Source organism: Pollachius pollachius (assembly GCF_949987615.1).
Source record: "Pollachius pollachius genome assembly, chromosome: 7".
Taxonomy (NCBI): Eukaryota; Metazoa; Chordata; class Actinopteri; order Gadiformes; family Gadidae; genus Pollachius; species Pollachius pollachius.
In genome coordinates this window covers 1406091-1477729 of record NC_136940.1, presented here as the reverse complement: position 1 = coordinate 1477729, position 71639 = coordinate 1406091, and the positions used below count along the sequence as shown (strand labels likewise).

General features: G+C 49.4%; 3 protein-coding genes across 5 annotated transcripts; 2 read left to right on the top strand and 1 right to left on the bottom strand.

Moving 5' to 3' along the window:
- Positions 1–35585: 35585 nt before the first annotated feature.
- Positions 35586–43137, bottom strand: LOC307078268 (kynurenine--oxoglutarate transaminase 3-like). 2 transcript variants are annotated; one of them, XM_079740002.1, is made up of 15 exons: positions 43043–43137; positions 42750–42869; positions 42290–42348; positions 41687–41831; positions 40902–41051; positions 40548–40634; positions 39573–39698; positions 39261–39381; positions 38723–38799; positions 38191–38280; positions 37019–37205; positions 36506–36576; positions 36276–36362; positions 36121–36177; positions 35586–35782 (listed from the first exon to the last, which is right to left on the bottom strand). In XM_079740002.1, exons 2-14 carry the CDS (start codon positions 42840–42842, stop codon positions 36124–36126), a joined length of 1347 nt encoding a protein of 448 aa, XP_079596128.1. In that variant the 5' UTR covers positions 42843–42869; positions 43043–43137; the 3' UTR covers positions 35586–35782; positions 36121–36123. The 2 variants fall into 2 exon arrangements, with proteins under 2 accessions (XP_079596128.1, XP_079596129.1); XM_079740003.1 differs by having other exon boundaries at positions 42750–42843; positions 43043–43108.
- Positions 43138–44857: 1720 nt separating this feature from the next.
- Positions 44858–53074, top strand: lrrc8c (leucine rich repeat containing 8 VRAC subunit C). Of its 2 annotated transcripts, none has more exons than XM_079739848.1 (4): positions 44858–44977; positions 46582–46724; positions 49016–49342; positions 49757–53074. In XM_079739848.1, exons 2-4 carry the CDS (start codon positions 46587–46589, stop codon positions 51677–51679), a joined length of 2388 nt encoding a protein of 795 aa, XP_079595974.1. In that variant the 5' UTR covers positions 44858–44977; positions 46582–46586; the 3' UTR covers positions 51680–53074. The 2 variants fall into 2 exon arrangements, with proteins under 2 accessions (XP_079595974.1, XP_079595975.1); XM_079739849.1 differs by lacking the exon at positions 44858–44977 and adding an exon at positions 45635–45674.
- Positions 53075–55364: 2290 nt separating this feature from the next.
- lrrc8db (leucine rich repeat containing 8 VRAC subunit Db) lies at positions 55365–57881 on the top strand (the record flags this gene model as incomplete). The annotated part of the gene is made up of 1 exon (XM_079739847.1): positions 55365–57881. The coding sequence occupies one exon, from the start codon at positions 55365–55367 to the stop codon at positions 57870–57872; it is 2508 nt and encodes an 835-aa protein (XP_079595973.1). The 3' UTR covers positions 57873–57881.
- Between the last annotated feature and the right edge of the window lie 13758 nt (positions 57882–71639).

Genomic DNA, 71639 nt, shown 5'->3' with positions numbered 1-71639 from the left:
CGACAGACCCAAGGAGGTGTCACACGCCCCCCCCCAGCCCCCTGAGGACCGGAGACAGTGCGCCTTCCAAAATACCGCTAACACATTCATATGCATGCACGCTCTTCTTCTGTGGTTATCCTGCGACCATGTATGTTTTAATGTCGCGGGATGGAATGCACAGGCTGGAAAACAATATCGCGCTGCTGTGAGGTAATTAGCGTCCCCAGCTTGACAAATGGGCCGATACCTATGTGCACGCATGCTTTAGCACGACGCATATGGCGCCTTCATTAGCCCGTGCCGCGGCACATCCTTAGCCGCGCTACATATTTATGGCTGTAATCTCAAATGTGTGAACAATAGTCACGTGGAATCATAAATCTCGCTGCGTCGCACCACGAGGAAGGAAATAAGTAAAGCGGAGATGCAGATAAGATGAGGAGGAACTTTAAGGACAGTTCCGGCCCGGGTAATGGAATATTTTTCATTCAGCGAACGTATAAATATATACACCGACCTGTTGTTTCCCATCCCACGCTGAAAACAGTTGTTGTTCTCCCCCTGTAAAGATCTAGGAGCAGGAGACACTTTTAAATGTATTGCTTTGCCCTTTAAACCGAGAGAAGGAATGTTTTCCTTTAAATGTCTATTTTCCTCATGCATGGATGAGGGGATGGGGTGAACAACAAGGTGCTAAGAGGCACCGGTGTAGTCTGGTTTACTGAGTTTACTGCGCGTAAAGCCAGGGATGCGATATTTGCGGTGACTGGCTATCAGAAATGGCATCGGAGGTAAGTGATTCTATTTAGATAGATAATAAATATGCGGTCATGGGGAACCTTATCCCAAACCGACATAATGACTTTCCGGCGTGCTGGAGAAGGTTACAGATCATTCTAACTCTCTGTATTTTACGGTATTTCACCACTTTCCCGCTCGCATCTACGCTCTAATCACATTTCCTCCTCATTACCAGCGCCGTATTATTTTATGAGAGGGGCCATTCCCTAAGTGTAAATGTCCCTCTTAATTTCTGTAAATTACCAACGGTTCACACACACACACACACACACACACACACACACACACACACACACACACACACACACACACACACACGACTCTCCCCCACTGATTACAGAGATCGGAGCGTTCTTCAAGATCCTGTTTTTGAGTGATGATCATTTAACAATTCCATGGCAACTCGCATGGCGGGTAATCGTACTGGGCAATCAACGCGGTGATTGGTATATGATTGTTTTTTTATGCGGAGGAATTGAGAAAATTGATCTCTTTTGACAGGGCCGCCGTAACCGCAGGCAACCACAGACTCTTGGCATCGTTCACCCAAACTATGTCCCTCTGAGAGAGAGAGAGAGAGAGAGAGTGCCAGTGCGTGTGTGTGCATGCGTGTGTGTGACTCAGAGCCTCTATTTATTTTCTCGTTCCCTACGTGTGAACAAACCAGATAGAAATATTTAGCTCAGCCTTCAGGCCGTGAGCCGTCCTCCGCTCCCTGAGAGGCAAACCGCCTCCTGACTCACTTCCTGCCAATAGAGAAGTGCAGGAAGTGTGTTTCCAAATCCCACCGAGTCCCGTTGTTGCTCCGTCAGATCGTCTTGGAGCTCTCCATTAACAAACCATCCTGTGAGAAAACCAGAGACACCGGAGAGAAAGCAAACTAAACGAGTTTCGTAACCGGGAGCGACGTTAACGGATCACCCGCTCATCCCCGCCAGGTGACCGGTCGCCGTTCGTCGTCGCTCCAACACCGGGGGGCTAACGAGTGTCAGCGCCAAGCGCTCCGCGACTCCAGAACCCCCCCCTCAGAGGGAGAACCGGGATCTCAGCGACGGCCCGGACACTCGATGCACCGATCCGGAAACACCTGGCAGCCGGCGGTCCGGTCTTCCATCTTCCTGGAAGCGGGACAGTAGTCCGGCCTCTCCGGGCCGTCTCTGGAAGGTCATGCCGCCCGGCAGCCTGCCCTCTCCTCCTGCCTGAGGCGTGGCCAGCGCTGATGATGAATAGGTAGTCAGGCCGGTCCTGGCAGGCAGAGCTCCGGAAGAGGACTGGCCCTTCGGAGGGCAGGGGTGTGAGTCAGGCCTCCTCGCCCCCACTCCCCCCTGGTTCCCAACGTCGGCCCTTGCCGCCGCCACACTGCACATCAACACTTAATGTGTGGGCGGCATGTGGCTCAGGAGGCAGAGCGGGTTGGCTGGTAACCTGAAGGTTGCTGGTTCGATCCCCGGCTCCTCCTAGCTGAGTGTCGAGGTGTCCCTGAGCGAGACGCCTCACCCTGACTGCTCCTGACCAGCTGGCTGTCGCCCTGCGTGGTTGACACCGCCGCCGGCTTATGAAAGGTATAAATGCAGTCCGTTTATCTCCCCCCACCTATGGTTCTACTGCTCACCACCATGCATCCTGGCGGGACCGCAGGTTTGATTCCGACCTTCATTCCCTCTCCCCTCTCCCGTCCATAGAGGCAGGAGGCCCATACCAACAAACGTCTCCTCACCTTCACCTCCCGACCACAATCTCCTCGGGGGGGGGGGGGGCAGAGGGCCAGGTGACACCTCAGGAGGGGCGGGTCACCGGACTAATCTAGGACGCCATCCATTCACCGATTCAGGGGGATTAGAAGTGGTTGTACGATGGTTAAGAGATGGAGTTATTTTGACTGATGAGGGGAGGTGGTGTTTGAGAGAGGTGTGTGTGTGTGTGGGGGGGGTGGGGGGGAACATTTCAGGAAGCCGGTGAGCGGGGCCGGACAGAAAGTGGAAGTATAACCACCTCCAGGACAGAACCTACCAGGATCCTGGGAGGTAAATACGGACACAGACTAATGTTGCCCAAAGCTGTGATTGTCCAAAACAAGAGGGAAGAACTCTCTCTCCCTCCCTCTTATATTCTAACACTTTGGAAGCTGTAGTTTCCGTTTTCTCCAGCATTAACGTCTGACTCCTTTGAAAATAAAAACAGACTTCCTCCCTGATAACGTCAAACTGAACGACGCTGTAATAAACATAAACCTCTTTCTATTAATCCCCAACATACTACCAGAGAGAGAGAGAGAGAGACGGAGAGAGAGACAGAGACGGAGAGAGAGAGAGACGGAGAGAGACAGAGAGAGAGACACAGAGAGAGACAGAGACGGAGAGAGAGAGAGACAGAGAGAGACAGAGAGAGAGACACAGAGAGCGACAGAGACGGAGAGAGAGAGAGACGGAGAGAGAGACAGAGAGAGAGAGAGACACAGAGAGAGAGACACAGAGAGAGACAGAGACGGAGAGAGAGAGAGAGAGAGAGGGAGTCAGAACAAGAGCCAGAGCGGGGGATAAAGAGCAGGAACACGAGGCGGAGACGGAGATAAGGTCAATTAGGGCTAGCACTGATGCGCAGTAAAGGTCAAACAGGCCTCCTCTTCCTCCTCCTCCTCCTGGCTCTGAGAGCAGCTGGGGCCCATCGGGCGGAAGGCCCTTAACGACCTGTCCTCTCCTTGGGTGGAGGAGGGCCCCTCTCCACTTGTTTAGGGGGGCTGCTCCACGCGCCGGGGTCCGTCTCGGGACACTAATGGGGGGGGAGAGACCCTGATGGGGCGGTATGGCGTTGTGCTCGCGGTGGAGAGACACAACATACAGTCAGAGGAGAGACCAGGAAACCAGGGTCACTGGGGGGGGCGGTGTTTGCGTGTGTGTGGGCAAGCCGGCCTGGCGCGCGCACACACACACACGCACACGCACACACACACACACACACACACACGGAGAGCGACGGTGACGGAGAGAAGCAGTGGGAGGATGAGAGAGCGGGGTCCGGACCGGTCCGAAGACAGTGGGGCCCGGACCAGGCCCTTGGGGGGGGATGGAGTGAGGGCTGAGTGGAGAACACACCGGAACACTTCCGTCCGTCTGATCCGACGGGATCACGTCGTGAAGCAGAGCCGCGTCTCCGGGAAAGAAATGACCCAACGTGAAGCGGAGAAGGTATGAAATAGTACTCCTTGAGCGGGTTCCCCCTGAAGTTAACTTTGCCCATAGCTCCACCTGCTTGTGGCTCACGCTCACTGACACGGGCTCCGGATGACAGCTCGGAAACCCCTCGGTGCGTGCGTCGCATGTTCGGCTGGCATGAACACACGTCGAGGAACACATTAAACACAGAGGATCATGTCGAGCTGGAGAGGTTCAACATCACCACGAGAGCAGTGAGAAAAACATTGAAACTAGGACAGAGTCGGGGGGAATGAGATGTCATTAAAACATGAAACACCGTAGTGAAGTAAATAATAAAACTGACATGTACAGCTCGTGTTGGGATATTGGGCTAACATTTATTAACGTTTTCCGCGAGACAGCTGTAATTTTATATTGGATTATTAGTTGAAATACCGGTTATGTGAAAACATGAGTGTCCATTCTAAATGCATTAAATCATCAAATATTACGTCTCACTGGTTCGGCATATGCTAATAAAACATAGATCATTAAAGCTCGGTGCTTGACAATATAATTTGAATATCCCCTCATTAAGAAATGGAGATTTAGAATATAAAATACATAATGTGAACGTTTAGGCTAAATGCTATTTTGGCACAGAACCGAAAAGTTACCACATAAAAATCATAGTTGGACAAAACAGATTGACGATCGTATAATTTATATATTTTCATGTTTCTATAAATATGTATAGATGTTATACTTGATGGATGAGGGCAATTAGCTAAATGTGTTCACCATAAGTTTGAAGAATAGTTCAACTTCACACAAATAAAAACCCAAAGTAAACAAGCGTGATATTTTCTGCGTGACGTTGAGTTTTGGAACAACTCGACTCGGCCATAAAACGTAAAGTCTAGCGAAGTCGACCTGTAAAGAGAAGATTGCTTCCTCCTGAACTGGAGCTAAACTCTGAAGTCTGTTCATTAACTAAAGGTTGCTCCGACCCAGAGTGGCAATCATCAGCAGTTAACGACGCATCCACACATGAGCCACACATTCTCCGTGCTGCTTCCATTAACGCAGCCTTCCTAACATCATTCACCTTCCCTCTTCTCAACACTCTGTCTCCTCTTTCTGTTCTGCAGAGGAGAGTTGGCCAAAGTCTCATCCTCCAGATGGAGTATGTCTGCTCCAGCCAATAGTGATATCACAATGTCTTTTCCTTTTATGGGATAAGATCGCAAAACATCCAGTTTCTTCGTTAAAAATGAGCCGCTCCATGCTAAATCTATTTTTAAACGCTCATCAACACTTTTATAATCTCTTTTTATGTCAAATGTCAAATAAAAGAAAACCCCACCATTGTGATCTATTAAATGAACCGTCATGAAATTGTCGAACAAATTCATGTTTTAAAAGTATTCATGGTGAATAAATCTGGCCTACATAACACACACACGCACACGCACACACACAAAACGTAGGGCAATTACACCAAAGCCAGTGTAGCATACAGAATTAGTGTTTTAATTTGAGTCACTGAAACAGAATATGTTAAATTCTAATTTGCTCAAATGGGAGGACTAGGCAGCAATCAGCAGAGGTGAATTTAAACTTGTTCTCTCGATGTGAATTTAAATTAATAACCCATAAAATTAATTACAATCCTCATTACTCTACTCCCCATTCTAGCGCTAACGGGGCTAGCTAGCATTGCTCTCCAAGCCCCCGTTATATCCTCTGTAGCGGCTCAGCTACTGATGACTATAGATGGAGCATAGCAGCATGGTAGCGCTCTTCGTGCTACTATCTACTGTACTTCACTAAATCAATTCAAAATGCTCCTAAAACTTGAATAGATGTTAAAACTTAATGTAATGTTGTACATATCTTCCAGCTGACTACGTTTGAAAAGTGTTCAATTCAGGTGTTTTAGTTTTAGTCCGAGGTTCTGGTCTATCAAATCAGTTCGATGTCATTTCCTACTTCTGCCTATTTGGACATTTCTACCACGATCTGAATTCTGCATTGTAAAACAATAACTGTAGGAACAAAAGCCCACGTGAACAAATCCCTCCGTCCATCCTCCGACATATTCTTAGTGCTCACCTGAGTCGTCCAGATCCTACGCAGAGAGCTTGATTTATTTATCGGTGTATTTAGGGGAAGTGTTTGGTGTTCTCGCTGCCTTCCTACGGGAGGAAGAGCGGTGAAATGGACCTGAACCGCAGGTCTTTGAGTAATGAGCTGAAGCCGTTAAGTGATGAGCCCGGCCGGTGGACACCTGACCTTCACCTGGGCAGTGGTGCCGGACTCCAGGTCACCACGTTGACCTCTGAACCTGAACCTCTCTCTCTCTGACCCCTCCCAACCCCGAACGCAGTTGAGTTCTGCTCTTCAGTGTCGCGAGTTGGAAACCATAGACTCAGTTCCTATTGAGATCTGTTTTTTGTTGAGACAGACTGAAGACTTGATTTTAGGTTTTGGGATTTTAAACATCAGCCAGTTAGCTAACAGAGAGCTGCTTAAAGCATGCGAGGCGGAGACCGAGTGAACCCTCGACCTCCCTGCTTCAGTCAGGAGGAGCCGGGAACTGAACCAACCCTGAACCAACCCAACCCTTCCTCGGCCAGGAGCCTGCTGCCTCAACTTGATAGCCCCTGGCTGCCTTACGTTGGGTTTGCTGATACTGGAGCTGTGATCCAAGCCCAGGTCACATCCTCTCTGTTCCTCCCCAGCCAAGGCAAGCCTTCCCACACAAGGGAGGAGGGAGATACTAGAACTGTAGTTCAGAAACACCTTGAGCACAACAATCAACCCCGATGTAACATAACATAACAGTGGCAAACAAACAGTACACTAAATACATTCATCACGGCTAACAGCGTGACTATTTGCTCTCAGGACTGAATTAAACTGATTAGAAGCTCGTTGCACAACAAAAGCTTGTACTCCTTGCATAAAAGTGTGTAACCAGACCCCCCCTAATGTTGCCGTAGTGATGGCTCGAGTCCCCCCCACCCCCCTCCCACAGGCCCCCATAATGTGGCCTAGTGATGTCTAGAGTACCCTGGCCCCATAATGTTGCCGTAGTGATACCCCTCCCCCCGCCTCCCTCAGACTCCCTGACTCCCAGTTCCCCATAATGTTGCCGTAGTGATCGCTCCAGTCCACCCCCCCCCCCCCCCCCCAGACTCCCCGATCTCGATAGCTTCGCCGTAGTGATGGCTCCAGCTCCCCGCTCAGACTCCCTGACTCCACCTGTCTCCACGTCTGGAACCCGACCCCAAGGTCAGGGACGGGAGCGGCCCCCGGGAACACCTGGGCTCTGGGGTCGCGGAATCCCCCCCCCCCCAGACCAAGAGGCTCCCCTCCTCCAGTCTGAACAAGCTAAATAATAAACTCAGGATGATCAGTTATACTTAATAATAGGGTTATCGTGATCTGTCACTTATTTACATTTGACATTCTGCTTTGTGTCGTTTCATTTCTACCACTCGACCACATCGTGATAATCATGTTCATTTGTTATTGTGCATATCATTTTGTAGTTCTTAGATTATATTTTATTCTTTGATCTCTTTATCAGTATTTTAATTTCCTTGAATTCTGCTATTTATTTCCCATCTGGGATGACCTTATCTTAAGGTATCCTACCTTGTCTTAAGGTATCTTAATATGTTGTAGGATGTTCAGTATGCAGCCCACCGTTCCTCGTCTAAACGCGCCTCTCCCCCAGAAGACGAATCGTCACTCTGGAGAACGCCTCGGCTCAGCGTCAACAGGAACTCGAGTGACGAACGTCTCTGCATTTTATTGGCTGTTTTTCAGCCTGATTCTTAAAACACAAAGAGACAGGGTTACCGAGACGACAGAGGGGCATCCATCTCCACACCATTGTTCTCTGGGATGCGGTTCATTAGATAAAGAGTTCTGCGCAGTTGTAAAGCCATATTTATTACAACCCAAAGGCAGAACCACAACACCATGATTCAGTTCCCCGCGGTCTCTGTCTGACGAGCGCAGGTGTGTCACTCACCTCCTGTCCCGCCCATCACCTGATCATGACTTTAGTTGGTTCAATCGCACGAGGAGGAAACGAGGTTCTTCTGCTCTTATCTGGTCGGTGCTACACCCATCAGATAAGAGGACCTGCAGATCCTACAGATGTATTCCCGTCCCGCGTTGGAGCTGCCGGCGTAGAGATACTGCTGCTCCCAGAGTATGCAAATCAGCCGCCGGAGGGACATAGCGTACGGAGGATTAGGCAGTTCATTAAAAACAATACGATTAACATACCGCATCAAAGCAGAGTCAGGTACGAGGATCAAAGCACAGGGAGATAAACTCCCTGCTCCTCGTTCATACGATGGCACGGAGATACAGCCACACTACATATGTTGTGGTGAAGTACAGGTTAACAGCATAGCTTAGTCTAGCGGTATTTAATATGTGATAAGACATGTTGTATACATTTTGGACATGGTGGTGCAGTACAGGTTAGCCTTTATGGGTTATGTATGATACATAAGGCATGTTATACATATGATTTACATGGTATATATATAGTACAGTATAGGTTAGCCTATATGTATTTAATATGATCTAGTCATGTTATATCTAAGGGTCGTACATTTAATGCATTATTAAGTCATGTAAAGCTAGGGTTTAATAAAGTTAAGGTTATATAAAGTTAAGGGTTGTATGAAGTGAATGTTACATAAAGGCCTGCTTGTATTAAGTCCAGGTTATGTCAAGCTAAGGGTTGTATGAAGTCAAAATTAAGGGTTGTATAAGTGTAGACCTGCTCTGAGGTAAACCAGTACCTCGGGCTCAGTATCGAGGAGGTTGGGTTACACGCAGGACTAGACATTTAACACGCTGCTTACATGAAGACTCCCCCCACACACAGCTCCGCGGCCACAGCCCTCTACAGCACTCGATTTATGTTAACAAACCCATTTAAGTCAAGGATCAAATGGAAACAAATACCTTGACAGTACATTTAGGTCAATTCAGATTTAGTAGTTAAGAAGAACACGTATTTGAAAGGATTTAATACTTTACCTATTCTATATCAATTTAAAATGGAAGGGTTCGAACCTTGACAAGCAGAGGTGTAGAATGAAGAGAGAGGAGAATGAAGGGAGGAGAGAGATAGGAGAGAGGCGAGAGAGAGGAGAATGAAAAGAGGGGAGAGGAGAGGAGGAGATAGGAAGGAGGATAGGAGAGAGGAGAACGCAGAGAGGAGGGAGGAGAAGGAAGGAAGGAGAGGAGAGAGGAGAATGAAGGAAGGAGAGAGGAGGGAGTAGAGACGGGAGAGGAGAATGAAGAGAGGAGAAAGAAGAGAGGAGGGAGGAGAAAGGAGAGAGGAGAGGAGGAAATAGGAGAGGAGGAGAGAATGGAGAGAGGAGGGAGGAGGGTAAGACTAATTCTACCGTAGAGGACCGTCATCTGAGAGGGAGGTGGAAGGAAAACACGGAGCTGCAATCTCCCCGAGCTGCAAACTCTCGCGCCTTGAGCGCGAAAGTAGCGCAAATGACCCACTTCGCGCTCGCACGCGACACCTCCTATCTCCCAACCGTCACACGACGCGGTGTTGGGCCTCAAACTTACCTCCTGCTTTGACAACACTTTGGACCGACTCCTCTGGTGGAGGGATCCGATCAAAACACAGCTGACAGGCTGTGAGTGTTAGCATGCTAATGCTGTTACCACTGCTGCTACAGTACATGTTTATCGATGTAGTTTAGAGCAGCTAACGCTAGGTTACCTGCCTGAATCGCTATGAAGAGGAGCTAACGTTAGCTACTACAGTACATGTTTATCGATGTAGTTTAGAGCAGCTAACGCTAGGTTACCTGCCTGAATCGCTATGAAGAGGAGCTAACGTTAGCTACTACAGTACATGTTTATCGACGTAGTTTAGAGCAGCTAATGCTAGGTTACCTGTCTCACTCGCTGATGTAAGAGTACCTCGCTGATGCATGCAGCGGCTGTCCGTTGATAGAAAGCTTTGCTCCACGAGGTGGCCTCGCGTTACCTCTAGGAAACAGTAGACTGAACAGTTGTCCTGCTAGTTCTAGCTAGTAGTAGCTAGTGTCCTGCTAATAGTATGCAACTATTTGGTCTACTGTTGGCTACATGAAACTATGGTTGACTCACTCACTGACTCACTGATTCCATCCTGTCCACATTGTTGAAAATAATGAGGTTGCGGTCTTTGGCCACTTGGTCAATGATCAATGTTCAAACAAACACTAATGTTTAATCTTCTGGGTAAGGATTAGAAGTTATGTAACCAGAGCAATGGCTGTAAATACTCTTGTTTCTTTACTTTAAGTCCTGGATTGAATAAATAAATGTCTTCAGTGTGCGGGAGCCACACTGACCAGGCCCAAAATAAATGTGTCCAACTCCCCTCAAACCTCACGCCAAGGTTCTCTGAAACGTTGAGAGCGAACCTCACTTGCAAAACGTCCCATTTACAATCAGTTACTCATATTATACAACTCTGTGAAATGGTGAACTTCGATCCACTTTAGTGAGCTGCTAACCTGAGTTTTAGATCACAACTCCTTCTCTGTATGGTCGGCCGCTTCTAAGAGAAAAACACACACCGCCTCTCAGGGGTGAAGCCATCGAACAACACCACCGTCGCCTACTGCCTCCATCAGCAAATAAACAACAACAAACAATGAATACGCCTGTCGATGATGGAACGAAGAGGCCACTTCATGCTCGCTAGCATCTATGGACACGTCTACCTGTCAATATGCTAACATGCCGCTAACCCGATGCTAAAGTTAGCGGAGGCTATCCCCCGAGCTTCGCTCGTTATGCAGAATTGTTGGAGTCGTTATGAGCTTGCACTTAGGAAATGAGGCTAATAGGAAAGACAGGAGACGGCCAATCAATAGCTCTCTCCATCCCGCCTTAATGGACTTTAAGAAACGCAGCAGAAGACCTCAGAAGGGGATGGTGTTACAGTATAAAACCTCATTTCTCTGGCCAAAGACAAAAAAAGACTTTAATGATAATATAATAATGCCTCCTACTGGCATTCTGCATATTCTAGTGGCATTCTGAAGATTGAGTATGGATTTAACATCAGAAGGTTTCACGGTATCCCCAGATGAGATCCTGGAGCCGATACGGGGACAAAAGGAGGGTTTGAGCGCGCTGGGGTTTGAGCGAGCTGGGCGAGACTCAGGAGGAGCTCACAGAGAGGACAACTACTGATGGTGGACGGTGATGGACCCGGAGCAGGTAACCAGGAACCACTATCTCTCTCTCTCTCTCTCAAAAACGGAAAATGGCTAACAGCACACTGTCAGGAGCCATCAACACGCTAATCCAGTTAGCCGCCAATGCAGGGGAAAGCCTTACTTAAAACATTGATACGCTACTTCGTAAATCTCTCTCTCTCTCTCTCTCTCTCTCTCTCTCTCTCTCTCTCTCTCTCTCGCTCTCTCATTTAAAGAACTATAAATCAATGAAGCATATTTACCATCCAGGCTAAATGCTCCCTCACACAGAGCTGAACGTCAAGTCTTAGACCCCACGTTAATGCCTCACCTTCAACACAGAGCACACAGTGGAACACCTGGGTCACGTGACCCTGTCCCACCTGTCCTGCTCCTTATTTGCTCGTGCTTCCTGTACATCGGGACATACCCCACCGTCAGACCTCCTCAAACAGAAGCCCTTTCCACCGGCCCACCAAACGGGAGCACAATGTGTGTGATCGGTTTCAAACACCAACACCTTGCAGACGTTAAATTCGTCAGACGCTGCAGAATCACCGAGGCCTGGTTCCAGACCAAGCGAGCAGCGGTAAGATGGATGATTCGTCTCGCAGCGCTCAGCGTCCGCCACGCTAACATCTGCCGCTCCAGTATGGCTGCGGCGGGCTCATTAGCCAATAGGAGCTGAGAGCAGCAAGAAGTGATCAGAAGGGAAACTTTCCTACCTCCTGTGGATCGGCGTCGGTGGGGGGGGGGGGGGAGGTGGTCTTCAGGGAGAGAGTAGTGCGGTGCCCCTCTACCCAGAATCCTCCACGCCTCATCCCTCATCCCCGGCCTCTCGTCATGTCCCGTCAGCGATGGAGTTACACCTGAGCGGTCGGCTGGCATGGACACCTGGCATCCCCCCCGTACCCCCCTCCCCCCTCCCCCTTCTGTCCAAGTGAAGGTTCCTCCAAGCTTCCTGCAGATGAGGGGTTTCATGACAGATCGGCCCGAGGTTTTCGTTATGCAGAGAGGGACAAAGTGAGTGTGGAGCGCTCAGAGTGGAGCGGTGAGGAGCTGGCGCAGAGCCGCTCGACAGAGAGCCGCTAAACTGAGCCAACGAGTCGGAGCGTGGTCGCGGCCCGCTCGGCGGTTTAACCACCGCCAGGCGCCCTATCAACGAGAGACAAAAGGAGGTTCGCTTCTGGGTCGTTCTTCGGTTTTATTCGACTGAGGAACATGGTTTGCTCTGGGTTTTTTCTTAACATGAGACAAAACATTTGCACATGCACGCAAATGCATTCCTATTAAGTCAATTTCCATTTCATAAATGTATATTTTGGGTATGTAAATGGAGTTCTGAGTGCGCCGGGGAGACATGCATCATTTGAGCAGGGGAGGCTGATGTGGAAAGCAGGAGTGAATTAGTTGCTCCAGTAGCTTGATAGATGCGTTCCCCCCCAAACGCAATTAGTGTGAAGTTCACTCCAGATAAGTGGGCCTTCAATAAACAGCCGACAGTCCCGTGCATGTAGTATTCAAGATCATTTTAAAACGCTTTAAATCATTCTGAACAGCGTAAAAAGATGCTAAGTGATGGGCGGGCCGGATGAAGGTACCGTCGGAGTCGCCAGTGGAACCCGGCGCCGAGGAGAAGGTCGGAGAACCGTTGGAAACACAAAACGTCGGAGTGTACGATCGGCTTAGCGAAGCCCTAACTCATAATCAGAGAGGCAAAACATGTTGTGTGTTTGTGCGTCTGGGAGAACGCACGGCGTGCTTTGATGTGTCAGGGCTGATGTTAAGCCACCTCTAATCAATTTACACAAAGCGCCGGAACCCGACGGAAACCACGACGCGGCCGCCGATCTGACGAGAGTCAACACCGAATTACGGGAGAAGATAAAAAACAAGCGAGAGAAAAGCGGGCTTCCAATGTCTGAAACGGGACGTTTAAAAAGTGCTGACAACCGAAGGCGGGGGGGGGGGGGGGGATTTGCATACCGCAAACTTCCATCTGGGGCCGGGGGGGGAAGGCACCTCAACCGCCGCAAGAATCGCTTCATATTTAATAAATTAGAAAACTGCAGCTATCGCTAATTAGAATTTGCGCATTTACAAATCAGCCCTGATAGCAAAACAAATTATGAAATATAACGGTGCTCCGCGGCGCACCCAGGGACCGCTGGATGACAGGCAAAATGGAGGATGGCTAACAGCACACTGTCAGGAACCATCAACACGCTAATCCAGTTAGCCGCCAATGCAGGGGAAAGCCTTACTTAAAACATTGATACGCTACTTCGTAAAGCTCTCTCTCTCTCTCTCTCTCTCTCTCTCTCTCTCTCTCTCTCTCTCTCTCTCTCTCTCTCTCTCTCTCTCTCTCTCTCTCTCTCTCTCTCTCTCTCTCTCTCTCTCTCTCTCTCTCTCTCTCTCTCTCTCTCTCTCTCTCTCTCACCAAGAGTACATTTACTCAAACACTTGCGTATTGCTCATGGGTCATTAGACTCTCATTCCGGGGCCTAGCTCGGGCGCTTTTACTTTGAAGGGGGAGGGATTGTGATTAAATGAATGTGTTTGCTACGGTGGCGTTCCATTAGAGGAGGAGAGGGGGAGCTGGCCGGAGCGGGGCCTTGTATTGTTTCTATTAGCGGCGGGCGCAGCAGACGGCGTGTAAAGTGCTGTTGTGTTTGTGATTACATTAGCTCGCGGCGCAATGGCTTTGGTCATAATCTGGGGCCTCTTGTAAGGGGAGCAGACAGGCTCTCACAGGGAAAGCATTTATCAAATTAGGACAACAGGGCGCACTCAGGAGCGGTGACGTAGCGCACGCCACGCTACGTTAGCCTCAACCGACGCCGCCGCCGCGCTGACGAACGGACAGGTCGGCGCGGGCATCGAACCCGCGACGTCCCGACAGCAAATTCATCATCATAAGGTAGCGAACACATCCAGGTTGGTTCAGAGGGGTTTCACTGTTCTCAGGCGGGCCGGGCAGAGAGGGCACAGAGTAAGGAGCGCTCTGGAGGTTATTAGGGTGTTTTATGGTTCTATGATGTCACACCCTCCCGGTTGCTAGGGTACCTAATTTTGGTGTTCGTCTCTGAATTTGTTCTAAAAAGCTGAACAAATTAAAAAAATAATAATAAATTCTAATGTTGTACACTTTTATTGTGGAGGACCACTCTTTACTTTGTTTTAGCTGTTTATGGACAATTTACTCAACAATATGTATATTCATTATATCACATCTATGCAAATCAAATCATAAACTTAATGATTGGTATAATGAACGAGTCTTTTTATTATATTATATTACTTATTGCAAATATTTATATTATATCAAATAACGCTTTCATTTGACTTTTTTCTGTAAACGACTTTTGTTTTCTGTTAATGACCGTCCCTTCCTAACTTCCTCAGTGTGGTGCTGACCTTGGGAAGCTCTGGTCCGTAGCCCAGATGAGCTCACCTCCATGACCTCTGGCCAGCCGACAGGGCGCCATGTTGTCAGCTCACTTCCTCAGATAAGGGATTCCTCCGGGTCATGTGACGGCGCGTCCTTCCCCGGGAGATAAACCTGTCGCAGTGGAGACGAAGGGAGACGTTGAGAGGAACAGTATCGCCTGCATGAGCACAGCCATCAACACCACCACCACCACCACCACCATCATCATCATCATCATCAGCTCGGACTCAGCAGGAAGCCTCTCTCTAGGCGCCCAATCATATTACAGTAATACAAGTTTAGAACCCTAGTTTAGAACCCTAATGTCCTACCTCTGGAGTTTAGAACACACTAAACTCCAGAGGTATTAGAACACACTAAACTCCGGTTTTCTCTTGGAGAAACGTGACTGAGGTCCACCTCCCTTAATTTATCCAAATATAGAAATATACAGAAATAAATCCCCTAATAATTCCTTGATTTGGATTCCTACAGCTACTCTACTCTCCCCCAGTACTTTTATTAAACTTGGTCGTTCAGGACTTGGAATGTTTTTGCAGTTATTGATTGTAAGGAAAGTGATTATCTGCTTGCATTGTTTCCAGCCTCGCTTGGAAGTGACTTTGGATAAAGCGTCTGTTGAACGAAGGAACGCAAACCCCCAGTGAGAGCCTCAAGGTTTGAGTTCCAAGGACTTACTGTAATGAAAGAACTGGTTTCATTAATAGAAAGACAGTTTTGTTAACAGGTTCTATTGTGCAGTTTGTGATTGAGTCGTACTTCAACAGATTCAGGGAATAATTATCGTTCTGTAAAGTAGGTGCAAAAAATCTGTTCTGTTTCTCTCAGTGTGACAGCAAAGGGGGAATTTGTTGTCTGCTGGGTTTTGAATTGAAAGCACATGGATAAAGAATGATTTGTCCAAATTTAACTTAGAAGCAAAAAACTATAGAAGAAAGTAAACATTTGTAAAAAAAAAAAAAACCAAGCACAGCTGCAAAAAACAACTAAAACAATGCTGCCAAAAGGTTCTCGGTTTGATCCCCAATGACCTCAATTTACCTTAAGGGATCCTTGAGCAAGTTACCTTAACGTAATACTACTACATCTCTGTGCAACAGGTGTGCCTCCTCACCGGAGCCTCCCCCAGCCCCTGAGTCCAGTCAGTCTGACCCAGGCCAGGTGAGTCTGCTTCAACCAGCCACCATCCACACACACACTCCCCAATGGATACAAGCGTCTGTGAAATGACTAAACGATAGAACATCCCTCTGTCATATCACCGTATATCGGATCCAAGCGTCTGTGAAACGGATAAACGATGTCTAGAACATACAGTACATAATGAGCTGTCAAAGTGTTGCTCTTCAGCTGTGACTGGCTGTGCGTACGGTTTTGGTAAATAGATATGAAAAGTGTTAATTAGAAACAGAAATATTAGCAGTGCTCACACCTAGTTCATGTTTTTCTTGGCTGTTTATATCTCAAACACCTTTGTGATGAAGCACAAGCCTCCGTTGAACACACGGTCTCGGAGTCAGGACGGGGGGCTAACGAAGGGGTACACACCCCGACACAACAGAAGAACTCACAAAACCAAGACTTCCTCCATTGGTTATGGCCCTGGCAGTATTATGGGATGCCGAGTTTACTTTCAAGCTAAGCTGCACCTTTTTTCACATTTATAGTATTTTCAAGACATTTTGCTAAATTCACAATACTGTCCGGTACTTTTCGCAGTGACACAGAAATTCATCATCAGAGTGTATCTTATATTGTGCGTGCGCGCGCACACACACACACACACACACACACACACACACACACACACACACACACACACACACACACACACACACACACACACACACACACACACACACACACACACACACACACACACTCTGCTTTATGGATCTTGATCGATATCAGCACATACAGTTATCTAAATATATTCAGTGTCTCGGTGTGTCTCAGAGTAAACAGAACGTCATCCTGAGGTGATTAAGCCCGGTTTCAAAGTGAGTTCCCTTCCAGAAGGTTCCTCTTTCAAGAGATGTCTGGATTCAGCTTCAGTCAGCCAGCGCTGCCCCCCCCCCCCCCATCTGACGGAGGGCTTCATGTGATCAGGGGTTAAAGACGACATGCGATCACAGATCAGTGGAACACGTCCACCATCTAATATTCTCTCGGTTCTCCGACCACGTGCCCGGCCCGACTGTCACTCTCACATCTCTTTACGTAGCGTTCGAAACAGTCAAGTTAAAACAACATCGGGGATCAAAGCATGCGTCAGCGACCAACTCAGAGATTCCCTTTCAAAATGGAGGCCAGGAGGGGGGCAGGGCCTCAGAGCGAGGGCCGTGTCGTTGGTTGATTAGCCGCCGCCGAGGTGGCGGGGGGAGGGGGGGGGGGGGGAACGGCCCCTAGAGTAACGAGGCCGTCTCGCTCTCTCAGGGGCCCCGGGGGCCCACATGGAGGATTAGACCCACCGCGTCCAATTAGACCCACGCCGGAGAACACCTGAAGGGACAGAACCAGACTGAGTATTTCGATCGATTTAACAAACACACCCCAGACTGCTTGGTTTCAACAAAACTAAAGCCTTGAAATCTGTCGGTTACAAACAGAGGTCAGCATATATCGTCCAATGAGAAGGCGGTTTTCTCTTGGAGAAACGTGACTGAGGTCCACCTCCCTTCCGTTTCCTGCCCCAGGCCCCGCCCCCTGGGCCCCATGTGACCTGGCGTCTGTCGGCTCTAACCGCTGCCCGCTGAGGAACTCGAACCGCACAGATTCATTGCAACACCTTATCTGCTGATCCATCCGTCGTGGAGACCGCAGGAGACACCCAGAACTGAAGCCATAGGAGAGGACCTGGACCAGAGACTAGAGACTAGAGTATAGAGACCAGAGATTAGAGACCAGTGACCAGAGACCAGAGAGACTAGAGACTAGAGACCAGAGACCTGAGAGACTAGAGACCGGACACCAGAAACCAGAGAGACTAGAGACTAGAGATCAAAGACCAGAGAGACTAGGGAGAATAGAGACTAGAGACCAAAGACGAGAGACTAGGGAGACTAGAGAGATCACAGATTAGAGACCAAAGACGAGAGACTAGAGAGACTAGAGAGACCAGAGATTAGAGACCAAAGACTAGAGACTAGAGAGACTAGAGACCAGAGATTAGAGACCAGAGACCAGGGAGACTAGAGACTAGAGACCAGAGACTAGAGTCTAGAGACTAGAGACCAGAGACCAGAGAGTAGAGACTAGAGAGTAGAGACTAGAGACTAGAGACTAGAGACCAGACTAGAGACCAGAGCCCAGAGACCAGAGACTAGAGAGACTAGAGACCAGAGACTAGAGAGACCAGAGACTAGAGAGACCAGAGACTAGAAACCAGAGACTAGAGACTAGAGACCAGAGACCAGAGACCAGAGACCAGAGACTAGAGACTAGAGACTAGAGACCAGAGACTAGAGACTAGAGACTAGAGACTAGAGACTAGAGACCAGACTAGAGACCAGAGCCCAGAGACCAGAGACTAGAGACCAGAGACTAGAGAGACTAGAGACCAGAGACTAGAGAGACCAGAGACTAGAGAGACCAGAGACTAGAGACCAGAGACTACAGCCTAGACACCCTGACCTGTGACCCAGACTAGAGACCAGTCTTGACATCAGAGAAACTGTTTCCCCTTTTCCGTTATAAATCCAAGGCCTCGATATCAACACTGATTAAAAATGCATTAAAGTGTAGATCGAACAAATGGACCAAATGGCCGACCCCGTAATGATTCGAGATAGCGGCCGCCGTTCCCTTAAAGAGTCCAGGTGGCGCGCAGCAACACAACACAGCAGCAGCAACACAAACAGTCCTAATGGAAGTGATACAACAGAGCCTTTTAATTATCTAACTCAATCAGCCGGGGCCTGCCGATCGATGGCTCCCCATTACGGCTCGGGGCCGGTGTCCGGGGCGACGCGGCCAGGATTCCGGCCCCCGTGTGACAGATTAGGGCTGGGGGCTAATCTAATGCGGCCGCCATCGCCCAGCGGCAGAGAGTACATCTTTAATTCAGACGGCGAGCCGCTGTCATTGTGACCGCGTCACTTAGCTGATGCAACCCCTCTGAAATATTAATCCACTCCTGTAGCGGCCGCACGCACGTGCATACACGCACACGGACGCGCACACACACACACGCAGGGGGTGAGAAACTGACCATGGATGTCATAAAAAGGTTTGTTTCACTTCCTGGTCACATGGGTTCCTGTAAACTGGGAATTAAAGAGGCTGCAAATCGACGTCAGTTATGATCTGTTGCTATAACACACACACACACTCTGTAGCCAGTCACACACACACACACACACACACACACACACACACACACACAGTGTGTCCACTGAATGTGTAGGACCACATGGCACTGGGTTCGGCTCGTTCTAGAATCGCTTTGATACTTTTGTTGTATAATGAATGAGTGAGTACCACATTCATTCATTGCATCATCCAACCCGTCTGTTGGCTTCATGTGAAACTTCTCTTCAGCTCACCCTCGGCTGATGGTGCAGAAAGCGTTGCCTGGGTCATTACCCAGAGACAGACTCAGTTAGAGTCCTGGTCACACCCAGAGACAGAGAGAGAGAGAGACAGGCTGCGGGCCGATAGAGAGAGAGACAGGCTGCGGGCCGATAGAGACAGGGCAGGTCTTTGGTTTCCGCCCGTCTCTCTGAGTGTGGTGTATCTCCGGCTGAGGACGGCTCCAGTCCAAACACGTCGATCATGTTTGGATCGCACGGAATCCAATATTTCTCTGAACCCATCTCCCCCCTCCCCTCCCCTTCCTCTTCCAGGATGCTCGTCGTTACTCCGGCGTGCGTCGAGAGAGCAAACGTGATGTTTTTCAAACAAAACTCTTTCCCGAAACACTCCTAATCAAAGCCGACATGCAGGACCAGCCGAGCTGAGCCTTCAGGGGGGGGAGGAACAACGCGCCATCATCAGAGCTCATCCAGACCAAATTAAGTTCTACTGTAGTCAAGGTCCTCAACGGGCTTCAGACCAGCGGGAGGAAAATGAGAAGAAAGTGTAAAACAATCAAATCCAAACCAAGAGGAAGGCACAAATAAGGTCATTCTCTCCCTGAACCAGCAGGGGATAAAATGACCACAACATGTCATAATCAGATCAGATTTTAAAACCCGGACTAGAGTCCATGTAGAACGTCTCTCTGGGGGGGGGCAGCATCACCTGGGGGGCCGGGGGTCTTGGCTACGGGCTGGTGGAGGTCCTCCAGTCATACATACATATATATACTATAGATATTATATATTTGGTTGTATGAAGTGATGGGGGTGGGGGTTGAGGGGGATCCATTTCACTGCAACAAAGCCAGGGTTGTTTCCAGTAAGGGCCAGCGGTCGGGGTTGGGGTGGGGGTGGTGGTGTTGGGTGTGGTCGGGGACGGGGCCAGTGCGGTGGTGCTGGTGGGCAGTAAACCGATCAGACGGGGGGGGGTAATGCCTGGGTGCAGGCCCATTGATCTGCGGTCCCCCCCCGCGTCTCGCTGGGCTAATGACACCCGACACCACGCAGTCCCAGGAACACAGCGCAGGACCCCCGCCTCCCCCATACTGAATCCATCTGAAGAGGGGTCTGGGTCCTCCCCCCTCCTTCCCCCGTTGATAAGTGGTCTGGGTACTCCCCCCTCCTCCCCCCCTCCTCCCCCAGTGATGTGCGGTCTGGATCAGGAAACCGCAGCGTCTTGCGGTCGCCCACAGAGTCCATCGCAATCCGTCTGCCCATCTCTCAGAGGCAGACATCGCTAGCCGACCCACAGCAGACATCGCTATCCAACCAAGAGCAGACATCGCTAGCCGACCCACAGCAGACATCACTATCCAACCAAGAGCAGACATCCCTAGACGACCCAGAGCAGACATCGCTAGCCGACCCACAGCAGACATCACTATCCAACCAAGAGCAGACATCGCTTGCCGACCTAGAGCAGACATCACTAGATAACCCAGAGCAGACATCACTAGACGACCCAGAGCAGACATCTCTAGCCGACCTAGAGCAGACATCACTAGACGACCCAGAGCAGACATCACTAGACGACCCAGAGCAGACATCACTAGACGACCCAGAGCAGACATCACTAGACGACCCAGAGCAGACATCTCTAGCCGACCCAGAGCAGACATCACTAGACGACCCAGAGCAGACATCACTAGACGACCCAGAGCAGACATCACTAGACGACCCAGAGCAGACATCACTATAACCTCTGACCCTTACCTGTCCCCCTGCTCTGGATGAATAAATACATAGTCTGATATTCTACCAGAACCAGAGGCGGGGTTCTGTCCTGTAGGGTGGTGTAGTGGGCTAGGATGGAGTGCTGGGTTGGGGTGGTGTGGTTGGATGGAGGTGGATGATGGTGCGGGTGGTGTAGAAGGGGGGGGGTTGGAGGCTTGTGGGTGTGTTCTGTTGGGTGAAAGAGGAAGCGGAGTGGAGGCCGGGTGAGGGTGGTGTGATTGGGTGGCGATGGCTACTGGGTGGGGCTGGGTGCTGATTGGTGTGGTTGGTTGGGTGGGGGGGGGGGGGGGGGGGGGGTCACCACTGTATGTAAACACAACACCAGTACAAACCTCCGTCAGCCGCAACATCGATCGGCAGGCGGAGCGGCGCCACCCCGACCCGAAAGGGGGGGGCGGAGGTAATACAAGCACCGTCACCATCGATCCCATCCCCCCCCATCTCCTCCCACTCAGTAGGACCGAATGGAAACATACAATATCACAATCCTACTGAAGGCTTCACTCGGGGACGTTCCTTTAGTTCATTTAGTTCTGAGACATGTTAAATATGAAGGATTTAACACCTCACTCATTATTTGCAAATTACAACTTGGGAATTGTGTATTAAAACACAATCTAAAACGTAAAAAATAATAACATTAAAAATGATATCGTGACTAAGTCTTCAAGTTCACACTTTCAGGGCTCCAACATACGACATCCTCAGATACGGTATCGGCTTCAGGAAAATTCAACCAGGATCAGGAAGAGGAGAAAGAGGAGGAGCAGGAAGAGCATGAGGAGGAGAAAGAGAAGGAGAAAGATGAGGAAGAAGAAGAGGTGTAGAGGGCTTGAGTTGTTCTGGGCATCGACTCCCAGGAAGACAGTAATGGGTTTGGGTGTCATTTGGGTGTCAGGAGTTTTCCACTCAGCGCTTGACACCCTGAGCTGTGTCTCCCCCCCCCCACACCCAAAGTGACTGGTGATAATACCCTCCCCCACATTCTACTAAACGGAAGTCAATCTAAAAAACGGACGTTCAATTTTCTTTTCATTTTTCGAAGATATCATCCTTAGCCGTGTGGTTAGGTGAAAGCGTTCCTTGTCAACAGTGTTTCTATGGAGATGTTTATTATATATATTTATATATATATTTATGTACTTATCACGATTATGCAGTCAAGCGTCTCTGAGGCATACATCAGACAACGCGGTCTAAAGCAGCACGGCCGCAGAGGAAACGTCCAGGAAAGGAGAGTCAGTAGTCTGTCTGTCTGTCTGTCCCCCTGCCTATATGTCCGTCTGCCCGTCTGTGTCTGTCTGTCAACCTGTCTATGTGTCTGTCTGTCTGTCCTCTTCCTACCTCCCCCTGGGTACAGTGTAGGTATCGTGTGGGCAGCCATGAAACAGTCATAACACAACTACTAATTAAAATGGGCAAATTGAAGGCGGAGGCATAAACGAACGCAGTCAAAGCCATAAAAACACTACTAAATAATGAGAGCGATACGGACACAGCGACGTAGGGCTGCCGGTGTGACCCCTCTCTCCAACGAACATCTGAATAGCAATGAGGGGGGAGGAGGAGGAGGTGGGAGAGGAGGTGTATGTGGGACAATAAGAGACACACCAGCTCCCCTTGTCCTCACCTGGCCCACTTTAATTCATGCTTCATCGGGGGATAAAGTAGGCCATCGCCTCCTCGCGTCCCCTAATTCATTCCACAATTAATTCTGGAACCGGGAGCGTTGCCGCGTGTTCCCGCCGGCCAGTCAGGACGCCTTTCCCCGTCGCACCCGGGGGGTGGCGGCCCCTGACTCACAGCAGGTGATGGAGTGAGCGCACCAGGCGCCGCTAGGATTCGTGGTTTTTTTTTTGCGTAAATATTTGCCCAAGGACAAACTGCAGGCTAGCCTTACCGACTGTTTAGCGGCGGTGCCGGTTGCGACTGGTTTCTCCACCACCCGCCAGGACTCGGGTGGAGGAGAAACCAGTCTGGTGCGGTCGTCCGGGCCGTAGCGTGCAGGGGAGGGGGAGGGAAGAGGGGTCGTTGACACTAGGCTACGGGCCAGAGCTACGCTACGCTAACGATGTACCTGTCCCTAACGATGAGGCTAACGACGTCTCACCTCCGGGCGAGCGCTGGAAGGTCGGGGGGATTCCCGGGCGGCGTCGGAGCCGGGGTCCGGGATTGTTCTAATGAAGGAGGAACGTTTAGCGAGCGGGGAACGGGGCCGGACCTCGACGTACGAGAAGGCCTCGTGCCGTTCTCGTTCTCACACACCGTCAGCGGAGGAGAACCTTTGAGAGGAACCGTGGCCCCGAGGAACCGTGCCCCCTGGGGAACCGTACCCCTGCTCCCATCGGGGCCTTTACACTACATTTACCTTCAGCGCGTTCAGCAGACGCTTTTATCCGAAGCGACTTACAATAAGTAAATTTTTCAGAAGGAAGAGAAACAACAATATATCTCTGTGGGTACAGTAAGGATGTTCATAGAACCAAGTGCCAACACTAACAATCACTAGGTTAACCCATTCCCCGTATGCAACAGAGATAGCTAGGATAAGATGCTACACAATGCTAACATGCGTTCCCTTTGCTGTGCGTTAGGTGTTCACACACCGTAACATCTGTCCCCTCGTGTTACAAAGAACCCCTCTCAGACACAGGACTATCAAACCCCAGCCGCTCATGCTGTTGTTGGGGCGCTATGGCTATGAGCTCCCCTAGAGAGCTGAAAGCCGTTCATACTGTTAGCTCGGCACTGGCCCGGTTACGAGCGCTCCAGGAGCGCTCGTAGCCGGGCTAGTGCCAAGCAAACAGCATGAGCTTAAAGTTAGCTCCGCGCACGTGTGCTAGCCAAACGCTGAGGGCCATGTCTGCGTGGGCGACCCCAGCCCCAGTGGGGACGTCGGGGAATCCCCTCACCCCCCTCCTCCTCCTCCATTACCGCCGCTTTAAACTATAAAGTTGAATAAATAGCATCCATTAGAATGAGAACATTGTGCTAACTCAAATCGTGTTTATTATGCTAATGGTACATGAAATTAAGAAAAAGAGCGCAACGCCACCGGCTTTAATTAATGGCCTCTGGAAGGCGGCGGCGAGACATAATTCATCTCTGAGTAAGTAAGTCTGGTGGGGTGGGTGCGTGCCCCCCCCCCACGGTCGGCGTGGTGATTGCTGAGTTATCGGTGCAGATGTGCGGCTCACAGTGCTAGGAACGAACACCTCATTATATAAACTAGCTAATTAAACATAATATGGCTTTGCATTGACTCACTAATGTGCAGACTGCGCCTTTTCTCTCTCAAGGGCGAGGAATAAATGAGGGGGGAGGGGGGAGAGAGAGAGAGAGAGAGAGAGAAAGAGGAAGAGGAACAGCCTGGGGGGAGAGATGAAGAGGGAGAGAGAGAGGGTGAAGGTAGAGGGAGGGAGAATCAAAGCAATCATGGCCATTTTTAGCCCACTATACAAATCATAAATGATATATCAATCCCATAATCCGCATCACACCAAACTTCGACCTCATACCGACGTCAGAGAGAAACGCTTACAGTTTGTAACTTTAGTTTGGGAGTTTTGTTCACGGGAACATCAAAACGGTAGAACTGAGATGATTAATCTGTACTGGAGGGAGACGCAGTCCTTCTGGGTCGTGGTTCTGGTCACAACCTGAGGATCACAGCAATGGGTCCTTCAAATCCAGGACCACTCCCACCCAGGGAGGCCCCGCCCACCCCCAGGGAGGCCCCGCCCACCCCAGACCAGACCAACATGTTGGGTCTTCTAGCCACACCCACCCCACACTGGGGTCTTTAAAGGGGTAGTTCAGAATTTGGGACATAGGGCCTGATGCCCAAGTTAGCCTTGGTGTTCTTTATCATTGGAGACAGTTTAACACATTTCATTCAGTCCTTCTAGTTGCAGAGTTTGCTCGTGCTAGGCTAGCGCATGGCAACGGGCAATACTAGCCTGCTAATAAAACAGTCTTACCCACTCCACAGTACACCCGAGGCAAATCAACTATAACGCCAGACTATAGATGTAAATGTCTGTGTTGATAGAATATTGTTAGAAATAAAACCAACCTTGCATTGCATTGCATTTTGAGGGACTTGCTGTGTCTCAGCAGCAGTGGTATATTCCTGGTAGTAGGCTACGGCAGCGGCGGACTGATACCTAGGTTCAATTCCGCTGCTGCTGAGAAAGTAGTCCCTCAAAATGCGATGATTCATGCGATGCAAGGTTTGTTTTATTTATAACATTATTCTATCAACACAGACATTTACATCTATAGTCCGGCGTTATAATTGATTTGCCTCGGTGTACTGTGGAGTGGGTAAGACTGTTTTATTAGCAGGCTAGTATTGCCCGTTGCCGTGCGCTAGCCTAGCACGAGCGAACTCTGCAACTAGAAGGACTGAATGGCATGTGTTGAAAACTGTCTCCAATGATAAAGAACACCAAGGCTAACTTGGGAATCAGGCCCTATGTCCAAAATTCTGAACTACCCCTTTAAGCCTCGCCCACCCATGTTGGTATAAAACTCTGCAATGGGACAGGTTGACCATCTCCCTCCAAACACAAACACACAAACACACACACACAGAAGTAAAACCCATTTGTATCACTCCTTCTCACTTAGTCTCAAAAAGCTTCACGGCCCTACATTGAATGCTGACCCCTGACCCTGACCCTGAATATGAAGAAGGTCTGTCTGAAGCCCACGTGTGTGAGAGGGTGAACCTCAGGCCACAAACCCAGAGCAGATGGCGGCCATCCTTCAGCCATTAGGTTATGACGGCAACATAAGTAATAGAATGATAGAGAGGCCAACTGCAGAAAAAGCCCTTAAATAAAGTGCTTCTGCTTTCAAAAGCACTCCATGTAGAAACCACAGAAAAACAAATTAAAACTAAACCCCTTTGACAGTATCGGTCAGAATACTGCAACCGCATCATACTGATCTGGAAGGATTCTACCCAATGTAATCTCATATTTAAAATAATTCAACCCAATGAGTTGAAAGTCATGCCAGTGCTGAAACTATTAGCCAGTGAGTCAATCAACAGAAAATGTATTAATTTCAGTAATTGATAAACTTTAAGGCCTTCTATCACGTAATCCAACCTAAACATTCCCAAAAAGGAACTATTTGGAAGCTTATCTCTGTCTCAGATCGTATAAAACGATTGCTTTTGGAAAATTTGGAGTGCATTTTGCGATTAATATATTTGACAATAACATTTTAGTTAGGTGGAGACCTAATACATTTCCCCTTAGTAAGATAAGATTAGATGAACTCTAACCCTAACCCTAGTCATCCATTTCGGGGGATTATTGTGTGCATCATTATATTAATACACACAATAACACTGCAGTGAAATCCATCCAAGTAGCTTAAGAGTTGACCATGCTACGTCTGCGCCAGGACCAAGTTAGCCCAAACAGCGTAGCTTCAGAGCTTTCATGGAACGTCTGCGCTAGCCCCTAGTTAGCTAAAACAGCACCGCTTAACAGTGGACCATGCTAGGCCCAAGTTAGCCCAAGCAGAGTTTTCATGGTACGTCTGCGCTAGGACCTAGTTAGCTTACACAACACCATGGATAAACAGCAGATGTCTAACCTTTGCGAGTATAATTGCCATTTGGCTTTTTTTTCCTTCCTAGTATAATAAATGTTGACTTTCAGACACTAATGTGTCCAAGTGAAGTGCATGGAGGCTCTGCTTAGATAGCACTAAGTCTGACACTGCATAATTAGCTAACCTTTGAAAGCGGGGGCTTGTTTTGGGGAGCGCAGCAACATGGCGTGCCGCAATATCTCCAGAGCCAAGACAAACTCTGAAACTCCGTTCCCAAAGCTGCCTGCTGTCCCACCCTGATGAATAGCTCCAATTGAGTTTTAATAAACTCCAATTGCCAGCGCAGAGGCTTGTAAAAACCACACGCTCTGAGATGATGCGGGTGAAACGGCGGGTTCTGCAGAGCGGTTTGATCGGTTAACGTCAACGTCAGGAAGGGGAACAAAGCAGCACCTGTAGGGCGGGGGCTAGAGGTTAGCCCCGGGCGCTATCCCTCAGGCCAGCCGCTCCTCTGGAGAAACGCTCCACGGTGGAACCATCCCATAATGAGACGTTTGGAGGACTGAGCGGGAGCGGGAGGGAGATCCGGTCTGTGCTCTGCCCGCTGAACCCGTCTCACGTAATCCCTCAGACAGGAAGGCAGATGATCGGGTTATTGATCCAATCAAATATCACTAATGGGTTCATGCAGTGTGTGTGTGTGTGTGTGTGTGTGTGTGTGTGTGTGTGTGTGTATGTGTGTGTGTGTGTGTGTGTGTGTGTGTAGGGGGTTCCCCAATTTTATAAACAAAACGTAAAACACTATTTACATACCCCTTGAGGACATCATAAAACAAGCTTCATAAATCACGAGCACAAGTCATATTGGAACCCGGGCATGAACGCCAACATGGAGGCAGATAGGAGCCGTCTGAATCAATTAGCGGCCTACAAGGCCACATCAAACATACTGTACCTCCAAGTAAGCTATGGAGTAGGTCATCGCCCCCAACCGCGCTGTTCTCCGCGTCGTTAATTACGCAGAATGGCCTGTGGCCTTTCCCTCACATTAGTGGAGAAGGTCATTTGTCATGTCGGGAACGCGCTCCGCGCAGAACACCAGCGGCGCTGTGCGGAGCGGAGATCACTCACAGGTTCACGTTCAATCAAACCTCCCAATCAGTCAGACTGCGGAAAAAGAACCTAAACATTTACCTTTGTTCTACCTTATTAGGTCGTGTCATACAACTGTTCCGACATTCCGTCCAATCAGGTTCCTGCTGGGAGTGGTGGCGTTACTGGTGGGCAGTGACCGTCGACGATTCAATACTGTGGGATCTAATCACGTGCCTTCTATGTTTGTCCCGCCCATTTCCAGTTTGACGTGATATGTCACATTACTAAGAGACTGAGAGAATATGTATATATTTACACATATGAACATGCTGTATATCTAGATATATTTACATATGTAGAAATATCCATTAACACACACACATGTGATAATAAATGTGTGCAATTAACAACGATGACACCAATGTGCCCAAAACTTTGTACCAATTCCAAACAAAATGATAACTAATGAACGGTTCATTTATAATTCACGGCGCAGCTTGAAGTTCCAGAATGTTCAAGCCTACAAAAGGGGCCCACTGAAAACTAAGAAACTAAACTAAGCTAAGACTAGGAACCGGACTGAACAGCTTCAAACCAGAGTGACATCAGAACCCGACTGAACCGCTTCCGACCGGAGTGACGTCGGAGCTGTGGGAGCTGAGGGCTGACAGCGGGAGACGGGCGCTCCGTTAATTACTCTAATGGCGTTGCTCCTCGTTAGGTCCTGATTTATGCGTCCCGCGGCCGCGTGGCGCCGCGCTACGCCACCGCCGCCCTCGCCGGTCTCCGTGGCGACGGCCTCGTTAGCCCAGACAGCTGTTCCCAGCCCCCCCCCCCCCCCCCCCCCCCCCCCCGGGCTGCGGTCCGTCCGTGACGAACGGCGCGGACAGCCCAGTGAGTGAGTGAAAAAGAGAGAGCGAGAGAGAGAGAGAGAGAGAGAGAGAGAGAGAGAGAGAGAGAGAGAGAGAGAGAGAGAGAGAGAGAGAGAGAGAGAGAGAGAAAGAGAGAATTCTGGATTGATTGTACAGGGCGGTGAAGTCGAGGTGGATGAAGTACAGTGATGGAGTACAGGTGGATGTTGTACAAGGCGTAGTACAGGTCGACTGGTTAGGATTCATAGCTCCTCCTGCTCTTGTATGTGTACCCATATTGTACATATTGTAATGTCAACTCATTTTGAACGAACGGGAATCAACCGAGGAAGATAAGTTCATCTACACGTTTTGTAAAGTGGGAGAAGAAGGATTCCAGTGTCAGCAGTGAGACTGACGTCTGTTCAGGTTAGCGTCTGTTCACCTGCTGGCGTGTCATGCCATCAACACCGCCACGTAACACCAATTTACACCCAGCCTCCCAACTAAACCTTTAAAACATTAAAACACTCAACTCAACCACATTTCACTTCTGTGGATTCTTGAGCATGAAGATCGCATGAACTCTGAATTCGATCTGAAGTTAACAGATCAATATGGTGGACTTCCTTGCACTTAAAAACAGTACTTAGCATTGTGTAGCATCTTATCCTAGCTATCTGTTGTGTACGGGGAAGGGGTTAACCTAGTGATTGTTAGTGCTTGGCACTTGGTTCTATGAACATCCTTACTGTACCGACAGCTATATATTGTTATTTCTCTTTCTTCTGACAAATGTTCTTATTGTAAGTCGCTTTGGATAAAAGCGTCTGCTAAATGCTTGGAATGTAAATGTAAATGAAGCATGCCTGCCTTAAGGTCAGAGACGGGGGGTTGCAGGGATGGGGGGGGGGGGTTAACAGCAGCTCACAAATTCTGGACTCGGAGAACAAATTGAAACAAAGCCTCGGAAAATTAAAGGAACCGCAAGCTTATTATCATTGAATCATTAAACCCACGCTCACAATGAAGTAATCTGCAAAACTGTGCAGCTTCATTTGCATAATTGCCCCTTCTCCCCCCCCTGTAATGAATGATGGAGACAATAAAAGATGGTTGCTTAAATTTGGACCAATAATGGCCCGACTTCATCAGACCCCCGCGCTCTGATTAATCTGGGCTGGCCCAAATCAGAGCGGGGAGATGGGGGAGAGGGGGGAGGCAGAGGAGAGAGGGGAGAGGAGAGAGAGATTAGAGAGGGAGGGAGGGTGGGAGGGGAGAGGGGAGGGAGGGAGGAAGAGGGGAGAGGGAGGTGGAAGTGGCATAAAGATGGGGGAGAGATGAGGGGGGAGGAATGGGAGAGATTGGCGAAGGAGTAAGTAGGAGAAGAGGGGTGGAAGAGTGAGGCTGAGGGAAGGGGGGAGAAGGGGAGGAGGGATGGAAGGAGGAGGAAGGGGGGAGAGGGGAGGTGAGGGGAGGGAGGAAGCAGGTTTGGTCCGGGGAGGTGGGTGATGAAGTAGGGCCCCCCCTGGGATGTGTCCAGGGCTCTGGGGGTACCAGCGTGTCTCCCGCAGCCATCAGGGCCCCGGGCCCCGTCCAGCGGGTCAGGGGCCCGGGGGCCTGGAGCAGGGCGTGCGGGACCAGGGGCGTCTGGCCCTCATTAACCCCAGCGCCGCCGCGCTACGGCTGGGCTAGCGTCAGCGGCAGAGCTGCTACATGAGACAAAGAATCGTCTTAAACGACTGGAACACATTCGAAGTGTCCTTTAAGGAAGATGATTAAGAGTTCATTTAAGGAGGTCAGAGCCAACCTAAGCGTTCACTTAAGATTTAATCAACTGCACTTGAATAAATAGGATGTTAAGACTGAATTTAAGTGTTCTTTTGAGGAAGTTGTTGAGCTGGACAGCGGGAGAAATTATATAGACTAACAAAATAAAAGTGTTTTGGCCTTTCGAAACTCTTAAACTCGAGGTTCCCCAGATTTGGGAAGACCGTGATCACTCTCGCAGCAAAAGGCATACAACACTGCCCTTATTATATAGAAATAGTCAAATCAAATTAAACATGAGAAACTCTGCTACAACCACATATAAGCCATTTTTACACACTCCAAACACAACTCAAACACCAAGCGTGTTAATTAGACATAATACACAATTAAAAATAGGCTGGCGCTTAAGAGGTTAAACACTGAACTTCGTTTGGCTACATGATATCGTACTGCTGGTTTTATTTTGGTGACTCAGACGCCTGACAACATGAGGACAACACATAACCATAATTGTATTAAAGTAAACTGTTATTTAGTATTTTAAACACCCTGAAAGCTGTCTTTACAATTCCAGGTAGCGGCGTTCCGACCTTCTCCGGAGTCACGCTAGATTAATGTTCTCCTCGGCAGGTTTCTCATCCCATTTAAAAATCAATTAACATGATTGAATTGTTTTCCTGGATTTGATTAGGTGTGCTGGTGGAGATGGAGAGAGATGTGTGTGCAAACAACACAAGCCCCTGGTAATTAAACACGCACTTTAAATGAACACCAGTGAAACACACCGGGCAGGCCGACGTGGACTCGCTGCACATCGGCCTCGTGTCTGTAAACGACAAACCGCTAAAACATCCACTAAGCTCATCAGAGGATGTAACGACGTCTGATTAAATCCACTGTAAATGATACAACGTACCAAACAATATCAAAACCATAGACGCTACGAAAGAGAAACAGAAGATATGGTGTTGGAACTTCTTACAACGGTTTGTTCACAGTGGTGGTTCTCAAACTTTTTCTACTAGTGTACCCCCTCCAAGATATTTTTTCAGCTGAGTACCCCCTTCAAGACACAAATGTTTTCGAGAGAAAAAATGAACATAAATAATGTATGTGCGTCGAGCGTTAAGAATTTCAACTTGCTCCGGGGGAAAAAAAAATTGAATTTTTTTTTTTTTACATTTTCAGAGTACCCCCTGCAGTACTCCAAAGTACCGCTAGGGGTACGGCTACCCCCATTTGAGAACCCCTGGTTTACAGGATGAAAGCATTGCGGAGAACGTATATAAGCTCTGCTCATACTGTAGTTGAAGTAAGCCTACAATGTAGTAAACATGATCTACTGACCTTGTACTACGCAAGATGAATACTTTTACATTTACATTTAGGGCATGTAGCACACGTGACTAACTATATATATATATATATATATATATATATATATATATATATATATATATATATATATATATATAGTGTATATATAGTGTATATAGTGTACAGTAAGAGTATTGCAGCCAGATGGGCTAGTCCTCACATTCCCACAGACATGCCTCCTCCTCCTTCACCACCTCCTCCTCCTCCCAATTAGGACTAAATCTAGTCCGGGAAAAAAATGGCAGAAGCCACCAATTAATTATGTGTCCAGCAAGCTCTGTGTGTGTGTGTGTGTGCAAGTGTGTGTGCGTGTGGAGCACTGGCCATATGGCCGGGGTGAGCGAGGACATCATTTGTTGTCCACTCTCTGCTTAAAACTCACACGGTGTCATTTTTCAAATCCTAATGTCCTTTAATGAGCAGGTTTATAATCGCACCAAAACGCACAAAAGGACAGTGACTCAATGAATCCACAACTTCAATCCATCTCAGCTTCAAAAATCTGTTTCTTTTGTCTGTTCCCTGGTTAGCTAGAAGCTAACGACAATAATCTCCAACTCCTCTAAACACCTGGAATAAAGTTATTCCTCTGTAACGAGGCTAGCCGTCATGTAAACAACACTAGCTTAGCCTTTAGCTTGTTCTGACATCACTAACACTACATCCACCTCCCGACATCAGCACCACGGCGATCCACCCGGAGCACATAAAACTCCGAGGCCGTCGTGCGCTCGCTCCCCCGAAGACCAACTGCTGTTCCCCGCTCCTCTCCGCTGCCCCGGCCAGCCAATCAGAGCGCACGCTGCCCGGGCTGTATTTCAGCGCGCGGGCCACACTGACGTGCAGAGGTCACATGGGAGAGGCCCCAACGTGCGCTGGGGTATATGGGTAATAACAACGAACTCGTTGGGGCTCTAATCAGCCATTGTGGCGTGAGAGGGTGATTGAGATGAATCATTATGAGGATAATACCATTCATCAGACGGCTAATCTGAGCTGCTGGGGCCGGGCGCGGCCGAGATGTGATCCCACGGAGGACGGATCGCTCTGTTGTTCCCAGCAACATGATTTAAACCAGCGGGTTGCTGGGTAATAGAGCGCCATTTAATCAGATGAACACGACACCTTACACCTGATATTACCTTATCTCACCGCTTAACTTATTGTCTTTAACCGTGTAGGGCAAACAGCTTGATTAATCAGCTATTTTCCTACACATCTAATTGTTTCCACTGTCTCTAATGTTACTAATGATTACATCTATTTTTATCTAAACGTCCTCCTTTTCTATATATATGTATTTTACCATCTATTTTTTAGATGGATGGATAAGGGAGATTTATTTTGTAGAAAGTATTCACACACACACACACACACCCCGGTGAAAGCGATCCGGTGCTCATGTTTATGAACTCAGCCCATGTGTCTCTCCTAAAGGTCATGATAGGCGCTGGTTGACTCTATTCATGGCTGAACAGCCACAGTGTCTGAACCAGCGACACCGGGCCGACACTATCTCACATGCATAGTAACCAGAGGGCTCAGCGCCGAGAGCTCGGCCGGCTCCACATGTTTATTACAACCAGGTGGATGGTCGGAGGAAACACTGATTGTATTTCACTCTCTCGCAACCTTTTGTTGCCTGATGAGTATTCACAAACCTGCCCAGAACATTATTCAACTAGCGAAGGTTAACACGGCACACACACGGGCACGCAAGCACGCACACAGACACGTGCTTGCACGCACACACGCACACGCACACACACACACACACACACACACACACACCTTATTACAGGGATGACTTGAAGCCTTGTTTAATACCTTTTACTATACTTGTATAGAAAGCTGTTTGCGAAATAACTCAATGTAATGTCAATTATAGGTTTAAAACTTTGTGAACTATCTTCGATCATAGCAGTACTGGCAACTTCCAAAGTATTTAAAGTGAATATTTCTCAGAAGCAGATGCTATACTAACAAGGTATTTATATTGTTGATATTGACAGAACAGAAAAGCTAGGGCCACGGCCATACAACATACCAATAACATCCAGCCACAATTTAGACGAACAGACAATAATGTGAAGACAATTCCGTTTTAATCAGTTCAATTTGTTAGTTGAAAATTTAATCTGATGCTAGTTTCAAAAGGTTTAATATCAGCATCAATGCAAATATTTTTCTTCCCCGGTTTACAGAAAACTTGTCAAGTCCTGTACTCTGTCTCCCCCTAGTGGTACTTCGACTGAACGACGAGGGTCTACAGGTTTACAAACAGGCCTACTATCCCCACTCAGATCATATGTATTTAGTTTATCCAGTTAAGAAAAGCGATTGCCCAAATCATTCGCTTTTCTTAAAATGTATTTTTCAGATCATACATTAATATTTCATGGAAAATCTGCTCACACAGTGACTATGTCAAGAGTTAATCAACAAGGCTCTTCATACAAGTTAACCCACAGGTCAAGTCTGTTGTATTTCTATAACCTCAGTCCCAGTTGGTCTTCCAGACTCTACAGAGGTGGATTGGAACTGTTGGACCATAGTTCAGTCGAATGGAATCAATAATTCATCAGATTCTTTGAATCCTGAAACAATACCAGGTTGCCCACACCTGGCTCAAAGGATTAAGGTGAATATATGCATATCTATAATATTTCATCTTGGGATAATGATTTGTAAGAGTGAAACCATGGCGTACGCGTGAGAGTTTCAGTGTTGTTAGCTTCGGTGGCTTAAAACAACACGTGAGATTTACCCACGGGACAGTCATACTTCAGGGCCCAAATAAAACATGTTAAATATATTATATATTGTGTTAGACCGGGTCTGGTTCCAGTCTATATTATGTATATTATGTTGGACTTGAGCCAGTATATATTATACTGTTTTGAAAGTCAAAAGCAGAGGCGTGATATTCTTTCATTGACTCTATTGTATCGTTACAAGAGTACACTACGACCTAACTTACTGTCCTCACAAAGCAAAGCAGGATGGGAACACATCAGCAACCAATAGCAGTGGTATAGTATATATTATAAATTTTGTTGGACAAGAGCTAGTTTACATTATATATTGTGTTTGACTGGAGCCAGTATATATTATATATTTTTATATATTATATATTTTGATGGACTGGAGCCAGTATAAATGATATATTGTGTTGGACCTGGACTGGACAGGGTAAACATTATACTGTGTTTGAATCCTGATTGCAGCTAGTGACCTCTGACCCCTTAGCATCCTCGGTACATTTGACGCATTCTGCTCATCCAGACATATTAATATCGTTTATTTTGTTCTATGGGTCTTTGACGGGGTGGGTCTTTGTTTTCAAAGTCACTCTATGTGCTGTCCTGAGAGGCGTTCAGCCACTAGCAAGGGTTCAGTGAACGTTTCGGATGAATTACGAACTTTAGTCCAATTAACTAATTTGAACAAACGTTGACCTGTGCTCGGAAAGAGAAGACATCGATACTCACCATAACAAATCGATTGATCGGTGACGTCGCCGGGTGTTTTAGGAAACCACTGAAATGTCTCTCGACCAAGTAGAGCCTAACACAGGTCTTCAGATGAAACAACCTTTGATAACTTTATTTGACATACAGCTAACTTACTGAAACCTTCATTGTTTAACCAAAAATCAATGAGGACATCTTCTTGAATCAATGATCCCGTCTCTCTAATGGGCAACAACACCTCGTGCGCTTTGGTGCGACTGGTGTCCGAGTCGCTGAGCAGAACCAGTCTGCCCAGCAGAGGGCGCTACACACCAGCAATGATACTACTTCGCAAGGAAATGATAAATTCGTCGAAACGAATCATTTTTATACCAGTCTATGAGCCGAGGAGACATCACATGACAATTATGCTTGTACAGAAAGGCACACTTTAATTCTTAATTTCACAGCCGTCAAGATCGATGTGTGATGTAGCAGAACAGTGGTGTTTGGACCCAGAATATCCTTCAGAAGAGGGTCTACTTTAGAAGACCACCAGGGCCCTCTTCCATCAAATCCTTCTTCTCATCGATTCATTGCATTTGTCCAATGACAAAATTAATAGAATCTATTTTCACATTCTAGTTCTGCTGGTAGATGTTTCACCTCCCGAGTTAGCATGGCCGTAGCTATGAGGTCACAGAGGTTAGGATCTCTGTGCCTTCATTTCCCTAATAAAAAACAGGATATTTAAAGATTTCAATTATTTTAAAAATATTTATATTTTCTATCGGCGCTATGTAACTGTTTATCAGGAGTTGATGACAAATTGTGCAGTTTTAACAAGTCCCTCTGTATCTATTTAATTATGAATGATTTTGTGCGTAGTTAGTGTATAGCATGGGTTGTGTTTTTAGGAGTCATTTTGCTATGAATTTCGCTCATCCAGAAATGCAGTAAATAAGCTCCATTAAAAGAACAAATTCTGGACTTCACTATATCCTAAACCCTGGCTTCGGCCCTTCGAGGTAGATGTTTCACCTCCTGAGTTAGTGATGAGATGTTTCACCTCCTAGTTCTTCCAGTTCCTGATGATGTCTTCTGCTGCGTCCAGCGTCTCGTCTCGCTGTGGAGGATCATTAGAAGGCCAACCTTGTTAAATCAAGCCCTGACCTGGAGGTTTGATATGAGGAGCAGAGTGAGGGGCACAGTGGCGGTCCTCACCTTGATGAAACACAGACGGATGTACTTCTCAAAGTGGCTCTGCGAAGCTTCTCCACAGAACGCCGTCACAGGAATGGCTGCCAGTTTCTGCACAATGAGGACATACCGTTTACACACATGCAATGCAACCAAGCTCTTAACATCCACACACACACTGCATCAGAGATGGTATCAACACGCCCTTTCATGTTAATCAATGTATGACACACACACACACACACACACGTTACCTTTTCTTTGATCATCCACTTGACGAACTTGAGGTCATAGGCCTCGTCTGGCATGTGGGACAGATCCACGTCTGGAGAGAGGGAGGGTGGACGTTACTGAGGAGAACCTTTGACACCTCAAGAGGTGCTCTTCACTTGCTTCTCTTCTGATTCATAGCCATGATGAACGCAAAACAAGCTTGACCCATTAATTCCCTCACTCTCCACCTCAAGCTGGTGTGTGGTGAGCGTTCTGGCGCTGATTGGCTGCCGTGCATCACACCAGTGGGTGCTACACACTGGTGGTGGTGAGTGAGGTCCCCCCCTTCACTGTAAAGCCGCTTTGGGTCATTGAAAAGCGCTATATAAATATAATGAATTTTTATTATTATTAAATAGCATGCTTAGGGCCAGGGTTGTGTGTTAATGGTCAGGGTTAAGGGTCAGGGCCCAGGGTTAGGTGTAACAGGGATAAGGGCCAGGGTTAAGTGTTAATGCTCAGTGTTAGTGTCCAGGTCCGGTGCATTGACTCACTGAGCGGCGTGACGTCCACGATGATGAAGTACCCCCCCTCGGGCACGATGGGGTTCATGCCCGCCTCCTGCAGGATGGCCGCCATGCGGTCCCTCTTCTCCTCCAGCTCTGCTGCCAGCGAGGAGAAGTAGCAGTCGGGCTGACCCAGACGCTCGTAGTCCCGCACCAGACCCTGGGCCACCGCCTCCTGCGGACCAGGGGGTAGATACATGGAGGGGTTAGGGGGTAGATACATGGAGGGGTTAGGGGGTAGATACATGGAGGGGTTAGGGGGTAGATACATGGAGGGGCTAGGGGGTAGATACATGGAGGGGTTAGGGGGTAGATACATGGAGGGGCTAGGGGGTAGATACATGGAGGGGTTAGGGGGTAGATACATGGAGGGGTTAGGGGGTAGATACATGGAGGGGTTAGAGGTTAGATACATGGAGGAGTTAGATAAATGGAGGGGTTAGGGGGTAGATACATGGAGGGGTTAGGGGATAGATACATGGAGGGGTTAGGGGATCGATACATGGAGGTGTTAGGGTATCGATACATGGAGGGGTTAGGGGGTAGATACATGGAGGGGTTAGGGGGTAGATACATGGAGGGGTTAGGGGGTAGATACATGGAGGGGTTAGGGGGTAGATACATGGAGGGGTAAGAGAATAGATACATGGAGGGGTTAGAGGATAGATACATGGAGGGGTTAGAGGTTAGATACATGGAGGGGTTAGGGGGTAGATACATGGAGGGGTTAGGGTATCGATACATGGAGGGGTTAGGGGGTAGATACATGGAGGGGTTAGGGGGTAGATACATGGAGGGGTTAGGGGATAGATACATGGAGGGGTTAGAGGATAGATACATGGAGGGGTTAGAGGTTAGATACATGGAGGGGTTAGAGGATAGATACATGGAGGGGTTAGAGGATAGATACATGGAGGGGTTAGGGGATTGATACATGGAGGGGTTAGGGGATTGATACATGGAGGGGTTAGGGGGTAGATACATGGAGGGGTTAGGGGATAGATACATGGAGGGGTTAGAGGATAGATACATGGAGGGGTTAGAGGTTAGATACATGGAGGGGTTAGGGGGTAAATACATGGAGGGGTTAGAGGATAGATACATGTAGAGGATAGCGGGAGGGGGGTGACCCCGTACAGGTGGGTGGAGTCGGGACTCACCTGTAGAGGGGTGGAGCAGGTGTAGACGGTGTTCTGCATCACGGTCTGCAGATGTTTGACCAGATGCTCCGGCCCGATGGACCAGCCAAGCTGAAGAACACCAGGAGAGGTTGAATTAGATCCAATACGCTAACTCCTGGGACATCCTGTCCTGGGACATCCTGTCCTGGGACAGGATGTAGCGTAACCCTCAACCAACCCTCATCCTAGTTAGAATTCTAACTATAGACACACAAACCCTTGTTGTGATTGCCTTAAAAACTAAAAACGCACGAGCGATTCTCATTCTCTCTCCAAGAAAAACCAGCTGGCCAATCAGCACGCAGCACAGCGGCTTGGCAGAAGGCTGAGACTGACAGAAACCGGTTAAGAGTGTGGCGTGCGTTCATATTCCAGTGCCGTGTTTGACAGTTTGAGTGGTTTGTTTGACACCCACTTGGCAGCCAATCAAACGGTAGCGTGACAGCGGAACGGTATGATCCTGTGTTCAGGGTCTCGTGTTTCTTCTCTCCAACTCCTCCTCTCAGCTCACCTTCCAGCCGGTGACGCTGAAGGTCTTCCCTGCGCTGCCGATGGTGATGGTTCTCTCCCACATCCCCGGCAGCGTGGCTGTGGAAAGCAGAGGGACGTTGGTTTATATGGCGATATATCGTCGCCCTTCTTCGTGTGATATGAGAGTCGATACACTGGCATCAAATATCGATATTGTATTCTCACAAATTAAGCATTTAATTTCGACTTTTATACTTTATTCATGAAATTATGAAGGAAATATCGCCTCAAATATCTATATTTTAATTAATAAAATAAGGAGCTCTCAACAGATCCAGCACTTTACCTTTTCATGGTCGTTTTGTATTCGTCGTTAGACATCGTGATGAGTCGTTATAGGATTGTCTAACAATATATTGATTATTGCAGACTCGCTGTATTGAGATATTATCGGTATCGCGGGCCGTGTATCATATCTCGTGTCGTGAGGTACCCTGAGGTTCCCTCCCCTAGTTCAGAGCGCTGGGGACCCGAGGTTGTAGACAACAGAGGACCAGGCTTTCTGGGACCAGGCCTACCGATCTTGATGTGCTGGTGGCCCTTGTAGGTGAGCCACTCGTAGACCTCGTCGCTGAAGCACAGCGCGTCGTGTTTGATGCACAGGTCGGAGATCATCTGCAGCTCGTCTCTGGTGAAGATCTGGAGCGGGAGGACAGGTCCACGTTACTGGGCTAGCCCTTAAACACAGACCCAGTCTCAAGGGGCTTCACAGACCCACATTATACAAGAGCCACATTATACAAGACCCCCCATTAGACAAGACCCCCCTCAGACTAGACTCCCCATGTGACCATGACCCCGTTGGCGGCCCGGCCACGGCTCCGACCCACCTTCCCGGTGGGGTTGTTGGGGGTGTTGATGATGATGGCCTTGGTCCGGGAGGTGAACTTGCTGGCCAGCTCCTCCGGGTCCAGGGCCCAGTCCGCGCTCGTCAGCCCGCTCTGCTTCTCTGATTTCTACACCGTCACACACGTTCGATCATTAGCCCTCGTTGTAACGCACGGTAACGCACATTAACACGGTTACACACAACGCATTCACACAGAAGGGAGTCGTCTAGGTGCAGCTGCTGCACAAAAAGGACCAGGCTTAGGTTAGCATGAGCATGGGCTAGCATGAGCATGTGTAAGCATGCACAATGCTTGGGCTTGGAACCACTGAGGAACATGACCTTTGGATTCGGCTCTAGTGGTCTACAACCACTGCTCTAGCTGGAGCAGGACCAGCCATCTACTGTTACAGCTAGTCTGCACTCTGTCAAGCAGTTTCTTGTTAAACTTGTTTCTTGACACATCACATCCACTCAATTATATTCAATTGTATTTGAACAGCGCTTAATCACAGGTACATTCTCAAAGGGCTTAACAGGCTTGTTGCATCTACTCCCAGTTTTTCGCTGACTGTCCTCAGCCACCCTCGGGAGCCTCTAGAAGAACCTGCTGAACGCCCCCACAGCCCTCTTACGCACTCACTGTACGCTGTACGTCCTGACACGTACATCGTACGATAACTTAGCATCGTGTAGCATCTTCTCCTAGCTATCTTTGTTGTGCACGGGGAATGGGTTAACCTAGTGATGGTTAGCGCTCGCTCGGCACTTGGTTCTATGAACACCCTTACTGTACGGATAGCCTTATATTGTTCTTTCACCTTCTTTTGACAAATGGACTTTGCTTTTTTTTCTTTTCTTTTTTTTAATGCTGAACATCTTAATGTAATATCATCCTGCCTCCCCCCCTCACAACCCCCCCTCACAGTGTCGGGGTCGCAGAGGAAAGGAGCGTCAAACGCCGGGCGGGACTCACCAGCTTCAGCGATATGAGGACGGGCGTCGCCCCGGCCATCTTCACCATGGGGATGTAGCAGTCGAAGTACGGCTCGATGATGATCACCTGAAAGACAGCGGTGTTACAGTCAGACCCTGGAAACTACCCCGCGGCCACCAAGATGGCTGCCAGCTGAATAAGTTGTATGACCTAGTATGTCACATAATAGGTCATACATGTACAACTATAAGTGAAAGGTTTACTTTGCCTGCTCCATGAACTGTGCGTAAACAATAAAATAGAATCAAGTAAAACCCACAATACACAACAGTAATAAATAGCGATGGAGCCGGGGGAAACTTGTCACCCAGTACGTCCCAGCGAGTGTCGTACCTCGTCGCCCTCCTCCACCAGGGCCTGCATGGTGCAGAACAGAGAGCCGTAGCCCCCCACCGTCACCAGGACCTCCTTCAGGGGGTCGATGGGCCGCTCACACACCTTACCGTACACCTGGGAGAGGGCGTTCACTAGCGCTGGGTGACCCTGCAGAGAGAGAGAGAGAGAGAGAGAGAGAGAGAGAGAGAGAGAGAGAGAGAGAGAGAGAGAGAGAGAGAGAGAGAGAGAGACAGAGACAGAGACAGAGAGAGAGAGAGAGAGAGACAGAGACAGAGAGAGAGAGAGAGAGAGAGAGAGAGAGAGAGAGAGAGAGAGAGAGAGAGAGAGAGAGAGAGAGAGAGACAGAGACAGAGAGAGAGAGAGAGAGAGACAGAGACAGAGAGAGAGAACAATAAGAAGTAACCATATATAGAGCATTAGTGTATGCTACACGTGAACCTCCTAAGATGGCGCAATTTGATTGGTTCGCTATCTCGGGATATTGGGCCATATCCCATGATTGAGATCTCAAACACGGCCGTCTCGTCATGCTGATAAAAACAAATAAACTGCTGATAAAAACAAATAAATCCCGGCAAAAAGTGTCATCTTGTTTATTTTTGGAATGTTCACGTGTAGTATATACTAAAACAATTATTCACCTCAGGCTCCGTGAATGGTGGGGAACACTATTCACGGAGCCGTCGGCGAATAATTGCTAAGTAGCCCTGCAGCGTGTGATGCTGCCGGCTCTTCGTGTGTTGCTGCTGGGAGCAGGACAGACACAGGCCCAGGGGACTCACGAAGCTGCGGGTGTACTGGTTCATGCGGTCCACCGACACGGCCTTGGCCAGCGCCGCCGTGATGTAGGAGGGGGGCGTCAGGTCAGGGAACCCCTGGCCCAGGTTGACCACGGAGGGGTCGGTGGCCAGGGCGGTGAGGGAAACCCTGAGACACACACACACACAGTCAGGGGGTCAGGGGGTCATGGGGTCGCTCTCCGGGGGTCACAGCCTGACCTGGCTCCTAATGTACGCACTTATTGTATGTTTTACGCCCTGGTTCTGAAACATGTTACTTGGCGTTGTGTAGCATCTTATCCTAGCTATCTTTGTTGTGTACGGGAACGGGTTAAACTAGTGATTGTTAGTGCGTGTCAATTGGGTCTGTGAACATCCTTACTGTACCGAGAGCCATATATTGTTGTTTCTCTTTCGTCTGACGAATGTACTTATTGTGAGTGGCTTTGGATAATAGCGTCTGCTAAATGCCCTGAATCTAAATGTAGATACAGACGTCCTTACTGTACCGCCATATACCGAAGAACGTGGTCGGTAAACGTGTGTTTACAGTCGACTCAAACAGAAGGGTTTGACAACATGTGTGGGCGTGTATTTAATACTCACCATATGTTGTGGTCAAGTCCTTCGATCCTCTTGGCATTTGTATGCGTGGACATTATACCCTGTAACATGAGAGCAGGTCATGTAACTCTCTGTAATGAGCTACATCGCTGGTTTAGCGATTCGCACTGGAAAGAGATGGACATTAACCACAAGAACCAGTTCACCTTCATGGCATTCGTATTTCCACCTTGAACCAGCGATACAAATATAATAACAATAGGTATCCACAGATACTCTGTAAACACCTAATTATTATGTGTGTGGTCCATGAAAAGTGGTTGTAAAACTCGTTTACTTACAGTAATAACGCATGCATGTTCACAATAGCCTACAGCTCACCGCTTTGAGGTGGATTAGGTTTGAATCCACCAGTATACGTTCACTGTAATCCACCTGTGGGATAATAGGAGTGGATCCACCAAACTTGCACATGCATGAATGGAGGAGATGAATGACCTACTGTTGTGGTGGTGGAGACCCCTCGTGCGCCGTGCAGCCACACAGCCCGCTGGCTGACCCTGTAGAGATGTCGGGACAGCCCGGCGATACTCATACTGGAGACACGTACAACAGCCCGTCACTTCTACAAAGCATGCATGCATGTCAGACCCTGACCCGGGTCTCCATGCAGACCCGGTCATTCAAGTGCAACCCATATCTGGACATATCACCGTTAACTATGAACTAGCTTCCGTTTTCAGAACTACGTTACAACATATGACGTATCGGGCAAAATCATAAGCGTGGACTCACAAGCTTCCCCTGAACGTCTCGGGTGGTGGTTGAATGTGAAGTTTGCTCGGACATCGGCGTCCTGAGTTCACAGATTCTCTTCAGGCAGCAGCTTCGTTAACCACGCCCCCGATCCGCAAACCACGCCCCGCACCACACCAAGCCACGCCCAAAGTATACCATTATGAATACATTTACTTTTATTTACGATTACGAATTCTCAAGAAATACAAAATAAAGAATATCTGTCACTTTTTAAATAAACTTCAGGGAATATTAACGCATCATCATCATCATCATCATCATCATCATCATCATCAGCATCATCATCATCATCATCATCATCATCTTCTGCGTCATCATCCTCCTAATCCTTATCCTAACAATAACAACGCGTCTGATTGGACCATCTAGTGACTTGTTATTGGATGTGGACATTGAAAGACCTCCGTGCAAATATTAAGAAAGAGGCGGATGACCAACCGACCCTCCCGGGCAAAGGACGAATCTGATTGGACCGTTTGTTCGAGGGACCCGGAAGTGTATGGAGATGTATTCTATAAAATAGGGAATAATGCTTCAAGTTAATTACCTACAGCAATGCTTCGTATGCATTAGAGTGTAATCAAAAAAAAAGTCTGAATATAAACGTAATCAAAATGTATACATATATATATATATATTTTATACAAAGATATACCAGAGACAGCAACATAAAGCATCCGCAGCAGCGAACCCTACCGACCGTAAGGAGGAAGTCCATCTCAGGAAGGTTTCAAGAGCAAATCAACCGACCACTGATCTGGTTAGAAGGCCCTCACTGGATCAGAATGCAGAGGGCAGATAGATCAATATTGACGAAGAAAAAATCACAGTATCTCCTTTTAGAAAATACATAGCCTACATGAAATATGTGTCAATACGTATTTCATTCATAGTTATCTACCACTATGCCTGGGTTGATATTACATAGGCTACTTTAATTAAAGGTTGGTTGGTTTCGTTATTTATTTTGCTTAAAAATAAAAATGTGGTTCAAATCGAGCATATCACCAATCCAAACCATTTAAACTTTATCTGACCAGAGCATTAGCCTCAAATAGCACCAGGAGACAATAGAACAGATTTATAGGGTTAACTGTTCTTACCTTGTCAAGATTAATTGTATTTTATTTGATATTCAGAATATAATGGAAAAGCGTTGCCTGGTAATGGTTGATCCCATTTATCAAAAACATGTTATATTAAAATTAACACAACATGGTAACCCACACAGTATCTCATATCTGTTGTGAGAAATCATAACTATTTATTTTTCACTTTAATATTGTATCTTATCTTGAGGACTTAGCTTGATTCATGATATATTTTGATTCCTAATTTCTTCTCCATCATTTGAACTCTAAAACCATCTTCAGGGCCTGATATTGAACGTATTGTATGCTTCTCACTCAAACCATGACATGTGTTGGGAAGTTTGGTGATTTGAGGTTTCCCCCTGTATGCCAGTTCAACCCAGCCCCTTACTGGTCAGAACCCCCCAAATCCCACAGGATCACCCAGTGATGAATGGACTTCATACATACCAGTCCGTCAAACAACTTAAGCAAAATGTTTTATGTGTGTGTGTGTGTGTGTGTGTGTGTGTGTGTGTGTGTGTGCGTGTGTGTTTCAATTTGTCCGTCTGTCTGTCTGTCTGTCTGTCTGTCTGTCTGTCTGTCTGTCTGTGTGAGTGTGTTTGTCTCCCGGTGCGTGCGTGTGTGGCTCTCTCCCTCTCTCTCTCCGTGCGTGTGTGTGTGGACGGTATCCACGCCCCTATATGTCGTGTAGCCCGGGCCGAGCTCAGCTCCTCCAGGAAGACACATAACGGACCAGGCAGCGGACGCCCGGACGTCATGCCCCACCAGCCCGTCTCCTTGGACCAGACACAGACCCCCCTCTTACACCCTTCATGAGGTAAAATCACCTTTCATTACCGCAGCGCCGGCTACTTTGTGTCTTAAACGACGTCGCCTTTCCGAGGATAAGACGCGCGGCTGGATTCCTCCGCAGTAAGAGCCTAGCGCTATGCTCTCCCCTCTGATGGGAAGCCAACTATGACACTGTATTCGTATTTACAGCGGACACACTGAGGTTCCGAAATATAGGATCATTACAATGTTAAAGCCACACGGTCTGTGTGAGATTCGTTTTAGAGGGCGATGGCACTTTTACCTTGAAGCGATCCTCCCGTTACATTCAGGGGGACGTGAGAGGGGGACGCTGGATGAATGGGTGTCATTCTCCCCCCATCACAAACTCACTCGCTTTATTGTATGCGTACCCCATTTTTTGGGTCGCCTTAAAACGATACAAGCTCATTGACAAGTCATGGGCCCCGATTAAATGATTTGTTCGGCGAGGTTCTGATCGGTAACCTTGCTGTTACACACGCTTTGTTAAATCCCTGTTGGGTGTGAACCAAACGAGGAGGCAGGAGGCTGTTTTTGGATATCTGAGATTCGCAACATTTCCTGACAGGAAGACCCGCTGCCCTGCCTGCTGTCCGTCCGGCCCGCTGTCTGTCCGGTGGAAAGAAAAGCCTTTCTGCCTCCCAATGTCCAGAACGTTTATTCCAAGCGGAGAGACGGACAATCGTTTCCATACGATAGAGGTTTGTTTTGGAAATGTATTTTCCAAAACAAAATAATCTGGACTATTCAATGTGTGTGTGTGTCTCTTTTTGACACACACACACACACACACACACACACACACACACACACACACACACACCACAACCAGTATACCTCTGGCGTCCACCCTGACCAGACGGTGGTCACATGACATCACTCCGGTCCACAATTAGAAAAGTCAGCGCTGACTTGGTGACCTGGGAGGGGATCCTACTCCTCTAGAGGGGGGGGGGAAAGGGGAAGTGTGTCAGGTATCCAGAGGACACGGGAACGCAACAGAGAGCGTTTGACTCTGTCCGCTTAAATGAAAATGCTTTGGTTTTTTTACTGTGCTCTGTATGTGAGCATCCCCCCCTTAATGCCTACTCTGTGGTTTTGGGCTGGGTTTGGGGAGGTGCAACTGGAGACCCTGGCTGATCGATCTACTGAGCGGCCCCACCGAGACGCAGACCTGTCCAACGCCTAATGACATTCAGCACAATGCTGCTGCCCACTGCATCCACCAGAGGGGGGGGGGGGGGGGAGGGAAGTGTGTGTGTGTGTGAGGGAAGTGCATAGCAAGAACTGAAATTGCCAAGGGTTGTGATGCATTCGATATCGCCGGGTTTAGTATTTGGAAAAGACTCAAGTTATAAAAACTGCTTAAGTTAAGAGATGGATAGTTAAGGTACCAGGTGAGAGATGGTTAACAAGGGGTCAGGTGAGAGATGGTTAACTAGGTATCAGGCTAGCGCTGGTTAGTTTAGGTACCAGGTCAGAGGTGATGTAATCGAAGGGGTTCTCCAGACATGAAGGTGGCGACGGTTCTATTGTTCTGTTGCACGCCCGTCGTTGTGTCGCTCAGGAAGCAACATGCTCTGCTCTGGCCTATCATTGTCTCGGCAGGCGCTATGATTCCCGTAACGGAATTCCGACAGTTTTCGGAGCAGCAGCCGGCGTTCCGGGTTCTGAAGCCGTGGTGGGACGTGTTCACTGATTACCTCTCTGTCGTCATGCTCATGATTGGAGTGTTCGGCTGCACGCTACAGGTGAGGACGCACACGCACACACACACACACGACGATGGCACCCACGCACACACACCCTCACACATTAAGGAGCAGGTGGGGGTTAGACAGTAGAGAGACAGGTCATTAAGGAGCAGGTAGGGGTTAGACAGTACAGAGACAGGTCATTAAGGAGCAGGTAGGGGTTAGACAGTACAGAGACAGGTCATTAAGGAGCAGGTAGGGGTTAGACAGTACAGAGACAGGTCATTAAGGAGCAGGTAGGGGTTAGACAGTACAGAGACAGGTCATTAAGGAGCAGGCATTAGGGGACTGAACCCACCAGCTCCAGCTGGGAGCAGACCACTACCCTAGCCACTAGGCTACCCTTCCAGACACCACCTGCTTATGTATTTAAATGGAGAAAAACCAATCTAGGTTCAATGGTCCCACAGTGGGGAACATTAAAAATGTTTATATCTCCACAACCAAAGGATGTTACAGCCCGATGATATAATGGCATAGTCCTGTTTCTGCTTTTGATGGTCTGAAGCCAGACCACAAATATGTCAGCTTCTCTCTCTCACACAGACAGAAAGTCCACATTCTGTCCAAAGCTTAAAGAAAAATACAACTGCATTTACCGTCTCGTGATATCTGTCATATGTTTAATATTTATTATTGCGGTGTTTGTTCTAATGTATTTGGTGGTCTTTAAAAGCCATTCCTTTCACAGACCACCAAATGTGACGCACAGTATAGGGATTTAAAGACATGCCGAGTCTCTGAGAGTAGTTTTTTTCTAATCTTTCCCAAGGACTGCAGAGGGAATGGGTGTGGTTGTGGCTCACATACGTCGCACAAAGCCATGTTTCCACACGAACCTTGCATCACATTAACCCAAGGCTGAATAAACCACGCTAAACTTTAGGGAACCACTGAGTAAGACTCTATGTTTGATGACTTAAGGTCAGGTCATTAAATTAATCTTTAAAACAAATTAATTGGAATCTATATCTTACCCTTATAAACTTAGTTCACTTTAAACATTTATACTTATTACAAATCCCCAAGGAGAGGAATCAGTGGGACATGTATAGACTTCCACGGTTTATTTAGCAGAGTAGCTAAATGTAGTTGTATGGCTTGACAAACAGGCCAGTGTGCAGCCTAGCTAGCTCTCAGAGCAGCCTCTGTTTACCAGTGGAAACTCCCGCCAAATCGCCCCCTCCTTCATAAACATAGGCCCCCAAAACCCATTGACTTGTCACGTTAGCTTATTATCGCTTATTTGCCTGTGTATAAAGCACAACGCTCTGGCCTGCCGTGGGACCATGCAGTGAAACCATGGTATTACGGTGTTTGCTAAATATGCCATTAGCCGAAACAATAAATCCCTAACCGAAAGCCAGGATGATGTAAAACGTTGAGATGTTTTTAGGATTAGCGTGTGGCCTGCGGTCATCCCAGAACCCGGTGTTTGCGAGAGCGTCCAAACTGTTTGTAATAGTGAGAACAATTAATTACGCTGGCCATCCGATGGAGCTGAGAGATGGCGTTTGGTGAGAGTCAGATCGGGAGGCAGATATCAGTGCTAGCAGCAGACATCCTGGGATTGTCAGGAGGAGTCGTATCGGAGTTCAAAGAGCTGTGGTGGAACAATGCAGCGTTCCGTGCCCGCCGCGTTTAACACGCTCAGGCCACATTCTTACAGGAATCGGGATAGGGAGTCCTCTCATACTGTATCCTCTCTTACAGTAATCCCTGTTTCCTAAAACAACAGGACACAACAGGAATAATCCTAAAGCAACAGTGATCAAATAAAAACAAACTACTTCTAAAAGTGATGATTATTTACTTAAGGAATACTATCTTTATATATAGTCGAGTCATCCTCACGACTCTCTACCATCTATAGGCTATAGATGCAAACGGATCAGTCTTTAAGGTTGTTTGGGGTCGCCATCTTGTTGCACTCAGCCACTCAAGAGTGTTTGGATAGGTGTGAGTTTGTTAGGGTTTGTTTTGGTCAGTCAGTCTGTTTGTGTGTTGATTTTCAGATCAACTGTTTTTCCCACGTCTTCTCTTCCTGTATGTCTTTCTTTCTGTTTTTCCCTCAATAGTTTGTTCATTCTTTCTTTCTCCTTCGGTCATCTTAAAACGTTTGTTCCCTCTTTGTTTCTCTTCCGGTCTTTTTAAATAGTTTGCTTACTCTTTCTTTCCTTCATGCAATCTCTTGTTCCCTCTTTCTCGCTCTTTCCGTCTCTCATTAAATCCTCCGTTCTTCCTCCATGTCCTCCCCCGCCCCCCTTGTCCGGCCACTCGTCTCCCAGGTCATGCAGGATAAGATCATCTGCCTGCCCCAGAGGACCATGGCCTCCAACCAGACGGCGGCACTGCCCAACCGGACGGAGGTGGAGCCGGAGGACGTGTCCCTGCTGGCCCACCAGGAGATGACGGGGCTGAAGACGGACCTGGACCTGCAGCAGTACAGCTTCATCAACCAGATGTGCTACGAGAAGGCGCTGCACTGGTACGCCAAGTACTTCCCCTACCTGGTACTCATCCACACGCTCATCTTCATGGTCTGCAGCAACTTCTGGTTCAAGTTCCCCGGCTCCAGCTCCAAGATAGAACACTTCATCTCCATCCTGGGGAAGGTAAATATATAGGCGTTTTAATCTGATTTATCTTAAATGTACATTTAGGGCGTTAAGCAGATGCTTCTATCCAAATTGACTTACAATTAGTCCATTTGTCAGAAGAAAGAGAAACAACAATGTATCTCTGTCGGTACATTAAAGACGTTCCTAGAACCAAGTGCCAAGCACTAACTATCACTAGGTTAACCCATTCCCCGTATACAACACAGATAGCTAGGATAAGACGCTACACAATGATAAGTACTATTTTTAATTGTAATTTAATTTTTAATACAAAATATAATAAGTGCGTAAGAGGGGTGTGGGGCAGGCTATTCAGAGTCCAGGGGAACTCTGAACATCTTTTCCACTTTTCCACTACTCTTCTGTACTCTCTGACACCGAGTTCCCCTCCTCTCCTCCTGCCTCCAGTGCTTCGACTCCCCCTGGACCACCAGGGCCCTGTCCGAGGTGTCCGGGGAGAACCCGGAGGAGAAGGACCACCAGAAGCTGAGCGCCAGCCGCTGCAGCATCAGCGTGGCTCCGGAGGAGAAGGTCACCCTGGAGAAGACCCAGTCCCTGCGCTCCATCCCCGAGAAGATCGTGGTGGACAAGCCCACCGCCAGCGCCATGGACAAGAAGGAGGGCGAGCAGGCCAAGGCGCTCTTCGAGAAGGTCAAGAAGTTCCGTTTGCACGTGGAGGAGGGGGACATCCTGTACATCATGTACGTCCGCCAGACCGTGGTCAAGGTCTTCAAGTTCCTCCTCATCCTGGCCTACAACAGCATCCTGGTGTCGGAGGTCCAGATCACGGTCAAGTGCAACGTGGACATCCAGGATATGACGGGCTACACGCACTTCTCCTGCAACCACACCATGGCCCACCTGTTCTCCAAGCTGTCCTACTGCTACCTGTGCTTCGTGGCCGTCTACGGCCTCACCAGCCTCTACACCTCCTACTGGCTCTTCTATCGCTCCCTCAAGGAGTACTCCTTCGAGTACGTGCGCCAAGAGACGGGCATCGACGACATCCCCGACGTCAAGAACGACTTCGCCTTCATGCTGCACATGATCGACCAGTACGACCCGCTGTACTCCAAGCGCTTCGCCGTGTTCCTGTCGGAGGTGAGCGAGAACAAGCTGAAGCAGCTCAACCTCAACCACGAGTGGACGGCGGAGAAGCTGCGCCAGCGACTGGTGACCAACGCCCACAACCGCCTGGAGCTGCAGCTCTTCATGCTCTCCGGTTTGCCCGACACCATCTTCGAGGTGACCGAGCTGCAGTCGCTTAAGCTGGAGATCATCTACAACGTCACCATGCCCGCCTCGGTCTCCAAGCTGGAGGACCTCCAGGAGCTGTCGCTGTACCAGTGCTGCCTGAAGCTGCACACCACCGCCACCTCCTTCCTCAAGGAGAACCTCAAGGTGCTCCGGGTGAAGTTTGACGACAGTAGGGAGCTGCCCGGCTGGCTGTACGGCCTGCGCAGCCTGGAGGAGCTCTACCTCACGGGCTCGCTGAGCTCCGACGTCTCCAAGAACGTGGTGCTGGAGTCGCTGCGCGAGCTCAAGTGTCTGAAGGCGCTGACGCTGAAGAGCAACCTGGCCAAGATCCCCCAGTCCATCGTGGACGTGTCCAGCCACCTGCTGCGGCTGCACCTGTACAACGACGGCACGCGGCTGGTCATGCTCAACAACCTGAAGAAGATGGTCAACCTCACGGAGCTGGAGCTGGTGCGCTGTGACCTGGAGCGCATCCCCCACGCCATCTTCAGCCTGTCCAACCTGCAGGGGCTGGACCTGAAGGAGAACAACCTGCGCAGCATCGAGGAGATCGTCAGCTTCCAGCACCTGCGCAAGCTCACCTGCCTGAAGCTGTGGTACAACAGCATCACGTACATCCCCGAGCACATCAAGAAGCTGGGCAGCCTGGAGCGCCTCTACTTCAGCCACAACAAGATCGAGGTGCTGCCCTCGCACCTCTTCCTGTGCAACAAGTTGCGCTGCCTGGACCTGTCCAACAACGACATCCGCTTTATCCCCCCGGAGATCGGCGTGCTCCAGAGCCTGCTCTACTTCTCCGTCAACTGCAACAAGATCGAGAACCTCCCCGACGAGCTCTTCTTCTGCAAGAAGCTGAAGACGCTGAAGCTGGGCAACAACGCGCTGTCCCTGCTCTCGCCCAAGGTGTCCTACCTGGCGCTGCTCACGCACCTGGAGCTGAAGGGGAACCACTTCGAGGCGCTGCCCGCTGAGCTGGGCAGCTGCCGCGCGCTGAAGGGCAGCGGGCTGCTGGTGGAGGACACGCTGTTCGAGACCCTGCCCTCCGAGGTCAGGGCCCAGATGAAGACGGAGTGAGCCGGCATGCCTTACGCCCCCTGACCCGAAGTGCCGGCTCTCCCGTCCGCAGGTCCGTCAGTCTCCCGGAGGTCATGCTTAGTACCATGTTGCGTGTGAGTATGACCGGAGCCATACTATGAGCTATGTTATACTAAGATGTCATTCTATGACATCCTGCTCCATATCAGTGTTGTGTCATACGACCAGTGTGACGTCTTACTATGACCATATAACATGCTTTATATTAGCGTGATGTTGTGTGACACATGGCTCTTTGTCAGTGTGATGTCATACCATGTATCGGTGATGCCATGCTATGATGTCATCCCATGACATTAGGCTTTATATCAGTATTATGACATACTGCTTCTCATCAGTGTGGTGTCAAAGTTGAACACTCTTGTTATTTGGTGACTGCTGGGTTGACGGTGAGTTTGTATTTCTGGAACCAGGCTGACATGGATCTATGTTTATATGATGGCTGAACCCTCAAGGAACCAGGACAGGCTCCTGTAGTGACAAACACACACGCCCTGCTCCCCAACGAGCTGTTCCTACCTGCTCCCTAACGAGCTGTTCCTACCTGCTCCCTATCGAGCTGTTCCTACCTGCTCCTTAACGAGCTGTTCATACCTGCTCCCTAACGAGCTGTTCCTACCTGCTCCCTATCGAGCTGTTCCTACCTGCTCCTTAACGAGCTGTTCCTACCTGCTCCCTAACGAGCTGTTCCTACCTGCTCCCTAACGAGCTGTTCCTACCTGCTCCTCAACGAGCTGTTCCTACCTGCTCCTTAACGAGCTGTTCCTACCTGCTCCTTAACGAGCTATTCCAACCTGCTCCCGAAAAAGCTATTACTACCTGCTCCTTAACGAGCTATTCCTTCATGTATCTGTAATCACATTTTGTCACTTTGGATAAAACGTCTCACTAAAGTTAAAACGCTCATGGCAGATTTGATGCTTTGGGACGACAACAGACCTGAACAGCACCGTGGAGATCAGCACAAGGACGCCTGCTGTTCGCTGTTCAGGACCTATGTAGGCAGGAGTAAAGATTGTTTTGGTTGTTGTAAAGTTTCTTTGTTAACCATCCTATAAACAGAACCACGTAGGCCTTGTCCTTTAAGTAAGAGAAAGCTTCCCTTAAAGTAGCTTGAGACTTAAGAAACTTAAGGTCCAGTCAGAGACGATCAGGGTAACTCATAACGTACCTCATGATGCTAGCGGTGTGTGTGGGATTCAGCTAGCGTTTCCTACCATTCGCGACAGTGTCATGGAAATGTTGTTCTGTTATAGGGAGCTAATATTTATGGCGCTAGCCATCCAAAGGGAATGTTATGCTGTTATTATGCAATTATTATTTGGTTCATGAAGTATACACACACACACGCCTGAACTTGAGGAAAATGTATTTTTATAAGCAATTTTGTCATGTTAGATAATAAAAAAAATAGCTGGTTTATTTATAGTTCGAATGTGTCTGCTCTGTTGTTTCACACTATGAATGCTATTTTAAAAACCACATCAATAATTTACATAAATACGGCATTGCGTGCTGTTAGAAGGCCAGTCATCTAAAACAAATGTGTATTAATATCTTAAATATTCTCCTAACTATGTAATGAGAAATATGATGGCTTGGTGAATTGGAATACTATTACTGATGCCCACCAATATAATATTGTACTAACTTAATCCCAGACAGGAAGTAGGGATGAAGTGGGCTCAATTATAAAGTAATCCGATGGAATTCATCATTTTTAATGCGTCACATTAAAGCTCACCACGTCCTAGAGGTTAACAGTGACCCGGTCCACGTTACTTACAGGGGTTCGGTGAAACGCTGCTATCTGCTGGCGGTCTGAGGGATCGACAACAACACCACACAAAGCTACTCTGTGGTGTCCTGCAGTATATCAGCCTGTTTACATCTCCGTTTCTGTAAGTGAAATATATCGGTCAAATGTACATAGACATGAGAACAATAGGTTTAATGCAGGGCATTTTGTTATTTCCATGAAAGGGGAACGAGTCACTGGGTCTAATGAAGCCTGGCAGCTGACACAGCAGGGATTAGTTATGATGACTGGATGAATGAGCAGTTCACGTTCATATGCCAACTGCTCTCGCGTTCATCAACACTTCCTACGCGGTATTTCATTATCCTCCGGGCATCGTGAACATTCCCGATCCACATCATTTGGAGACACTAACCCGCCGCCTGTAAACGCGTGTTAACGAGGGTTCATTGCACAACACGCTGCAGACACAAACGCTTCCAGTTCCTCTTGTGACCGCGGGTTTCGGACCATCTGTCCGCACCGACGCTGCAGCCTGACGGTCGACCACCACTCAGCGAGGGGAACCCGGAACTTCACCGACACGCTCCTTAGCAGAGACCTGGACCCCGCGGAGGTCTTCAGACCCTCCACAACACGGTAACGTCGGCTCGAGGATAACAGAGTATGATGATGATGTTGATGAGGAGGATGGCTACAATGCGAGTCTGATCGCATCCCGGGCACCCAGTGCGCCGACTCAGTTGAGTGTGTCACCCTGCGTCTCGACTGGATCATCCGTGAGGAGCCGCAGGAGGAGGTTTTAATCTTCCGTCGTTCCTCGAGTGTAAAGTAAACACGCCGCAGTTACCGAGCAGTGACCCGGTTACCGAACAGGGACCCGGCCGCCGGGAGGAGACGCGGCGGTGGGGGGGAGGTCCTCATAAGCGGATCTTTGTCAGCGGAAGGTGCGTAAAGCCGACAATGGTGAACCGCCGTTTAAGTCTCCGCTGCGTAAACCGCCACCATTAATGATGAACAGAGCCTGAATACAGACGAGGCTTCGTCGCCACAACGTGAAATACACGTTGGGGACAGAGATTGAGAAGCGAATGCATGTGAACGTAATCTGGATGACTGCCAATCTTAAAGCTCTTTGCTCGGTGTAAACCGTTCGTGGTGTCCCGACTTGTCCCAACCGAATCGTCCGGGTAGCGCCTCCACAGCTCGACGATCTACCAGAGAACTCCTCCGGAGTGCAGTCACAGTATATATACTAATACACACGTGTTATTATGAACCTTAACCAAATGGGAGTTCACTCGTTCGACGTGAAGGGGGACGCTGACAGGACCATGTGCGTTCTCATTCATTGATTTCGCTTATGGATGTATGAATATGTGATCATAAGTAAGATTGAACCTATGCACAGTTATTACGTCGTAACGTTATCTGAGAACACACACACACACACACACACACACACACACACACACACACACAGTTAAATAGGTCACACAGTAATGTTTATGGCAAAATAGCAGACGATAGTTTGCTGTTTTGCTGGTAACCTGCTTCATGAGGCGAACTTGCTTCAATTGTTGCCACAAAAATACAGTAGGCAGTTCCCTGCCTTACGGTTTCTCTTTTATTATGTATTTCCTTCTATATCCTTCCTTATTCCCTCTCCCCCTTCCTTCATTCCTCCCTCCGGGCCTCCCTCCCTCCTATCCTAGATTCCTTCCTTCTCATTTGGTTTCCCTCTTTCCCTTCTCCCTCCTTCTCCTCCCTCCTTCCTTCCCCTCCCTCCCTCTCTGTAATAACCTCTTCCTGACCTCTATATCTTCCAGGTGTGTTACGTTTCCTTCCTTTACTTCCATCCTCCTCCCTCTGATAACCTCTCCCTGCTCCCTGTGTCCTCCAGGTATGTTCACCCTGACCGAGGTGGCCTCCCTGAACGACATCCAGCCCACCTATAAGATCCTGAAGCCATGGTGGGACGTGTTCATGGACTACCTGGGCGTGGTCATGCTAATGCTGGCCATCTTTGCGGGGACCATGCAGCTGACCAAAGACCAGGTGGTCTGCCTGCCCATCCTGGAGGAGGCGCCGGAGGACCCCGGCGGCGGCGGACATTTTGACGTCCACTCCGCCCCTCTGGACGCAGCCGCCGCGCTATTGGCCGACGGCCGACCGGCGGACGTCTTCCGGAAGTATGTCTTCGGCGAGCCGGTGGAGGTGGGCTTCCCCGAGCCCACGGGCGTACGGACGGCGCTGGACTTCCAGCAGTACGTCTTCGTGAACCAGATGTGCTACCACGTGGCGCTGCCCTGGTACTCCAAGTACTTCCCCTACCTGGCGCTCATCCACACCATTGTGCTCATGGTCAGCAGCAACTTCTGGTTCAAGTACCCGAAGACCAGCTCAAAGATCGAGCACTTCGTCTCTATCCTGGGCAAGTGCTTCGAGTCGCCGTGGACGACCAAGGCGCTGTCGGAGACGGCGTGCGAGCACTCGGAGGAGAATAAGCAGCGGCTGGTCGGGCCGTCCTCGCTGCCCAAACACTTCTCCACCAGCAGCGAGGAGGGCAGCCCCAACCAGTCCACCCCCGCCGTGCTGGTCAAGTCCAGCGTCCAGTTCTCCGTCGAGAAGCTGGTGATCGAGGTGCCTGCGATGACCATCCTGGACAAGAAGGACGGCGAGCAGGCCAAGGCGCTGTTTGAGAAGGTCAGGAAGTTCCGGGCTCACGTGGAGGACAGCGACCTGATCTACAAGCTCTACGTCGCGCAGACGGTCATCAAGACGGTCAAGTTCATCCTCATCCTCTGCTACACCATGACCTTTGTCGCCGCTATCAATTTCGCCCACGTGTGCGAGCCGGAGATTAAACACTTAACCGGCTACTCGAAGTTCCAGTGTACGCACAACATGGCGTTCATGTTGAAGAAGCTGCTGGTCAGCTACATCGCCCTCATCTGCGTGTACGGCGTGGTCTGCATCTACACGCTGTTCTGGCTGTTCCGCCGGCCCCTGAAGGAGTACTCCTTCGAGAAGGTGCGGGAAGAGAGCAGCTTCAGCGACATACCGGACGTCAAGAACGACTTTGCGTTCCTCCTGCACATGGTGGACCAGTACGACCAGCTGTACTCGAAGCGCTTCGGCGTCTTCCTGTCCGAGGTCAGCGAGAACAAGCTCCGCGAGATCAGCCTGAACCACGAGTGGACCTTCGAGAAGCTGCGGCAGCACGTCACGCGGAACGCCGCGGAGAAGCTGGAGCTGCACCTCTTCATGCTGTCCGGCGTCCCGGACGCCGTGTTCGACCTCACAGACCTGGAGATCCTCCGGCTGGAGCTCATCCCCGAGGCCAGGATCACGGCCAAGATCTCGCAGATGACCAACCTCCACGAGCTGCACCTCTACCACTGCCCCGCCAAGGTGGAGCAGACCGCCTTCGTGTTCCTCCGAGACCACCTCCGCTGCCTCCACGTCAAGTTCACGGACGTGGCCGAGATCCCCACCTGGGTGTACCTGTTGAAGAGTCTGAGGGAGATGTATCTGGTGGGCAACCTGAACTCGGAGAACAACAAGATGATCGGACTGGAGTCCCTGCGCGACCTCCGCCACCTGAAGACCCTGCACCTCAAGAGCAACCTGACCAAGATCCCCACCAACATCACGGACCTGTCGCCCCACCTCGTCAAGCTGGTGGTGGACAACGACGGGACCAAGCTCCTGGTGCTCAACAGCCTCAAGAAGATGATGAACCTGGCCGAGCTGGAGCTCCACAACTGCGAGCTGGAGCGGATCCCTCACGCCATCTTCAGTCTGACCAACCTGCAGGAGCTGCACCTGAAGTCCAACAACATCCGGAGCATCGAGGAGGTCATCAGCTTCCAGCACCTCAAGAGGCTTACCTGCCTCAAGCTCTCCCACAACAAGATCATCAGCATCCCCCTGTCCATCAGCCACGTGAAGAACCTGGAGTCACTCTACCTCTCACACAACAAGCTGGAGTCCCTGCCCTCGTCGCTCTTCAACCTGCCCAAGCTGCGCTATCTGGACGTGGGCCACAACTCCATCGTGGTCATCCCGCTGGAGGTGGGCTTCCTGCAGAGCCTCCAGTACTTCGCCATCTCCGGCAACAAGGTTGAGGTGGTGCCCAAGCAGCTCTTCAAGTGCACCAAACTGAGGACCTTGAACCTCGGCCACAACTGCATCTCCACCATCCCCGAGAAGATCGGCCAGCTGGCGCAGCTGACGCAGCTGGAGCTGAAGGGGAACTGCCTGGACCGCCTGCCCCTCCAGTTGGGGCAGTGTGCGCTGCTCCGCCGGAGCGGCCTGGTGGTGGAGGACCACCTCTTTGACTCGCTGCCCCTGGAGGTCAAGGAGAGCATCAACCAGGAGTCCGGCGTCCCGTTTGCCAACGGGGTTTGAGGAGCGACGAGGCAGCTTTTGAGTTTAGGATTTTTGGGGGGTACGAAGAGTGTTATTGAAGAGTAAGCAAACAAATTATACCGAACTTTAGATACAGCCCCGTTGATTGGCTTGCAAGAGTTCCGAGGAATGAGTTCCCTGTGAGGTATGGCTTGGCTCAGGTTGGATAAGGGTGGCCATCACTGTATTCAGAGGACAATTGTACTCATATACCCTGTATATACCTGTTCCTGTGTCTGTTGTTGTTTCTTCAACAGTTTTCATTGTTTTTTTTCTTGGGATTTGTTCCGGATAATTTAAGCCTTGTGTTTTGTCGGATCACTTTGTTAAAGATATATACTTGAGTTGTTTTTTAGTTTTTTTCACCACCCTTATTTTATGATTTGTTTTTGATACCATTAGACACTGAATAGCCCTACCGCCACAATATTATTTGCTTCTTATTTTATTAATGCTGTTTTGTCTTCTGGTGGTTTTTATAGGCACTGTTTTTAGCGGTATGCCAGCTTGTCAAAGTGTAGTTGTGAGCTACAGTGAGCTACAGTCTGAGCTAGTTTGAGGTGCAGTGTAAGAATCAGTTAGGTACAGTGTGAGCTACAGTTCTGACCTACAGTGAGCTACAGTGAGGTACAGGTTGAGCTACAGGGAGGTACATGTCGAGCTACAGTGAGGTACAGGTTGAGCTACAGTGAGGTACAGGTTGAGCTACAGTGAGGTACAGGTTGAGCTACAGTGAGTTCAGGTTGAGCTACAGTGAGGTACAGGTTGAGCTACAGGGAGGTACATGTTGAGCTGCAGTGTGAGCTACATGTTGAGCTACAGGGAGGTACATGTTGAGCTACAGTCAGTACAGGTTGAGCTACAGTGAGTACAGGTTGAGCTACAGTGAGTACAGGTTGAGCTACAGGGAGGTACCGGTTGAGATGCAGTGTGAGGTAGTGTGAGTGACCGCCCCAGCCGACCTCCAGGCACTGGTCAGACCGCACCCCCCAGCTCCAGCGCTCCGCTCCACTACCTCAGCCGGACGCCTGGTACCGCCACCGCTAAGAGCAAGCAAAGGTTGAACAGCGAACTCACACATCTTCTGTTTTAGCACCGCAGTGGTGGAGCGAGCTCCCTGCCGACGTCAGGACCGCAGAGTCGCTGAGCAGCTCCCACAAGAGACTGAAGACTCACTTGTTCAGAGGTCATCTGGACGCTGCATACCCTCCGTCCTTACCCCCCCATTGCCCTGTCGCCTCACTTACTCTCCGAAATACACCTCTTCTACACACCTATGGTATGTTTGTATGTCCTGGCACTTTATGTACGCACTTATTGTATGTTGTACATCCTGGCACTTAAAAATAGTACTTAGCATCGTGTAGCATCTAATCCTACCTATCTTTGTTGAATACGGGGAATGGATTAATTTAGCAATTTTAAGTGCTTGGCACTTGTTCTATGAACATCCTTATTGCACCGACAGCGATATATATTGTTGTTTCCCTTTCTTCAGACAAATGTACTCGTTGTAAGTGGCTTTGGATAAAAGCGTCCGCTAAATGCCCTTAATGTAAATGTAAATGTATTTAGTCCTCACCTCTTTAAATCTAGAAATCCAAGAGAAAACTTATTGAGACTTTTTGTTGAAATCATATTTTTTGCACAAACACCATTTTGAACGATTATAAACATTTGCAGCAAAACCAACAATACGTCTGTGATTCTTTTTCTATAACATTGTAATAACTGCCAGGAAGGGTTACTTTGAATTGATTGAGTCAAAACGAGTCAACCACATTGCTGACATGTGAGTCTGACAATAAACCAAAGACTTCAAACAAAACGAAAGATAAATCACCTAAATGTGAATATTTAGGTATTATATAAGTCGTATTTATATCTACGTACTATAATTAAACATGACCTTATAGTGACAGTCATACAATTGACCATGTGCACACCTCTTCGCTGAATGGAGGTTTAGTTTGTTGTGACCCGCTATTCCACATATAACCTGTTGTTCATTTAAGGATATAAGGACTATCTCTGGAGTCACTGTACCAAGACCCATGCCGCCCCCGTGTGGAGTGACAGTCGTACTGCAACAGAGTCAAACAAATCGTCTCAGGTGTTGGGATTAAATATTATATAATTCCCTTGTGCCGTTACAACGAGAATAAACGTCCACCCCTTTATCCAGGGTTGGTGAGTATTTGAGGACTGATACACTACTTAAATACTGCATTGAGATACACGGGGTAGAAACATGTTTACGCGTTGTGTCGGTTTGACGTGGCTGACCACTGAACACCACTGATGATGAATAATAAGCCCTTTTCAGTCCATGTCTTGTGACATCTGGGGTATCAAACATGTACCCGGCAGACAGGCTATTCCGTGTTCATTGTATTAATATGAATCCTCGGTCGCATATCGCATATGTCAGCCTCGTTTCCTCCGCTCAGCATCACGGTCCTTCCCCAGCGTCATTAGCTCCTTTAGGATCACGGAGGAGGAGCACACTGTCCTCGTCCCGGAGACTCAGTGTCCGAGCGTCCTGCTCTGACCGCGGGGGCCACGGCCCAACGGACCCCGCTGGAAAATCCCCGCTCGAGTTCAAACCTCACGCTTGACTCTCTCCTCCATCTGTGTCCCCTCTGCAGGTTATTTAAGACGATTTATTGTGACACATCGAGCGCGGTTCGGTTTATCGCCCTAACGACCCCCGCCGCGGGACGCCTGCGGTGCGGAGACGTACGGCCGTGTTTGACGGTGTGTCCGTGTCGTTATGAACCTCGTGTCTTGGTCCGGGCAGATGACTCGTCAGCCGTCATGTCAGAGCTATACATTGTGTCAGATTTACAGACAAAGATCCGGGAAAACATCCTGATAAAGAGGTGAAGCCAGTGGCGGATTACGGTGGGCATTGGCCCCTAGGCTACTATTTGTATGAGGCCCCCTTACTGCTCACGCCGAAAAAACGTAATTTAGCGCAATGTGTAAAAGCATTGAGACAAACTTTACTAAAACAGCACTGCATCAGAAACCACAGTCCACATATTTCGGACGATGATGACAAAGCTTAACAATATAATTTCCGAGTTCAAGGCAAGTTCAGAGCCAATCAGCAGCCAGGTTTAGTCGTGCTGCCACTGGGGGGCGGGGCAATCAAATCTGTTTGTGTTTTCCAGAGATTAGCAGCGTTGTGTTCCCGTTGTGGTGGGCTGCGGAGCCTGCCGTGGTTGCAGTGTGTTTAGTGTGTCTTAGTGCTCATCTCGCTCTGGATGAGCGTGGTGTCCCGGCTGGCCTGGGGTCAGCGGTTGAGCTGGACGCTGCTGAGCTGTGATGTTCTAATGACTCCTGCAGGGCGATCTCATCTCCGCTCAGAAGCAAGAACCCAGAACTCTCCTCCTCCTCCTCCTCCTCTCAGATGAGGACGCTCAGTGTTCGGGAGAACATGGCTGATGAAACGTGCCCGTGCGGCGGTCTAATTAGCGCCGGCGTCAGAGTGGCCTGCTTTGATGTCTGGAACCACGGCGACCGAGGCCAGATCACGCAGGATCGGCTGTAATCAGGGACAGCACCGCGTGACTTTGACGGCTGATTGGAGACACCCCCCCCCCCCCAACCCCCAGCTCAAGGCTCCAGGTCGAGGATGGGGGAGGAGGGGTGAGGAAGGGTAAGGATGGGTGAGACAAGATGTTTACATTCATGTCACACCAGGTAGGGAAATACATTTAGTAAGTATTATCACTATATTTGCATCTATAATTCAAAAAACAACATAAGATAAACCTATTTTTACTTATTTACTTCTTGGCCTTGTTCAATGCAACGAACAATCTAGAAGATATTCACTGTAAACGACCTTTAAAAAGGTGAAGAGCCATCGTGATGGTGTTGAATCGCTGTTGTTTCGACGTTACTGGAAGACAGAGGGCGCCATTAGTTCAGTTTTCACGTGTTTTTCTCTCACTAATGGATCTCGCGAGTCTTTCATTTTTAAAAGACTTCATAGCGTATGAATTAGCCAACGTCTATTGTTATGACGTTCTCATTTAAATTAAATCGATCTAAACAATAAGATACTTATAGATAATTATTGATAATACTACTTATTATTTAAAATACTACAAATACATATCTATACATATATTTAAAGATAGATCGATTATTACTATTGTCAGAGTTTCATAATAACAGCTCAATAAGACTTAGAAATGTATTATTCATCAGCCATGTGAACAAACAGCATCTGTATCTCGTTGGCTAAACTGAAACACTGAAATCAAATCAGGCTCATTATAATAAACTGAGCTTCAGGTTTACATTCCAAATCACAAGCAGCTGTTCACTCCTCCCTAGGAGACACAAGAGGCTTCGTCCAGGAGTGATGATGTCATCAGCCAGGTAGGGGTCAAAGGTCATCTGGCTCAGCAGACCCACAGGTCAGAGCCTCGTGCTGGGAGCACCACAGCCTCTCCCCCTCCATATCCTCCTCTCCCCCCTCCATCCTCCTCTCTCTCCCCCCCTCTGCAGAGCACCAGGAGGAGACGGAGGCCAGGCCCTCCCCGACAGGTGGACACCAGAGTTGTCGCCTCCAACCGCAGGAGTTTCCCCTCAGTACGGGACGTAGCTCTGCTTAAACACAGCCCTCCTGAGAGCAGACGGGCTGCCTCTCCACACACACACAGGGGAGAGGGGGAGATAGGGAGAGGGTGAGGGAGAGGAATAGTAGGGGAGAGAGAGGGGGAGGGGGGGAGAGGGGGAGATAGGGAGATGAATAGTAGGGGAGAGAGAGTGGGGGGGGGGAGGGGGAGAGATAGGGAGAGGGTGAGGGAGAGGAATAGTAGGGGAGAGAGAGCGAGAGACAGAGAGAGAGAGGACAGTGTGTTTAAGAGAGATCTCTACCAGGGCTTAATTCCTTGTGCTCTGACTGAATGCAGGATTTGATGCGCTGTACAGACGTCTCTTCTTGTCAGGTCCAACCCAGACATAAAGAGCCAGAGAGTTCTACACAGCAAACCCAACAAACATCACCTACCCTCCACACACTCTCTGCCTCTCTCACCTTCTCTCTGCCTCTCCCTCCCCTTCTCTCTCTCTCGCTCTCTCTCTCTCCCTCTTTCATTTTCTCTCTGCCTCTCTCTCTCTTTCTCCCTCTCCTTCTCTCTCTCCCCATCTCTCCCTCTCTCTCCCTGCTGGGTTCCTTGTGTAGAAAAAGGACAAGTGAACATTTTGAAATAAAATCAGTTGGTTGGCTGAAGCTCGAGCAGACTTCAATTTGAGTAGATTTATTTCAACATTAGTGTCTCCCACCAAGACACACACACACACACACAGACACACACACACACACACACACACACTAACTAGCTCTGAGTAGCAGCTAATCCCGCCATCCAGCCAATAAAAGACCGGGAGTCTGTAACACGATCGTCAAGCTAACTGCCGAAACTTATCTCTGGTCCGAGAGAGCAAGACAAACGAACCGTGATGTCGTCTGAGATGTTCTGCTGCAGCGTCGGAGCGTTTCCCCAGGAGCAGAACGAGGAGGAGGAGGAGGAGGAGGAGAGACAGGATCGATGAGACCGACCCCCTGCTGAGGGGAGCTCTTACATAGTTTGTATAGTTTGCTGTTTGGTGGAGGGGGGGGGGGGGAGAGACCTCCTCACCCGTCTCCCCCACAGGACCCAACAACCTCCACACCACATCCACGGGGAGATGGAGGGGGAGGACAGGGGAGGGAGTCGTGGATGGGTGTGTGTAGGGGAGGTGGAGGAGCAGGAGGAGAAAACAACAGGAGTAGAAGAGGTTGTGGTGGGAGGGGGGAGTTAGGACGGGGGGGGGGGGGGGGGGGGCAGGAGGAAGAGGAGGAGGAGGTGGAGGTGAGGGATGAGTAAAAGAGGTCGGAGGAGGAGGAGGAGGTGCAGGGAGAGTAGGAGGGAGAGGCGGGGGAGGTGGGGGAGAGGAGGAGGAGGAGAAGGAGACAGAGGTAACAGGACAACAGAGGAGGTGAGGGGGGGGGTGAGGTGTGTAGGGGAGGAGGGGGAGGAGGTGGGGGAGGCGGAGGAGTACCTCCGGTCCCCAGCCGGCTGTCGGAGCTGACCGGTGTGTCCATCAGCCGGCCCCCGGGGGGGGGGGGGCTGAAAGAGCCACTCCGGCACAACCGGAGGAGGCGTCGGCGGGGAAGTGCCCCGTCTCCCGCCAGACGCCCGGTGATGGATGGAGCCGCCGCCGCCGCGGCCCACAATGCACTTGTGAAGAGCAGGGGAAAATAACCGGGGCTGGCAGAAAACACTTCCACTTTACTCCTGAGACGGTACACGCTGCAGCAGATAGTTGTTTGATTCTGACCCGCGCTGGACGTGAGCCACGGCGGGGGACCAGGAAGGGCGAGGGGAGAGGCTGGGATGGAGGAGGGGTTCACAGGTCGCTAGGTGTTCATCTCTGGGGAGAATAGGTGGTGTGAGGACCTGGGTGGGGTCCCCAGGAGAACCGGAGGGTGAAACAAACGTCCTGAGGTCTGAAGACAACGTCCTGAAGACCAAACGTCCTGAGGGAGAGCCGTCCTCCTGACCACTGAAGACCGGTTGCAGCACGAGGACCAGCCCAGTGAGGACCAGACCAGCTAGAGTTAGGACCAAACCAGTTGCATTGAGGACCAGCCCAGTGAGGACCGGACCAGCTAGAGTTAGGACCAAACCAGTTGCATTGAGGACCAGCCCAGTGAGGACCGGACCAGCTAGAGTTAGGACCAAACCAGTTGCATTGAGGACCAGCCCAGTGAGGACCGGACCAGCTAGAGTTAGGACCAAACCAGTTGCATTGAGGACCAGCCCAGTGAGGACCGGACCAGCTAGAGTTAGGACCAAACCAGTTGCATTGAGGACCAGCCCAGTGAGGACCGGACCAGTTAGAGTTAGGACCAAACCAGTTGCATTGAGGACCAGCCCAGTGAGGACCGGACCTGTTAGAGTTAGGACCAAACCAGTTGCATTGAGGACCAGCCCAGTGAGGACCGGACCAGTTAGAGTTAGGACCAAACCAGTTGCATTGAGGACCAGCCCAGTGAGGACCGGACCAGCTAGAGTTAGGACCAAACCAGTTGCATTGAGGACCAGCCCAGTGAGGACCGGACCAGTTAGAGTTAGGACCAAACCAGTTGCATTGAGGACCAGCCCAGTGAGGACCGGACCAGTTAGAGTTAGGACCAAACCAGTTGCATTGAGGACCAGCCCAGTGAGGACCGGACCAGTTAGAGTTAGGACCAAACCAGTTGCATTGAGGACCAGCCCAGTGAGGACCGGACCAGCTAGAGTTAGGACCAAACCAGTTGCATTGAGGACCAGCCCAGTGAGGACCGGACCAGCTAGAGTTAGGACCAAACCAGTTGCATTGAGGACCAGCCCAGTGAGGACCAGACCAGTAGCTGTGTGAGGACCCAGTCTCTCTGCTGTGGGCTACTGACTGTGGGCTTTGCTTATTTTCCATCTTGCTTGTATTCATTAATTCATGCTTTTCTCAAATTACCCCTCGGAGGGCCTATAACTCAAATTCCCGTATTTATGGAAGTAATAGCTTGGAAGAAATGCTAAACTGAAATAATTATGCAGTCCAACACTTTGCTTTGAGAGTAAACTGCAAGAAAACTGATGAAATATGAATGTGTGTTGGGTGCAAAGATGCTTAAATATTTACCATCCTGTGTAAGTTGACAAGCCGGTAAAGACGCGAGTCAACTGCAATAATTGCTTTACTGCAAAAACTTTGCAGCAGATTTATGGTTCAATGCAGCAACATCATGTGGTACAAACCAGCACTTTAAGAAGATACCAACCTGTGTGTGTGTGTGTGTGTGTGTGTGTGTGTGTGTGTGTGTGTGTGTGTGTGTGTGTGTGTACATATCTATCTCTCTCTTTGTGTATATATGTATATTGATGATTGGATACCCAGAATTTCAATTAGTTTCATTAATTAGGTGTTCATTAATTAACGTTCTCTTCCAGGCGAGAAGGGGCATATAAAGGTCACACACACACACACACACACACACACACAGGACCTAAACATAGTAGGTATGCATGGCTCTAAACGGGAGCAGATACATACAGGTACGTGTGTGTATTAGAAGCGGGGGGCAGCAGAGAGGCTCCATAAAGAGCTAAATGAGGAGACCCCTGGAGGACTGCTCTTATAAGTCAGGAGACTGCATATCTCTCCGCTAAAGAGGCGGTTGAAACTCACCAGGCGCTGAATTATTAAACGCGCTGTATGTTTTCAAAGCCTTGATTTAGCTCCTCTCCCGCGGTGGGGGCCGGGCAGGGGAGGGCGGGCGGCCCGTATCGGGGGGCCGGCGTCGGGTCGGGGCACGGCGTCGTAGTCCGCCAACGTCCAAGGCCGGACCGCTTGTGTTGCTAACCGCGCCGGTCGCTAACCGCGTGGGATGCTAACGGCGCCGGTTAGCTTCCAAGCTAGCGCTGGCGGGCTCTGAAAGGGTTCTGCACCGCGTAAAGTGAGCCCTGGCTATTGGCAAGGTTACTCACTGCCTGCCCCCCCGTTTGGCTTATAAATGAATCATCTGAAGGGAGGGAGAACACACACACACACACACACACACACACACACACACACAGTCCTGCTAAGTAACCATGGTGGGGGAGAGAGAAATAGATTGGGAGGGATTTAGAGAAACAGAGAGAGAGAGAGAGAGAGAGAGAGAGAGAGAGAGAGAGAGAGAGAGAGAGAGAGAGAGAGAGAGAGAGAGAACAAGAGACAACGAGAGAGAGAGAGAGAGAGAGAGAGAGAACAAGAGACAACGAGAGAGAGAGAGAGAGGCAGTGAGACAGAGAAAGAATGAGAGAGAGAGTGAGATGTTAGCACGTGTACCGGAGGAGTTTTGTAGCTGCAGGTTTACAGACACGCTGAAGTCCTAAATGTGTGTTATCGACGTGGCCGCTGATTGGTCGGGCGGCGGCTGGCGGTTGTTAACAGCGTGTATGTTAATGGCGTGTATTATCTGATCAATGTGCTGCTGGATGCTGGTGTTTCCCAGCACTTTGAGGCGCTCTCCGCATCGATCCCCCGAATCTGAGAGAATTAAAGTACGGCGGTCCAAAGTGTTGACGAGGTGGGCCGGTTACCGTAAGCCCCCCGCCGTCGCCGCCGGCTCCGCCAATCAATCGGCCTGGTCATCGCCATAGCAACAAGGAAGCACCCACCCCCCTTATCGGTTCTTAAACGCAGAACCCTCGCAGAGATGTAGATTGTTTAGTGGGCCACACGCGCACACACACACACACACACACACACACACACACACACACACACACACACACACACACACACACACACACACACAGGAGCTGGGAATTGAACCAGCCACCCTCAGAAGGCCCTGCCCCCCCCCTGAGGTGCTGTTTACAGAGGGACACTACCCATGTGACTCCGGGATGTGTGATATATGTCTTTAGGATTAGATGAGCCTGGGATGGTAGTCTGGGATCAGGGTCTGGGATTAGTGTTTTCCCAAGGGCCCACCTGAGCCTTTGGGGGCCCTGAGTCTCCAGTGACCAAACAAATCCTTTAGAAACCTGATCCCAGATAGCTGGACAGAAGGACACACCCACAGATGGACTGCGGTATGGACAGACAGACAGGAGGACGGGAGGACAGGAGGGGTTGATGCAGTCTGATGCCAGACAACGTTCTGCTCCCAGAGCGAGGTAAACAAACGGATCCGAAACCCTCACCCTGTCGGGTCCCCTCATTTGCATGTGGTCGTCCGGCTGGCCAGTAGGATGCCTGTCAGTAAATCTAGGACCCCAGGCTGCCTATAGGATGCCTGTCAGTAAAGCCAGGACCCCAGGCTGGCTATAAGATGCCTGTCAGTAAACTGATGGACCCCAGGCTGCCTATAGGATGCCTGTCAATAAAGCCAGGACCCCAGGCTGGCTATAAGATGCCTGTCAGTAAACTGATGGACCCCAGGCTGGGGGGGCCTGACAGTAAGTCCTGGACCGTGCTGGGCGGTTGACGGTGATTGGACGAGATGCGTCTCTCTGTGGTGTGTCAGCAACACACAGTGCCCCCCCCCCCTCCCCCCGGTCCCTCGCTCTCCTTTCATCTCCCTCGCTCGCCCATGCATAATTCATCCAAGACCTCCAGAAATATTTATTGTAAAATCTTGGAGAGAAGTGGTTCCACTAAAAGATTCATGAGTGGCTGCCCTCCAACAGCTGTGAACCTGCTAATTAATGGGATCGCTCGCGTTATACAATAAAGTCATTGATACAATATTTATCTGCTTCTCTCTGCAGAGGGTAATTAAACACATATACATACAAGGGATGGCAGCACCCTGTGTTATTAACCAGTGTACACACACACACAGACACAGAAACACAACACACACACACACACACAAACACCACACACACACACACACAGAATCATGGACACACAAACCGCGCACAAACACACACACACACACACATAGACACATGGCCACACACACACAAATGCGCACACACAAACATACCCACACACACACACACACACACACACACACACACGCGCATAAACATTTAGACACACATTTCAAAAACACACTGCACGAACACACACACACACACATGCACACACACACACACACACAAACACACACACACACACACACACACTTTAATTTTCTCACAAGATTCTCCACAGCAGAGGGAAGTTATATTTTCCTCCTAAGCAGCACTGTTAGTAATTAGGAAATCTAAGTCTTCAAATGTAGCAGAGTGGGTCCTTATTTGTTATTTTATACTTTGCCATATGATGAGCCAAATGATGACCCTAACCCTACTCAGAATACATAAGAAGAATAAGTTGAAATCAAACATTCAGGGAATGCTATTTCAACAGCTACGGAATAGCATTGGGGCCCCGTGCCACAAACAACCTTCAACAGCTACAGATTAACCATACACCGTAGGTACATGGTTCAGATACCTTTAGCAAACAAAACACTGGATTGAAAGCAAAGACGTTTCCACCAGTACCCCCGCATACCCCCATGGACCCCAGTACCCCGACATACCCTCAGTACCCCGACATACCCCCATGGACCCCACAGACCCCCATAGACCCCAGGTACCCCCATAGACCCCAGGTACCCCCATAGACTCCAGGTACCCCCATAGACCCCAGGAACCCCCATCGACCCCACGTGCCCCCACGGACCCCCATTCCATCAGTAAAGCTCAGGTATCCCCATGTACCCCCAGGAACACCAGAAGAAAACGCTAGACTGAAAGGAAAGGCGTTCCTCCAGTGTTTCAGTGCTCTTCGTTATGAGTGTGAGTGATGATGAGTAACAGAAGGCGAAGAGACGCTCCTCCTCTGGAGCTTGGCAGCTGAGTCCCGCTCCGCAGTGTCAGCAGGTTCTAGAGCTCTGCCCCCACCGAGGGTGGAGGAGTCACTCTGTCCTTTCATGTTATCTATCATCCTAACCACCGCGAGGAGGTGGGGGGCTCGGCGAGGAGGTCTCACAGAGGATTACTTTAATGGGGATGAAAACCGGCTCCACAGCCGTTCATTCCCACCGCTTACAACCGCACCGCAACCTGCATCGTGTTCTGAGTCATATACCCCCACATAGCCTCATACTATCCCACGTACCCCCATATACCCCCAAGTACCCCATGTTACCCCCCCTCGTGCACATCAGTCCAGCTCATGTCATCAACATGGATATAAATCACAAATCAGCAAACATTTAATATAATCCGTAGCAATTTGAGTTTGGTAGGTACATCAACTAACCAGAACTTTACAAGTACTCCCCGGTTAGTGATCTAGTTTAGTAGGTAGAACCACTAACCAGTACTACGTACACCCGGTTAGTGATGAAGTTAGTAGGTAGAACCACTAACCTGTTACGGTCTGGGTTACGTGTGGATCCAAGTGCAGAGAGAAGAGGCAGTGAGGAGTTTGCAAACACAAATAACTTCTTCACTGAAGCACAAACGCAGAACAAAACACGTACTTCCGACGAGAAAAGAAAGCTGAGAACCACGACTCTTAATGGACACAACCAGGAACCACGTTCAGCCAAACACAACACGACAAACGAAGACCCAGCAGCAGAGAGGGCAGTGGAGGGAGTGAACAGGTATGACCACAGGTGAGGAGGATTGGTCCCTGATTTGTCTGGTGAGGACTCCACTGTGGCTGAAGTTGGGCACCTCGATGTCTGGTTAGTAACACTAACCAGCACTACCTACACCGGTTAGGGATTTAGTTAAGTAGGTTTGACCACTAACCAGTACTACTTACACCGGTTAGTAATTTAGTTTAGCAGGAAGAACCACTAACCAGTACTACATACTGCCGGGTAGTGATGTAGTTTAGTAGGTTTGACCACTCACCAGTACTACGTACCGGTTCAGACTTCCTGCGTTCCTTCAACTGCCCCCCCCCCCCCCACCCCCCCCGGACACAGTAATGGGAGAAGAGGAGGATGGAGGCTGTGATGGGGCTGTGATGGGGCTGTGATAAGGCTGTGATGGGGCTGTGATGAGGCTGTGATGGGGCTGTGATGGTGTGATGGGGCTGTGATGGTGTGATGAGGCTGTGATGAGGCTGTGATGAGGCTGTGATGGGGCTGTGATGGTGTGATGGGGCTGTGATGAGGCTGTGATGGTGTGATGAGGCTGTGATGAGGCTGTGATGGGGCTGTGATGGTGTGATGAGGCTGTGATGAGGCTGTGATGAGGCTGTGATGGGGCTGTGATGGGCCTGTGATGGGGATGTGATGAGGCTGTGATGGGGCTGTGATGGTGTGATGGTGTGATGGGGCTGTGATGGGGCTGTGATGGTGTGATGAGGCTGTGATGGGGCTGTGATGGTGTGATGGGGCTGTGATGGTGTGATGAGGCTGTGATGAGGCTGTGATGAGGCTGTGATGGTGTGATGGGGCTGTGATGAGGCTGTGATGGGGCTGTGATGGGGCTGTGATGGTGTGATGAGGCTGTGATGAGGCTGTGATGAGGCTGTGATGGGGCTGTGATGGGCCTGTGATGGGGATGTGATGAGGCTGTGATGGGGCTGTGATGGTGTGATGGTGTGATGGGGCTGTGATGAGGCTGTAATGAGGCTGTGGTGGGGCTGTGATGGGGATGTGATGAGGCTGTGATGGGGCTGTGATGGTGTGATGGTGTGATGGGGCTGTGATGGGGATGTGATGAGGCTGTGATGGGGCTGTGATGGTGTGATGGGGCTGTGATGGTGTGATGGGGCTGTGATGGTGTGATGGGGCTGTGATGGGGATGTGATGGTGTGATGAGGCTGTGATGGGGCTGTGATGAGGCTGTGATGGTGTGATGGGGCTGTGATGGTGTGATGGGGCTGTGATGAGGCTGTGATGGTGTGATGAGGCTGTGATGAGGCTGTGATGGGGCTGTGATGGTGTGATGAGGCTGTGATGAGGCTGTGATGAGGCTGTGATGGGGCTGTGATGGGCCTGTGATGGGGATGTGATGAGGCTGTGATGGGGCTGTGATGGTGTGATGGTGTGATGGGGCTGTGATGGGGCTGTGATGGTGTGATGAGGCTGTGATGGGGCTGTGATGGTGTGATGGGGCTGTGATGGTGTGATGAGGCTGTGATGAGGCTGTGATGAGGCTGTGATGGTGTGATGGGGCTGTGATGAGGCTGTGATGGGGCTGTGATGGGGCTGTGATGGTGTGATGAGGCTGTGATGAGGCTGTGATGAGGCTGTGATGGGGCTGTGATGGG

Coding starts and splice junctions, on each gene's coding strand:
- LOC307078268 (XM_079740002.1), bottom strand. CDS start 42,842: ATGAGTATCGCCGGGCTGTCCCGACATCTCTACAGGGTCAGCCAGCGG. Junction 37,206..38,190: donor CCTGCTCCACCCCTCTACAG/GTGAGTCCCGAC, acceptor CCTGGTCCGCAG/GAGGCGGTGGCCCAGGGTCT. Junction 36,363..36,505: donor AGTGGATGATCAAAGAAAAG/GTAACGTGTGTG, acceptor CTCATTGTGCAG/AAACTGGCAGCCATTCCTGT.
- lrrc8c (XM_079739848.1), top strand. CDS start 46,587: ATGATTCCCGTAACGGAATTCCGACAGTTTTCGGAGCAGCAGCCGGCG. Junction 46,725..49,015: donor TGTTCGGCTGCACGCTACAG/GTGAGGACGCAC, acceptor CTCGTCTCCCAG/GTCATGCAGGATAAGATCAT. Junction 49,343..49,756: donor TCATCTCCATCCTGGGGAAG/GTAAATATATAG, acceptor TCCTGCCTCCAG/TGCTTCGACTCCCCCTGGAC.